Raw genomic sequence first — 72,089 nt, 5'->3', positions numbered from 1 at the left:
GAAATTAACATTAACATAACAGACAAACGGACATGCAGACAGATAGACAATTGGTTCTGCAGTTCTTGCTATCCTGTCATCAAGTGCTGTACTCATAAAGAAACAGACATGCAGAGACTGAGCGACAGAAATGTAAAAAGGGCGTGTTAGCCGATGGCTGATGTATTGGATCTGTGGGTCCTTCACTCCTTGGTCAACCCTCGTCACGGCGCCTGGTGGGTTAAGAGTGGAGATCCGATTTTCCAGGTTACCCTAGTCAACATAAATATATGCAGACCTATAGTGTGTGAATCCTCATAACGTGCGTACATGTGCAGAATATCAAATAGGTATACATAAGTTAAACATCTCACAAGCTGACCGGTGGTCAGTAATGGTAGACTGAGTCAGGCAGATATAACGCTTCTGTATTTGTATGTGATATAAAATCGTAAAGACACCACACACACACACACACACACACACACACACACACACACACACACACACACACACACACACACACACACACACACACACACACACACACACACAAACACACACACACTGTGTCTGTATGTGTGTGGTAGCTGAATCATTTCCATTTACAGGTATGACACATACCGAAAATCTTTCACATGTGACAAACCTTCTTTTTAACAACAATTTGGAAGCTCTCCTTGAACATCTTGTAGTTTCGCACTACCAGAAAACCTGCAGTGGTCCCTTTTTTGTTGCAAAATTTTGTTGTTGTTGTAGGAAGAAAAAGACAGAAAAAATAAAACATCCATCCAGTGATTTTGCCCATAAGAAAAATCTTGCGGATTTTTTCTTGCAAAAAAATCCCACTCCCATTAAGAAATTAACACTCACCTCAAGCAGAAAAAAAAAACTTCCGGGGAGGAAAACTGTGCTTTCTGCATGATGTATAGACTGCAGAACACAGACCAAAGACCAAGATATTGCTTATGCATAGACAGGAAGCAACGTGATGATGAAAAGCGCCACAGAGATATAAGCAAATTTGTGCCGTTGGCGTTGTTGAACATTTTCACAGGCCCATAGAAAGAATGGCAAGATTAAGGTGCTTTTAGCAAGATCCTTTTCTTTTTTATTGAACATGCTGTCGTTCAAAATGAGACCTACACCTTTAAAACAGTTGACAGCAAGATGCTAAAGTGAACAGCACATGAGGTGAATACCAAGCAGTAGAGACGCACTATACAGCTCCTCGGTAGTATAGTGGTCAGTATCCCCGCCTGTCACGCGGGAGACTGGGGTTCAATTCCATCAATCCAGCGAAAGCCCAAACGTTACTGTGCACCCTCAACAACAGAACCGCGAGCAAATCACCACCTTCTGTGTCATTCGATGGGATTCAGATCGAGAAAACTGAATGCCTACGCTACCTAGGAATACACCTCGACAGGATGCTGACCTTCAGAAAACATACGGAAAATACTATTCTCGAATGCAAAAAGGGCCTTTCAGTCTTAAAGGCAATGGCAACCAAAGGTATTGAACAACGCCACCTCTTCCTGCTATACCAATCACTCGTCCTCAGTGTGATCGACTACGGACTTGGGCTAACAACACCGTCTCAAAGCAACCTCTTAAAATTAGAAAGAGTTCAAAATGAAGCTATGAGACTGATCCTTGGAACAACAAAAGACACGCCCACAGAAACCATGCGATACCTGCTTGACCTTCCTTCAGTGCAGGCCAGAAACAAGTTAGAACAGGTCAAGACCTACTTCAAAGCATTAGAAAACCCTCAAAACCCACTGCATGACGCAGTCAAAGAACCAAAAGGCAGCCGTCTAGGACGAGGAAGATCATGGATGGGGCAAGCAGAAGACACAATCCAGCTAGTATGCCGACTACAAGACCTGAAAGAAACAAAAGAATGGGAGAAAAATCCCGAAAACCTCAACCATCTATTCAACACAGCCATTTCACCCACTCTAGGAAGACATTGTCGGGAATGGCCAGAGGGCAAAACTGATGCGGAAGTGAAGCTACTCATAGAAGAAAACAGTAAAGAAGAGGACATCATCATATACACAGATGGCTCAGTCAACAAAGACCAATCCGGTTGGGGATTCACTGCGAAACAAAATGGAAAAACAGTTAGGGAAGAGAATGCTGCCTACAAAGTCACAACCTCCAGCCTGACGATGGAAGTTGAAGCTGTGACACATGCCCTCCAGTGGCTATCGTCCATCCATACGCCCGGAAACCAACATGCCATGATTCTAACCGACTCAATGAACCTCATACAGAAAATTGAAAACGGAATGGGAAGCCCAGAGTGGCATAAGGCAATGCGCAACTTTCAGATTAAAAAACTCACATGGTCATACTGCCCGGGACATGCAGGAGTTAAGAGAAATGAGCGAGCTGACAGACTTGCTGGTAACGCAACACCAACGAGCGGCCTACATCTAGGAAAATCGGAAGTCCTCAGAAAAGTCAAAGAATATCAAAAAGAACAGGTACAAGGCCATCACACCATCGATCGCCTCAAAGAAATAAAAGCAGAGAGAGGGAGCGGCCGTGAGTCTAACATGAAAGGTACAGCACGATGCTTTGCAAATCAAACAAATATCGGCATCATTTCCAAACCAACATTGCGCAAATTTCTTCAAAACGGAACAGAGTCTCTGTCGGCTTTTCCAAATACAATAGACTGAGCAACACACTAGACGCCACGGTCTTGGCATCAGAGATCTTTTCCCATCCCTCTTGTGGCCAATCAGTGGCAGCCTGTGTGTGTGTGTATGTGTGTGTTTGTGTGTATGTGTGGGTCTGTGTTTTTGAGTGTGTTTGTGCATGCGTGAGAGTGTAAGTGTACAAAAGTGTCAGGAGAGTTCTGTGCATGTGTGTGTGTGAGTGTGTGAGGGGGAGGTGGGGGTGCAGGGAGGAGATGGGGTAGAGGATGAGGTATGTAAGTGTTTGCATGCCTACACTGTGGGAGCAACAGGATATTGAAACGTATATATTATATATATCTTTGTATATATGTGTGTGGGGTTGGGGGTGGGAGATATGGGCGTGTGTGTGTGTGTGCGTGTACAAGTAAGCGTTCATCTGTGTGTGTGTGTGTGTTTGCCGTGGAAGCTGCGATACACAGACTAAAAATGAGTGTGTTGAGGAGGGGGGTAGAGGAGGTGCAGGGTAATGTGTGGTGTGTGTGTTGGAGCTCATGTACATTTATATGTATTTGACTGTGCTTTTATAACTGTGAAACTGCATGTTTGGTGCATATCTGTTATGCATGTGTGGGTGTATGTGTGAATGTGTGTCTTCATGTTTTACATTTATTTGCTTATTTATCATCATTGTTGTCTTATTTATTTAATTATTTATTATTATTATTATATTATTGTCATTACTACTACCTTTTTTTACATCATAATTATTATTTATTTATTTATTTATTTATGTAAGCTTATCTTTTTCTTCTTTTTTTTCTCAAGGCCTGACTAAGTGCGTTGGGTTACGCTGCTGGTCAGGCATCTGCTTGGCAGATGTGGTGTAGCGTATATGGATTTGTCCGAATGCAGTGACGCCTCCTTGAGCTACTGATACTGATACACAGCTCACACATAGTCAGCATCCACGGCAATGAGACGGGAAAGGGCACAGCCAGTATCTGACTTATATGACGTATAAGACTTAATGGATCCCCTTCTATAAGACCAAAACGATATCTATAACTGCATACATGCATCATGCACGCGTGCACGCACGCATACACACAGGGGTCTAACAACAATCTGTGGCATTTTTTTTCTTTTTCCTGAGGAGCATTTCTATTACCAAGCAGTGGTGTTAATTCCCTGGGGTGAGGATGTGTGTTTGTACAAGGGAAAAAAAAGAATATAAAAAACCCCACTCCCATGAAGAGGTTTTTGACTCATTTGTGTAAACAAAGTATGTTTTAACACGGTGTTCGGTTGTGTGTGTGTGTGTGTGTGTGTCCGTGGTAAACTTTAACATTGACATTTTCTCTGCAAATACTTTGTCAGTTGACACCAAATTAGGCATAAAAATAGGAACAAAGCATGGAAGTTTTATGTATTTTGCAAACGTTTTGGTGCAGATAGTAAAAAAGGGAAATTACTCTGTAATTAATGCTAGGGGACTTAATTTACTTTAAACTGATCTTTCTCATCTTAAACATTACATTTTGAAATTATACTCAATACATGAAAAGCTTGTGTGTTTTACTCTCAGTGTACAGGGCTTTCACTATGTTCATTCACCCAAGTGGTCTTTTTAGGAAAATACTAAAATCAACACGACGAGTGGACATTACAGATCTGTTGGCTGAGCCCTGAAAGTCATGGGCAAAAATCAGTTGCATACACATATTTATACACATTCAAAGCGCGTGCTCATATTCTTCGCGAACAACGCCATTTTGTTTCAAGTTGTTGACCTGCCTGTTCAATCCTATATTCAATGGACAATACACGATAACATGTGATGGAAAGTTGGAGAAGGAGACCGGTAAATATTTATTCTGAGAAAGATTTGTGAACGCCTCATCACCTACTGGATTATGCCCCAAACTGCCATAAAAATATCCACAGATTCAGTTGGAATTCACAGTTAAAAATTGTAAACCATGCGAGTTAATACCCTCAACTTATCACGATGAAACGAAAAAATTTCCAGTCTTGACTTTTCTCAAAATGAAGTCCTTTTCACTTCTTACAACGTTTAGAAGTACTTGTACTTGGCTCTACATGTTATTAGTTTAACAAAATACTAAATTTTCATATCAACTTTAAAACTATAATGAACATAAAAGAGAAATTGAATCGACCGACGTACCACATTCCCGGCGGGTGTAACTAAACTTGTACATCTAGTTAAAACGGCTAAATGTTGCAGTGTGATTGCGGCGATAGCCATTAAAAAGAATTTTTTATTGCCCTTAAAGATTTTTTGAATGCCCAAGTACAACAGAATAATATGATTTAAACAGCGTTCTCACTGCGAATACCGCAATTAATTTATCGCCCCTTTAAAAAGTATGTTCAAATGTTAAATTTTAGAACGTCAATGAAGGAGCCACGATAGTGTAATAGATAAGGCAGTTTAGGGATCGAATCTGGTTAGAATTTCTTTTTTCTTTGTTTTAAACACGAACTTTATAATAACAAATACACAACACAGTTTAACGATTAGTTTTTTTTTTAAGTGTACCACAAGTGAGTCTTGAACGCCTTGCCTCTCTTGTTTTTGGTTGTTGTTTGTTTCTTTCTTCGTTTTTTTTGTTTGTTTGTTTTTTGTTTTTTTTAGTTTCATGCTTCATGTGTGGACACAATCATTTCTTCTTTACGTCTTAATATATTTTTGAAGAGGCATCATCGGTAAAAATTGGCTGCATCATCTCTGCCAGTTCCTTGTGCAAATTCTAATACATAACTCATCTGAGTTGACATTCACTTTGCTATCTATAATAAAACAACAGAACAATTTCTGGCCTGTTGTTTGTTACAGTTGACGTTCACTAAAATGAAAGTGCATCTCTTTCGTATTAATGATAGAGGTTGCATATTATTGCCTCAGAGTATGAATATAACTGAAAAATATTTCCCAAATACACTTCATCTTATAGATAAGACACTGAACTTCAACTTTGTATTTTGCTTTTTAAGTCACATACAGATTTTCATTTATGAATAATATATCACGTCCTTTCAATTTATTTTCCAATTTCATATATACAGAAAGATAACAAGCTGAAAATCACCTTGACAAATATTCTGCTTACAAAAACTATCAAAGGGAAGTAATTTTCGAAAATGACACGTAATTTCGCAGCTGTGGTGACCAATAACAGACGAAGAATTCAGACCACAAAGTGACTTCATTCGTTAAAGAGGGGTGAAACAGTGGTTTGGGCAAGGTAAAGGGGAGGAGGTAATAGGTGAAGGAAACTGTTTCGGTTTCAGTTTCAAGGTGTCAGAGCGTGCAAACAGATCCATATACACGAAACGACATCTGCTGGGGTGGTGGGCAAGGGGGGTTGGGGGGTTGGTGGGGGGGCGGAAACCCCAGCATAGTCGTGGCTTTCGCATAACCCAACGCACTGATCAGGCCTTATTAAAGCAAACAAGTTAAAAAAAAATACCAACAAATGTAAAAACTTTACAAATAAATTTTAACATAACAGACAAGCAGACAGAAACAGTTCGCTCTGCAGTCGTGCATTGTCCTATCATCCAATGCTGTGCTTTTAATGGAACCGACACGCAGAGACTAGCGGCAGAAATGCTAAAAGGGTGTGTTAGCCGAGTGGTTGGAGTGCTGGACTTTCAATGCGAGGGTCCTTCACTCCTTGGTTCTGTCCTCGTCACAGTGGTCAGTAACGGTAGAGTCTGGTAGGCATGAACTTTTGTATTTGTATGTGATATACATCCATAAAGACAACAAGCAAACAGACACACACACACACACACACACACACACACACATACACACACATACATACATATGTGCGTGCATTTGAATGCTCTCCATAAACTTCTAGTTTCGCACTTCCAGAAAACCTTTGGTCCATTTTTATTTGCAAAGTTTTGTTGCTGTTGTAGGGGGGGACGGGGGAGGGGCGCACACGTCTAAAAAAAAACAAAAAAACATCCAGTGTTTTTATCTATCGAAAAAGTACCTCCCCGTGGATTTTTTCCTGAAAAAAAAAACTCCCATTACAAAATTGATACAAACAACATGCCGGGAAAAAAAAGACTTCCAGGGAAAAAAACTGCTTTCTGCATTATGTATACGCAGGTCCATGTGATCTAAGTAAAGCGTTCTTTTCAACTGCAGAACAGAGGCCAAAGACCAAGACATCATTAGTGCATGAGACAGGCCGAAACTTGATAATGAAAAGCGCTACAGAGATTATATATCTATCTATATATATATATATGTTTGTGTGTGTGCTGTTGGTGAACAGGTCCTCTCGTGGACTACCTCCAACAGGCTGACCGGTGGTCAGTAATGGTAGAGTCAGGAAGATATAACACTTTTGTATTTGTATGCAATATAAAACCGTAAAGACACCACACACACATTGTCTGACGGATATGTTGCAGTTTTTTTTTCTTCTGTTTTCTACCAAAAGAACAACATTCCTGCAAAGTTGAAGTGGGGTTCAGTTTATGTGTGTGACACCAGTACACTGCACCAATACAGAAATTTTTGATTTTATGATAATTTTTCATGGACTACTTATTTTAACATGCTAGTAAATAAGACTTCCCCCTTTTTTGTTCTTTCTTCCTTCTTCATTAGTGGGCTGCAACTCTCACGTTCACGTGAATATACCAGTGGGCTTTTTGTGCATATGGTTCTTCTTGCACCTGCCATGTGAGCTGTCACATGTAGTCCAAGGTTGGGTTGTCATTCACACCAGCTGATATTATCACAGCAAGACAATCTCAGACGTGCTGCATATTACAGTTTCACATTCAACAGTAAAAGAACCCTACATCGCTCACTGTAAAATAAATCGTTTTGAGGCTGCCTTGTGCAGAATGAAATCCCCTATAGAAATTGAGAACTGTTTCCCAAATAAACTTCGTTTTGTAGATAAGATATTTAACTTCAGCTTTGTTTTCTTCTTTAACTTTATTGCAGAGTTTTATTCAAAAACAGTGTATCATGTCCTTTGCACTTTATTATTTTAATTTCAAATACAGAAAGAGAACGAGCTGAAAAACAGCTGCAAAAATATTCTACGTACAAAAATATATCCAAGGGAAGTCATTTTCGAAAATGTCATGCAATTTCTCACTGGAGTGACCAACAACAGACGAAGAAATCAAAGATATTCCATCGTTGTAAAGTGATGAAACAATGGGTAGAGCAAGGGAAGGGGTGTCTGACTGGAGTAAAGGAAACAGTTTTAGCATCCTGATTTATTACACCTTTTGGTTACATTTCCATGGTGTGTGGGAAGAGAAACGGAAAAAGCCAGGTGGTGGCACGTTAGTTTAGTGACTGAATCCGCATCAAAATTGAGTAAAATAACGTACAAAATAATAGTCAAAATCTACTGAAAATGGGTTACAACATCGACTCATGGTAATATTGTTTCACACATGCATAAAAATTGCCGGTAAAGTACGTGCAATTATTTGGGATGCTAAATTAGGACTTTGCCGAATTCAAAGTACTAGCCTGTGCAGAAACGTTGGAAAATAATATTAACAGACAATTATTTCTGCAGTCGGTAGGGGGTGGGGGTGTGTGGGAGTGGGGGTATTGCAAAGAAAACAAGTGAAAGTGCCAACCTGTACAGAAACTCAGGAAATAAGTAGTACTGAACAGACAGGCAGACAGACAGACAGACCGATATGCAAGCAGACATACAGATAATTAGTTCTGCAGTCGTGTATGGCGTCTTTATCCAGTATTGTGTTTAAAGACAGAGCTTGAGCGACAGTGATTTTGACAGGCGCGTTAACCGAGTGTTCGGAGTAAACGAGTTGGACTTTCAATCTCTGGGTCCTTCACTCCTTGGTTCAGCCCTCGTCACGGAGCCTGGTGGGTTACGAGCAGAGATCGGATTTTCACTTTTCCCAGATCAACACATATATACCTGTATGTGCAGTCTTGTTGTGTCTGAATGCCCTACATTGGGATTGTCCCTCCATGCACAATGCCACCATCATGGTGGTCAGTAATAATGGATGGCGTACAGTACTGTATCGTACTTTCATATTCAAATCAAATCAAAAATGATCATGTGTTTTTGATTTGATTTGATTTGATTTGAATATCAAAGTATTTACCTGACTGATCGAACTGGTGGCAATACAGTACTATGCGCCATCCGATATTCAGTACTTTCATATTTGTGTGTGATATACAAGCCTCAAGACACCAGGCTCGCACGCGCGCACGCACACACACACACACACACACACACAAACACACACACACACGAACTTCGCACGCTCGCTCGCGCGAGTAAGTGAGTCACTTTCACCAAAAAATATGAGACGTTATGAAAATTTGTTAGATGTGAACATTATTTCTATTATAAGAACAATTCGGAAGCTCCCCTCAAACGTCTTGTGGTTTCCCAGTGCCAGAAAACATGTTGAATGCGGTCCCTTTCTCTGCCACAAGAACTGCGTTGCTCACTTGCTACCTTTTTTGTTGTTGTTGTTGTTGTTTTTTGTTTTTGTTTTTGAGGGGGTGGGGGACAGGCGCCATAGCCGAATGGTTAAAGCGTTGGACTTTCGATCTGAGGGTCCCGGGGTTCGAATCACGGTGACGGCACCTGGTGGGTAAAGGGTGGAGATTTTTACGATCTCCCAGGTCAACATATGTGCAGACCTGCCAGTGCCTGAACCCCCTTCGGTGTATACGCAAGCATAAGATCAAATACGCACGTTAAAGATCCTGTAATCCATGTCAGCGTTCGGTGGGTTATGGAAACAAGAACATACCCAGCATGCACACCCCCGAAAGCGGAGTATGGCTGCCTATATGGCGGAGTAAAAACGGTCATACAAGCCCACTCGCGTATATACGAGTGAACGTGGGAGTTGAAGCCCACGAACGCAGAAGGAGAAGAAGAAGAAGGGGTGGGGGATGGGGCAGGGCTGGGGGAGAGGTAAGCATTTCATGCCAGCACTGCGTGCACAACACGAAACATTTTGATTTGATTTAGTGATACAAATCCAAAAACCGAGTGGCTCTCCCAAGTTCACATGTGTACACGAGTGGGCTTTTACGTGTATGACCGTTTTTACCCCCCGCCATGTACTCGAAGAGAGTGGGGGGCATGCCGGGTATGTTCATCACGTGATAAAGGTGCCATCATTAAACTTAAACCCCCAGTTGATCAACTAGTAAAGGCTTGTTTCTTCTTCTTCGTTCGTGGGCTGCAACTCCCACGTTCACTCGTATGTACACGAGTGTACTTTTACGTGTATGACCGTTTTTACCCCGCCATGTAGGCAGCCGTACTCCGTTTTCGGGGGTGTGCATGCTGGGTATGTTCTTGTTTCCATAACCACCGAACGCTGACATGGATTACAGGATCTTTAACGTGCGTATTTGATCTTCTGCCTCCACCCGTTACCCACCAGGCGCCGTTACCGAAATTCGAACCCGGGACCATCATATTGAAAGTCCAACACTTAACCACTCGGCTATTGGACCTGTCTTGTTTCGATTTGGATAGACACAAAAGAATACACCAATCATTCAGTGTTGAATTTCTTCTCTAAATCCTTGTTCGAATGAGTGAACAAACATATCACATTAAAAATGTTTTCACAGAGGACGAGGAACTTTGTTTAATGTCCTGTCACACATACTGGTGAACGCGGACATTTTGTTAGAGTACTGATTTTTACATTTAAATATCATCGTTTGGGAGAGGAGGGGGGAAGGGTAAATGGTGAGTTGGGGGAAACTGGGAAGATGGAGGATGGAATTTGAAATAAATATCAGAGACATTTTCATCCACTCTGATACAATAACGAAAATACTTTGAGCCAAAACGACATGAATTTAGCACGTGCTATATTATGCCAGAAAGGCATGATGTAGCCTTGCACCTCCAACCCAAACGGCTAGAATCACAACCACTGGCTTCCCGCGACGTTTGAGAATGAAGGCGTTATTTGTCACCTTTTTGCTCCGAGAGTTCTGTGGTCAGGTGACGCGGGGTAAAGCGGGAGGGATCGTGGATGAAGAATACGCTGATACAGTATCAGTATCAGTAGCTCAAGGAGGCGTCACTGCGTTCGGACAAATCCATATACGCTTCACCACATCTGCCAAGCAGATGCCTGACCAGCAGCGTAACCCAACGTGCTTAGTCAGGCCTTACGCTGATACAACAGTGGTAACACCAGTGAAACAGCACGATCTCCAGCTTATTGTCTGATGCTCAAAACCGTGCTGGTGGCCGCCTGCTTCAATGCCATGACGATGTGACATTTTTATTAAAGACATTACAAGTGGCTTTTTAAACCATTCATTGACAACATGACAACAAACGCGCGCATGCACACACACACACACACACATACACACACTGTAGCGTAGGAAGATATTCAATATTGGGTGATTGCTACGGCGAACACTACAACCAGCTCTTCATTGTTCATCAAAAATTTGCTAAAAGTGTCAGTCATTTTTAAATTTATCTAAAAAAAAAACAAAAAAAAACAATGAATGGTGTAAAATATGCACCATGATAGAAAATGAGCAGAATTGTTGAGCAGGGTTTCCTAACCGTAAGAATATAATTCAGAAATGAAAAAAGCTCCAAAGACGCACACACACACACACACACACACACACACAAAAAAAAACCAAAAAAACGAGAGAATAAGTAAATACTCTCCTTCATTCACTGTTTCAGTAAATGACTGTAGTCACTTTCTGAAAGGTAGGGAGAGAAGTATCAAAGCTCATGAACTGATACATTTATGCCACTCACAACATTTCCTAAAATAAAATAAAACAAACCAATAATGATAATAATAATACTGAGAGAGGAGTGTGTGGAAGGGGGCAGTGAGTGGTGTGATCGTGGGTTGGTGGGGGATGTGATGCTGACCTGTGCAGAATAGGTCTTGAAAGCTCTCTCTCTCTCTCTCACACACACACACACACACACACACATAACAATGCTGTCATGACATCATTTCTTCTTTTTAATCAATGCCTTTGTTCGGCAATCCATTTCATCAAGTATTGGGGGCGTCATTGACAATGTTACAATATTGTGACCATGCATTACTGTGAGAAAATGAGTAACAAGTTTCAAACATTTCAATTTAGAGCAACTGACTAGATTAGATTTTAACACAAAAGATTTTCAAGGATCACCTTTCAGTACAATTCATTCCATCCTATATGCATTTAATCTATGCAAGTCTTATAAGAATACATAAAAAAGATATATCTTAAAAAATAAACAAAAAGTAGAAAACAAATATTTTTAAAGCAAATAAACAATATACAAATACAGACAAGAAATACAATTTAATGCCAAAGGCTAAACGGAGACAATATCCCCTCTCCATCTGAGCAATGGAAGAACTGATGTATGAAGTCTTGGCTATGATCCCATACAATACTACATGCTGATTGTCTCACACAGCTGCCCAGTCACCCACCATCTACACAACACACACACATATTCAAAGATTCCTTCCCCACCATCCATTCACAAACAGTATGAAATATATTTTAAATTCTTTGCGAGATAAATGTAATCTGAACCATTTCAAAATTCATGTTTGCTGAGATTGATTAGCACTCTACATTGAGAGGATGATGCCAACACTAACAATAACAAAAAGTAAGCGCGCCTGTCCATCACTTTGTGGAAGACTGTCCTTTCCTCCACTGAACTAAAATCAAAATTAATGCTGTACAGGCTAACTCTGAAGTTTTCTTTTTCATCAACATAAAATGAGGAAAAGATCAAACTTGATTTGATTGAAGTGCTGAGATGAACCAAATAATGAAGAATATTTCATATCAGTATTGTTAATAGCCTTGACACCCGCTACACTGTTTTTCATTTAGCTTTTTTTTTCTTCTTCTTCTTCTTCTTTATTGTGGAAGCATGGAGGGTTTTCTGAATGTCTTGGTTCTCTCTGAACTTTTTTTTGTATACATTTTTTATTTCCACAAATAACTCTTGTCAAATTGATGTACAGGAAAACTCTCTCTCCTTTTCTCTGTCTGTCTAGAGACAATTCATGCACATGATGATATGGTCAAGAAAACAGAGAACATGCCAATTAAAACCATTTTAATCATAATGGCACTAACACAGCTTTCACCGATCTGAGTTCGAGTGATTTTCATGGCACAGGGACTCCAATTACAACGAAATAATTAACTAAACAAATGAGTTAATTAAAAGATAAAATGATGTGAATAAATTATTTTTGTATATAACCAAGCCAGCCCCATAAACCCACCCATAAACACATCACAAAAAAAAAGAGAAGGAAAGCATAGCATGACAGACAAACCATAAAATCATACGAAACCTTCACACACATGCAAGCTTGCATGCATGCACACACACACACACACACACACACACACACACACACACACACACACACACAAAACCTGCAGGACTATTCAAGGCACAATGGCAATTTCTTTCCAACACCATGATACACAAATGGCACTGACCATTACATCAATACACAATTTTTTTTTTCTTAATCAAAGCTATGCATAGTAGTACACTGAAAAGAAAACACAACATAAAAAGAAATGCATGCAGCCTGATGGAGAAACTCGCATTCTTTAAAGAATAAAGAAATACAGTCCAATAAAAGTGCTCAATAACTGGGTCTAAATGTAAATAAACCAAATATGGAAAAAACTACCAGGATTTTGTCAACAACAGAAATGGCTGTGGTCTTGATGGAGCAGGGAGGGTTGGGAGAGTTGAGTGGGAGGGGTGTGGGTGTGGGGGGGCTTACTCAGTTACTGGCATTGTTCTCTGTATCTGAAATTCAATTAGTTCTGCTGATAGCCTCCAAAACAACGCTTAGCAGCTAGCTTCACCAGACCACACCTAGCATTATCTTGGGACCTTGTCCTACTCATCTCGGGTTTAAAATCATCATCCTCCTCTCCTCTTCTGCTGTTGTAGCTGCTCTGCTCGCTTCTCAGTTTATATTCAATTCTATGTTGCTGTCCAAACTTCCTTCCCCGACTGAGTGTGTTCATTGCATGGACTCAATGAACTGCATGTTCTTAACACACACACACAGACACACACACACACACACACCCCACCCCAAAAGAAAAAGAAAAGAGAAAGGAAAACTTTCTGGTAAATGCACATGAAGGAAGCGGTATCACAGAAAATAAGAAAGGAGATTTCTTCCTCTTCTTTGTTCGTGGGCTGCAACTCCCACGTTCACTCGTATATACACGAGTGGGCTTGTACGTGTATGACCATTTTTACCCCGCCATGTAGATAGCCATACTTCATTTTCAGGGGTGAAAGGAGACAACAACAGAGGCAAAGAAGAAGAAAAAAATCAATTAAAAAAAAGTTATAGCAGAGAATTTCAAATGGGTTGTGATACAATTGATAACTGAAAAAATCCTCATCATCATGATGAAGAAAAGCAAACAAGCAGGCAAATATATATGCAAATTATTAAATGAATTATTAAAAAGCATTATTTCATTAAATGTTGATTTTACAGTCATAGGGACATCAAAATTATAGCATAAAAGTTGATCAAATATCTACCACACTATACTAAACCATGTTTGTTGATAATAAAAAAAAAAAAATTAAAAAAGATTAAATTAAAAACTGAACAAGAAAAATTCTAATCGAAAAAAACAACAACATAAAAACATAACATTACTCTGAAATAAAAAAAGAAGAAACAATGTGCAATTGTTCAACAACTGCAATAACTTAAAAAGTGATAAAGCTATATGAAAACACACTGTTCTGAACAAATGATCACACACAAAAATTTAAAAAAATAAAAATAAAAAATAAAAAACACAGTTATAATAATGCCTTTGAGAATATTGAAAGTGAATCCATAAAAAAATACAGTTATAATAATGCCTTTGAGAATATTGAAAGTGAATCCATAAAAGTTCCTTCATTTAATTTTTTTTCTTTTCTTTTTTTTAATGATTGGTTATAGCCCAGCTGGACACACAGGGCCACATCAGAGCTGTAAAACTGTAAATACTGATCCCATACAACTGAAACACGCCTGCACGCACACACACACATGCACGCACGCGTGCACACACATGCACGCATGCACGCGCACGCACGCACAGACACACACACACACATTCCTAGAAAAGAAAATTAGGCACAAGAACAAACACATCCAGCGCATAAACCTATTTTAAAAAGTGTTCGCCAACAGGCATTCTAAACGAAAAAATGCCATCGGGCAACTTACAAGTCCTCAGTGCAATAAAAGAATACAACAAAGTGAGAATGCCCAGTTATCAAAATATATAGTTGAACAGACAAGCTAAGCAGAAAACTGGACATGAAGAGGCCACAGAAAGAACAGGAGAAATCCAGAAATAAACAGAGTGACAGAAAAGAGGTCCTGGCACAGAATTTCCAGAAGGTGGAGATGCTAATTAATACAGCGATTACCTGACATCCCCTTGGGGTGGAGTGAAGGCTGGTGGGGGTGGGGGTGGGGGCATGTGAAACAGAACTTAACAAAATCAACAACAAAAATGTGCAAAACATAAGTTATTCTAGACATATCCAGATGGATAATCTTCAAGTACCCTCATTAATTTAATCTACATTCGATGATCAGGTCACAAAATGACATATACAGTGAACAGCCTATGGAAGACAACAACATCAAGCTAGTATCTCATATTCAGCTGATCTAAATCCTTTCTGTATTTATAACAAATATAGACTGACCTGTAAGTTTTTAAAAAAATATGTAAGCTTTTATTTGCATGCACATACACCAACACATACATGTTCCCATCCGTTATATCAACATTGTTAATGCACAAAATTTCATGCTAATTAGAGTTAATTTTCCGAACAGATGTTGCCATAACATTCTATTACATTCTGTTTTCTCACATATCTCTTTTTCTCAGATATCGTTTAGTCAAACATGAAAAAGGGAAGGGGGGCCTGGGGGGTTGGGGGGAGGGTGGGGGGAAAAGAGAATATTCACAAATGGATTTAGAATACAGACCTAATATGCAGAAACATAACTGAGATTAAACAGAAAAGAAGATAAAACCTGTTAATAATAAATATATGTGGTGGAAGGGGGGAAAAAAGCGTCTATCATCCAGCACACATTAAGAAAAGAAGTTACAATTTGTTTACCTGTTCCAGAAATGCCCAAATCTAACAAGTCACTGTCTGTGTCAAGAGCCCTGTATCATGAAATTCACCCTGTGTAGGTAAGCAGAGGAGGAGAACCTGTGCAGTTAAAAACCATCCTGTTATGTCAGTATTCCACAGGTTGTGGAAACATGAACATATCCACATGCACACCCCTGATAACATAATAATTATGGCTGGCTGAATGGTGGGATAAAAAAAAAAAAAAAAAAGCAAAAAAACATGTAAAAGCCTTTATGAGTGAATGTAGGAGTTGAAGCAATGCAACAAGAATGAAATATAGAACTTACATTGCTGCCTGGTATGACTAGGAGTTGAAGCATTGCAACAGGAATGAAATAAGGAACTTACATTGCTGCCTGGTATGACTCGAACTATGTTTCTATGTGTCAGATATCTGGCAATGTCAATGGTCTTCTAGAGCTACAAGGCAGGGATGATTATTATCAGAAGTTTAAAAAATGAAAATTAAAAAAAAGATGCAGAGACATACGGCAAAACAAACATGTGCAACAGCTAAAAACAAATAACTGTGCACCCTGTGCTTCACAAATACAAATGTTTTACTGATCAGGCCTTTGGCCCATATCAATAGAGGCTGAGTTGTTTCAATTGCTATCAACTGGTTCCAGACGAGTAAAACTGTTTTGGCAACGAAAACAACATACCAATCAAACACTCAGGTAAGGCAATTAAGCAAAACTATTGAAAGCATACTGACAAGTTGATGACTGTCTCAGTTGTAATGTTTTATAAATGAACATAGCCAGGTTGCTGATGACTGTACTTGTTTCGTTTGCAGCAACAATGGATAAAAGCTTGATGGATTATTACAGAATTTTAATGGTATGTATTTGTCTCTAAATTCTTTATATTTTGGAAAAACCAGTATAAAACAGACTTCTGTTTCTTGAACGAAACAACAAAACATGCAATTCAAACTATCCAACAAAAACATTCTGACAGTGACGAAAGCAGTGAAGTTTCAAAGGGAGACACCAAGTCTAAACTGTGTTAATACATTACGCACCATGAATGAACATAAAAAGAAAGCCTGTCTCCAGTAGTTATCTCAAAATCCCAGACTTGCTGATAACATTCCTTCAATCTATTTCTAAAACTTAATGGAAAACGACTATTGTCGCCAACACCCTGGCTCTGCCATACATGACCAAAACCATAATAAAAGATAACATACAGAGGATGCCCACATATTCTTATCTTGATCATGCAAAGTTAGTAACATGTTGTGACTCACAGTGAGCTTTCAAGTGAGTCTGTTCAAAGGCATTCTCAAAATACTGAAACAGTACTTAATACATTTAACATAAATGTTTATTAAAAGAGGATATCAGCCAGTTTCTCCATAAACTAACGTGTTTAGAGAATGGATTCTAACATTAAGAAACCTTTGTACATAAAAAAGATGAACAGACTCAGTAGGTTTAAGGATTCCATCAGACCCTATATTTCAGCACCACTGGTTAACATAGGTTGAATCTGTCCATAAAACAGTTGTTTTTTTTAAAAAACACAATAGGAGACCTATTTCCAATAGACCACAAAATTCTGAAGATGGCAATTACACTTTTTTTGGCACAACGAGCAATATCTGGTCATACCCTGTGCTTTGGGATACTGAAAGTGAAAGATACATGGGAGGTCGATAACAAGAAATGACACAAGCACTGTCTTGACACAAGCACTTTCATGATACTTACACTGGCATACAAAATGAAAGATATTATTACTGTATGGTTTCATTTACAGTCTGTCCACTGATAAAGACTTTTCAAACAAATGGGAACAACTGATAATAATCAGTATGACTTCTGGAGAAGGGTAATAAGTAAAAACAAATGAAACGGATCAAAGTAAACAATCAGATAAAACTAAAAGGAATTGAAAAATAAAATAAAATATTTCAAACTACTGCATGGAAAAAGAAACCAAAGAAGTAGCGGGGCACAAACAAAACTGTCTGTCCAACCTGGAACAGGCTTCAAAAACCATGGTACAATGTTTGTATTGTAGTTAATGCATATGTACAAATCAAAAACTAACAAAACTCTGCGCCATGCTCTTTCTTTGTTCTTAAGAGTGCTTCTTAAGTACAGGCAAAAAAACTAAATAATTAAATCATCTTATGGGCACAAAACAAAATAATTCAAATATCAATACAAACAGAAAGGGTAATGTTTCGTACTTTCACTACATACATTTGCTTAACGATACATTTATACTGACATCAAGGCACGTTGTAAGTAATACTCACTGAACATTCATGGAAAGTCATCCATTGAAATATCTCATAATTATGCTTATTAATATCTGTTACGTATTTGCTTTATTATAACACCCTAAACAAACAAAAAATTCTAATGGAAATGATTATCATGACAGTAATTGGGGGTCTATAACTTAACATCTGCTTTTGATGACTTACTATCTTGGACCCAGTATTTTCTGTCACAAGAAAACATCATCAAAATCTTTTTTTTAATTTGTGGGGTGGGGGTTTGGGGTGGAGCAGGGGTTGGAGGGAGGGGGGGGGGGCACTGATGTTGCCATGAATAACATCTTTTATACATGTATGTAACAGAGAAAGAAAAAAATTCACAAAAGTGTTTTTCAAAAACTAATTATCTATTTAAAAGAATAAAAGCTATAGATAATAAATCATACATTACATATGTCAAAAATAAGATGAACAGAAATTAAGATTAACTAGTACGGAAGAAAGATGACTACTGTTACAAAACACATGAAATTCAGATGACCTGCCAACTTTTTCATACATACACAGTGTGACTGACTAGTCTTGAGGGCTTAAAAAAAAAAAAATCACATAAAAGCACAATGCAAACATGTACCTACCACACACAGTGTGACTATGGACTGAAGGACTTAAAAATAATCCTTCATATAAAAGTACAATGCAAAACTTGTGTCTATGTCAAAACATAAATTATCATTATAATATTCTAAAACAAAACAAAACAAACAAACATAAAGCATTTAGTGCAAAAATAAAATGTGTGCTTCTGCTGACCACAGAAGTAAATGTAAACAACAAATGGCCACAATTTCATTTCATTCTGTGTAACCTACTTGGAAAAAAAATAACGGAGCATTTTCAATATATATTTCACAAAATATTCTTCATTGCAATCACTTTGAAAATGGCTTAGCTGGCCAAACACACAAACACACATCATACTTCCTTAAAAGCACCTTTTTTTCCAAATTCTTTTGGAAAATGAAAACAAAACAAAACCAAAAACAAAATAATGCTTTCGTTTCTTCCTTCTTTCTTTCTTTCCTTCTTTTTGTTGACCTATCACTTCTTTAACAGCTGCGTGAAAGTACTACCACCTTTGTTCCAATTCTTTTGAAAAACAAAAACAAGACCAAAAGACAAAATAATACTGTCCTTTCTCCCTTTTCCTTTCTTTTAACCTTCAGACTGCCACGTAAGCCATTCTCAAATGGCACATGACTCACTCCCCTGCCACTGCCACGAAACCTGTACCCAAACAGCGGCGAAATATCTCTGTCCTGTGAAAGCTTTTATGCTGTTTTGGAATTATCATACTGGTAGCTTTAGCTTTGCCAAGGCTGCCCTTACTCTTATAATAACAAGGAAACACTCTACATCAACAAGGAATGCGTTTTTTCATGTGATGTCATTGCGGACTGGAGCATGTCAACAACTCATTATCTATGCCGGCAAGCAGAATGGCGTTTTGCAATAATAAGCCCTTAAAAGAAACGTTTTAATTCTGGTGACACTTATGACATCAGAAATTTCTAAACAACAATGTATCGTCACACCTGTTACCATGACAAGTTTTCCAGTGGTTTCAAATGTAATGCCATGAGACAATACCATGCAGAAAGTCAACCACTTTTCCCACTGATATATTTCAAATATCATTTTTGTGGGAATGCGTATATGAGAATGTCTCAGAACATTTCTATTTTGATAACACTTTAACTTCAAGCAGCATAAAAATAGTATGACTGATAAATATTTGACATACTTTTTTATTTAACAGATAATATCTTAGGTTGGTGATAGCAATCTGTTAAAAAAAAAAACACATCTAACACAAGCTATTCAAATTTATTCTTGTAAATGTCCTTCCTAATTATTTAAGCATTGTTTTGAAACAGCGCATTCAATGTTTCTAAGTTCCTGGCCAATGAAACTGAAATGCAATGATTCTCAGAAAGAAAAAAAAAAGTACCATTTCCCAACAACAGACAAGACCTCAACTAACACCTCAGAGTTGTCAAAGAGTTCGATACAAGCTTAACAGCATACAGCTTTAATCTAGTCACACCTAAACTACAGACATCATGGAACAAAAATATAATACTGAACATGGTGTTACTGGCTTCTGATTTTGGAGCTGCTACTTTTTTTCACATGTAACACCATACTGTGTCACACATAACAATTTTACAATTCAGGGTTAAAACTACACAGGCTATAAAAAAAAAAATAAAAAAATGTTGGGTCATCGTTGTAAGCTCCAAATAATCAAAAATATACAGAAAAGATTTTTTATGTTTATAAGCATATGTCTTTGAGGAGTTTTACTGTCTCAAAAAGTTTTAATGTTGGAGTCTCATGTGTTACATTGTGACAATATTCAAATGCCAACAATGTGGTTAGAGGATGAAAAGTTCTTCTTGGATTTTTTTGTACACCAAAATCACTCTTGACAAGCTGTTATTTCCACAAGCCTCCATTTACTTTATGCAACTTAATGTCACTTTGTAACAGGTGAGACACAATCTGCCCCCTCCCCCACTCTACAGGAATCTACCCTATCTTAAAGAAAATCAGACCACTACACTGATTTTTCAACTTCTGTTTCAAATTTTAGTGACATTTTGCTCTTTAAAAGTTCAGTTAATAGTGTAAAAGTAATTTGTTTCATTTTTCAAAAAATTCAGCACAGCAGCCACTAATTTCGGAGAACGACTCAATTTGGCAGGCCAAGGGTTAACCCATCACTTCCTGAACAGCTACATGGTGGCACTATCACGCCCTCCCCCTGACACAGGAGTGGAGGCCGTAAGCTGGGAACTGGCACCCTGGTCAGGTGCTGTCTGATCCTCTCTCTTCGAACCTGCAAACTTCCACAGACCGCCCCTCAAGGCCGACTGGACCTTGCCCCGCCCTCTTCCCACCCCACACAGGCTGGGTGGCAGGGAGGGGGAACATGCACCCGAACTTGAGAATTTGGATTCCGGTGTCCGTGTTCCAACATCTGGCAACGTATGGGAAGTAGAGCTCCATGACTGTTCAGTCAGATGTGGTGAGTCTGGACAAAGCGTGGTGGTACTGTGTACAGAACAAGGAGATTCCAGCTCTGCTCGCTGTGGTGCTGAAACCGCGTGGGTGTTTTCAACTTTAGAGCGTGGACTTTGAGCAACATGCGAGGAGTTTTCCCACTGGGTGCTGCATCTTGAGATTCCTTGACTGCCCACTTTGACAGGCCCATCCTCCTCCACGCTCCCTTTACCAAGGAAGTGGTGGTTGGCTTTTCCAAACTCTTCCCAAAGAGTGTCACTGTTTTCCAAGGCAGCAGCATCCTGGAAATAAAAAAGAAAGCAAAAGTTCCTGGTTTGAGTGCGTTAAAAGGAAGCAGTTGAAACTGGGAGTTTGGCATGAAACTAAGTATTTTTAAAAACCTCCAAAAGGATATCTTCATTCATTATTTTTTAAAATAATAACATCCTCAACATATTCAATTACTTTGAAAATAGGTTGTTTTCTGCTTCAAGCAACTGAAACAGATAATTTTCGTTTGGACCATTCAAATGCTTCTCAATAAATATCTAAGTGAAATGAAAAACAAAAGAGTAACTGGCACATCTTTCCCTGATCACCATGCACGCATCAATTATCATGTAAAAGAAATCATTCAGTTGAGAAAATATTACATTTGAAGGTACAAAACATAATAAATGTAAAACCTGCACACCCTTCATTAATATGTATATATAATCATCATATAAAAGGAAAATGTTCAGTAGAAAAATGTAACATTTTAAGACACAGATGAAATAAAAATGAACCAATGACCTGTACATATAAAAAGGAAGAGGAAGGAAAGAAAAGTGACTCCACAACATAAAGAAATATCGCCAGCTTATGGCAGCAAATGAAATCAAAGGCATTTATAACAATTGCATTGTATTTCAAATGCATACATTTCCAAAATTTTTGCATTATTATCTATCCATGACATATACTACTTCTCACATAATACAATGGACTATTTGGATGGGTGCAAAATGCACGCACAACATGCACATGCGCGTGCACGCACACACACACACATACACTCACACACACAGGCAGCACACACACACACATACACACACACACACAGACTATGGGTGGGAGTGACTGATTTTTGTAATACTGACAAGTTTGCGTCCAGGATCCAGGAGGTGCTTAACCAAAGTGTGTGTCTTAAAACCAAACCAAGGTAAAACAAAGGGACAAAAACTATTCTTTTAATCACTGTCAAAATGCCAATATTGAATTCTGCATGATATGGAAATACTCCCACCCATGACAAACAGTGTCTTTTATATACCTGACCACACAAATATGTGTACAAACACTAGCACAGCAAACCACGCAGAGCTCAACCCAACACAGACGCACCTCATTCTCAAAGGCAGCCTTGCAGCGCTCAGGCACAGAGTAACTTGGTTTCCAGTCCTCCTGTTGACAACCTTTAAACTGACCACAGCTGCTGCTACCACCACCATTCTGACACCCTGCGGAATTCCCATCTTCCCTTTCTCTGGAACTGAAACTGGATCCATTGGTCACTGAGTGTCCGGAACTGAAACTGGTTCCACTGATCCCATCCTTCTGCCCCAACAGATTTAACAACAATTTCGTTTTACATCCTCTTCCTGCCGTGACGTGCTTAGGACTGTTTTGTAAAGGTGAGAATGGTTGCTTTGCAGATGGAGAACAGAGAGATTGGCAATGTGAAGAAGTTTTGTGAGGAATGTTGTTACTTATGATGTCCTTGACACCGGGAGGATCTTCAGCACCGCATGAGGTGGTGGTGGTGGTGGTGGGTTTCTGACAATCAGTACTGCTGGCTGGTAACAGTTGGGTGACATGGCTACCACCACCAGCCTGTGCTGCAGATGGTTTGGTACGTCTCTGTGATGGACGATAACAGTCCAGACTCTCTGGGTTTCCTGCAGACAGGTTCTCACAGCCTGGTGAGGGCTCACAGAACAGTGTGTGCCGCAAGACAGAGCTCTTCGTGGAGGTTCGACTGAAGCCATAGCGCTGCATTGACTGCTGGGGGCTACACATCCTGACACTGCACGGTGCACTGGGAGGACCGCCCGGCACAGGCTGCTCTGTCTCCAGCCTTGGCTTTCTGAGGACGTGGGGCGGTTGTGATGAAGGTTCTCTGGAGCATGGGCCTCCAGGCCCCGACAGGCTTATTTTCAAAGAGTAACGGTCATGAGTGGAGGAGTGATGATGTACATCTGATTCAGCAACTGGTTCCTTCCCTGTCCTTGCCTGTTCTGATAACTGCAATAACTGTGCAAAACGAGTTGATGCTGAGTTCTGCAGCTGCTGCTTCTTTTCTAGATCAGTTTTTTGGGGTTTCTTAGCTGCAAACATTCTGGAGCCGTCTTTGTTCTTGACAGGTGTTTTGTTCACGTCACTCGTACTATCAGAGCAGTCTCCTTGTTCAGTCTGCTCTTTTCTAGGGTGTTGCTTGATGGGGCTCTCCATGCCCATGTCTTCCATCACACTGATCATGTTTTGGGGGTAATACACCTTTCTGCTCAACTCTCCCTCTCTTCCGTCAGGGCGTTCTATTCTTTCATTGGGAAAGAGTTTAAAAAATTCGAAGTCCTCCTCTGAGACGGACTCTTCCAACCTGGACTGTATACCTGACAGCAAGTCTTTCACTCTAGCTGTCACTTCCTGCTTCCTTTTCTGTCCTGTCTCTGGTTCATCCACCGAGAAAGGTCTGCAACAACACACAAGTGTGAAAGTAAGCTTCAGCTACAGGTATTCTGTAACATAGACTACTTTACCATACACCTGTGCTTTATTCTAAGTCAGCTAATTTTGTATTTCCTTTCTATCGTGCACCTGTGCTTTTACATTAGGTCTGCTAAATATGTAGATCTTTTTTTTTTCATCATATACCTGTACTTTAAATTGGGTCAACTACAAATGTTGTTTCTTTTTACCAAACACCTGTGCTTTATATCAGGTCAGCTAAAAATGTAGTTTCTTTTACCATACACCTGTGTTTTAAAATAAGTCAGCTAAAAATGTTTTTCCTTTTTACCATATACCTATGCTTTACATCAGGTCAGCTAAAATGTAGTTTCTTTTGCCATACACCTGTGCTTTATATCAGATCAGCTAAAAATGTAGTTTCTTTAGCCATACACCTGTGCTTTATATCAGGTCAGCTAAAAATGTAGTCCCTTTTTATCCCTCAGCAGTTCAGCAACCAGGGTTTGTATGAATGCCTCAGTTACAAACAAGAGAAACAAGTGTCAGAGCAGTACAAAATGAGGGTGTGTTCTAACTGCCAGTCATAACAAATGCATCGATCTCCTGCCGAGCCTGTTCCCGTCACTGACAACAGTTATTTTGTGTGTCAGAGCGGACAGTATCCTCCCTCTTTCATTTGTCTAAACTTTATGAGATTATTATCTCCCTTACACTGTGTTCTCTGATGGTTACACCCCACCATATTATTTATATAGTGCTGACTAAGGGAATGTTGGGTTATTCTGCTTGTCAGGCATCTGCTTAGCAGATGTGGTGTAGCGTATATGGATTTGTCTGAATGCAGTGACGCCTCCTAGAGTAACGAACTGAACTTTACATATCTTTAAATACATATATACAGGTCATTAGATCTGCTACTGGTAACCTGTAATCCAGTACAACCTGTTCAGGGTCGGGGTGCCGGCGACTAAACTGGCACTCCCACCATTCCCTTGCGGGACTGGTGAGGCGGGTGGCTAGACACCCTTATGGAATTAAAAACAAGATCCATAAAAGGGTGTCGGTTCAGGAGAGCCACCAACGGCCATCTAGCTCCACCGTGCTGTGTGCATGCCACACGCAGTTGGCCCCCGGGGTGTGTCTACCCATGCATGTGAAGTCTGGATCCGGCAGAATCTGCGGAAGAAACCTATCGGTTCAACGGAGAGGAAGGCGGTTACAGCAATGCACTGTGGAGTGCAGAGAGCAAGATGAGACACCGAAAGGATATCTTGGTCATCCACTGCATCCGTGCTCATCTTCCTGTCGTCTCGACTTAGTCTTGCCACTGGAAATTGGTGAACCCAGACAAGAGAGTGAGGTCGACGTTGCGCAACTCCTCTTCACTTTAAACAAACTCATCGCGCAAGTCATCAGTCATCCTTAATGACCTTTCACCTTTCATCCTTTCATCACCCCCAAGTCCTGTGGCGACAGGCGAGCAACGAAACGACAGGTGTGGGTACACTGGCAGTCACAGCCGCAGACCTGCACGCTGGCAGCTCAGACCATAGGGTCGTTCTTCATCGACAGGAGCAGCGATGGAGCTCGGCAGCCGTCTGAGCGTCGTGAGCAGCCCTCTTGGAATGCACTGCTCACCTCCCTGGCATGAGGAAGGGGTTAGAAAAGGTGCCCTAAAAATTGCCTGCTCCATATTACCCTGGCCAGCATACCGCGGCTGGCGGGGACCCTACATCAGCGGTCGAAACAAAGAGAAAGAAAAGAAAAAAACAAGGATCGTTCCTCTCACCATTGGTGCTTGGAACATAAGGACTCTCTTGGACAGAGATAACGCTGACAGACCCCAAAGGAGAATGGCACTTGTTGCATCCGAACTCACCAGATACAACATTGACATCGCAGCCTTGAGTGAGACTCAGCTTGCAGGCGAAGGCGAGCTCAATGAATGGGGATCTGGTTACACCTTCTTCTGGAGTGGACGAGGAAGTGAAGAGCGACGTGAGGCTGGCGTTGGTTTTGCAGTAAAAACAGCACTTGTCAGCAAGCTAGCTGGAATCCCAAAGGGAGTCAACGATAGGCTTATGACCATGAAACTCCCACTGGCATCTGGCCAGAAGCACCTCGCCATTGTCAGTGCCTACGCCCCAACCATGACCAACCTGGATGAAGTGAAGGTGAAGTTCTACGAGGACCTTCACTCTGTCATTGCTGCTATCCCGAAAGCAGACAAGCTCATCATTCTTGGGGACTTCAATGCTAGAGTTGGCTCTGACTACATCTCCTGGGATGGAGTGATTGGAAAGCACGGCGTGGGCCACTGCAACCCAAATTGATTGCTTTTGCTTCAGACCTGTGCAGAGCACAAACTGCTGATAACCAACACAGTTTTCTGCCTCCCTACCCGTAACAGGACGTCATGGATGCACCCTTGCTCAAAGCATTGGCATCTCATCGATTACATCATTGTCAGGAAAAGGGATAGGCAAGATGTACGTGTGACAAAGACCATGTGCGGCGCCGAGTGTTGGACAGACCATCGCCTTGTAGTCTCAAAGCTGAATATTCGAATCCAACCCAAGAGACGCCCCCAAGGCCAGAAGGCTCCAAAACGGCTCAACATCACAAAGCTGAAAAACATCACCATCAAACAGACCTTTGTGGAGCTGCTGGAAGATCGTCTGGAATCCGCCTCTCTGGACAACCAGAATGTGGAGTCTGACTGGAGGACCCTGCGCGAGCTGATCTATAGTACAGCTTCAGAGACCCTGGGACCCATGACCAGAAAGCACAAAGACTGGTTTGATGAAAACTGTGATGAAATCAAGCAGTTTCTGGATGAGAAACGCCGTCTGCATCAAGCCTACCTGAGCAACCCAAAGTCCACATCAAAAAAGGATGCATACAATGCCATCCGCAGGACTGTTCAGCTAAAGTTACGTCAGATGCAGGATAAGTGGCTGAGTGACAAAGCTGATGAGATCCAGGGATATGCTAACAGGCACGATATGAAGAGGTTCTCTGATGCCCCCTCCTCAGTGCAGATGGGAATACCTTGATCACCGAGGAGGAGAAAATTCTCGAACGCTGGGCTGAGCACTTCAACAGTGTCCTAAATCGCCCTTCCTCCATAAATGATGAAGCCATAGACCGTCTCCCACAAGTCCCCATCAACGAAGCACTGGACGATCCGCCAACACTTCTTGAGACCCAGAAAGCAATCCGTCTGCTATCCAGTGGCAAAGCACCTGGCTCAGACTCCATACCAGCAGAGGTCTACAAGGATGGAGGCACTGTGCTGACTGAGAAGCTCCATCAGCTGTACTCACTCATGTGGAAAGAAGAGACGATCCCCCAGGATTTCAAAGATGCTGTATCTACCGTTCACTTGTACAAGCGAAAGGGGAACCGGCAAGCCTGTGATAACCATCGGGGCATTTCCTTGCTCTCCATCGCAGGCAAGATACTTGCCAGGATCCTACTAAACCGCCTCACAGCACACCTTGATCAAGGTCATTTGCCTGAGAGCCAATGTGGATTCCGGAAAGAGTGCAGAACCACCAACATGGTGTTTGCTGCAAGGCAGCTGCAAGAGAAATGTCAGGAGCAAAATGCTGATCTGTTCTCCACCTATGTTGACCTCACTGAGGCCTTCGACACCGTGAGTAGAGAGGGACTGTGGAAAATCATGGCCCAGTACGGATGCCCTCGAAATTTATTAGATTGGTCAGCCAATTCCATGAAGGCATGCAGGCTCGAGTCCAGGACAATGGGGAAACATGTGCTCCTTTTCCTGTCATAAATGGTGTCAAGCAAGGCTGTGTCCTGGCGCCTAATGTTCTCTGCAATGCTTACTGATGCCTTCAGAGATGGCGATGTTGGAATCGGCCTAAAGTACCGAACAGATGGCAAGCTGTTTAACCTCAGAAGGCTTCAAGCAAAAATGAAGGTCATGACAGACATCATCAGAGACTTTTTGTTTGCTGATGATTGTGCCCTCAATGCTGGATCTGAAGCTGACATGCAACTCAGCGTTGACAAGATTGCCACTGCCAGCAGGAACTTCAGCCTTACCATCAGCATGAGGAAAACTGAAGTTCTCCATCAGCCAGCCCCAGGGAAACCCCACGTTGAGCCCAACATCAGTCAACGGTGGAGCGGTTCACATACCTTGGCAGCACACTGTCACGGAATGCGACCATCGACGATGAAGTGAACATCAGGATTGCAAGAGCAAGCGCAACCTTTGGCAGACTCTATGCAAATGTCTGGAACAGAAGAGGCATGGGTCTTGAGACCAAGCTAAAGGTCTACAGAGCAGTAGTTCTCCACATACTACTGTACGCTTGCGAAACTTGGACAGTGTACCAACAACACGCCAAGAAGCTGAACCACTTCCACACAACATGCCTCAGGAAGCTAGTGAACATCAAGTGGCAAGACAGGACCCCAGACACGGAGGTGCTTGCAAAAGCCACCCTTCCCAGCATCTTCACCATCCTGATACAGTCCCAGCTTCGCTGGGCTGGACACGTGGTGCGCATGCCAGACCATCGGCTGCCCAAAAGGCTCTTCTATGGCGAGCTGCAACAAGGGAAGAGATCACACGGAGGTCAGAAGAAGCGCTTCAGAGATACTCTGAAAGTCTCTCTGAAAGTGTTTGATATCAACCCTGACTCCTGGGAGGAATCTGCAGTGGACCGTGACAAATGGCGCGCTGCTGTGCACAAAGGTGCCAAGTTGTGCGAGGCCAACAGACTGCTGCAGCTGTTCAGAAGAGGCAGGCCAGAAAGTCACGGGCAAACAAGCTCCCTGACAATGATATGCCTGTCTTTGTCTGCCCCAACTGTCAGCGAACATTTTGTGTGCAGATTGGACTATTCAGCCCTCTGCGCATTCACAGATAGATTCATGAGCATCCTCCCACCCCACCACCACCCTCCCCCCATCCCCCAGCTGGACAACGATGGTCATCATTGATCTCGATGGACACACACCATATACATGTTTGTGTGTGTAAGGTCTGTACTGATGTATGAGAAAACAATACAGAATTGTGTACACATTACATATCAGCAGACAAAGGAATGCTTGGTTAAAATACCATACTGAGTATGTTTGTGTCAGCAGCATTTACGCAGAGCAGTTCTACACCATTCATACACTGAAATTTGGATTTCCCATCCAAACCCAAATCTCTCTCTTTTCATTTGTGAACTGACGGGTGCAATAGCCGAGTGGTTAAAGCGTTGACTGTCAATCTGAGGGTCCTGGGTTCGAATCACAGTGACGGCGCCTGGTGGGTAAAGGGTGGAGATTTTTACGATCTCCCAGGTCAACATAATTATGTGCAGATTTGCTAGAACCTGAACCCCCTTCGTGTGTATATGCAAGCAGAAGATCAAATACGCACGTTAAAGATCCTGTAATCCATGTCAGCGTTTGGTGGGTTATGGAAACAAGAACATACCCACCATGCACACCCCCGAAAACGGAGTATGGCTGCCTACATGGCGGGGTAAAAACGGTCATACATGTAAAAGCCCACTCGTGTGCATACGAGTGAACGCAGAAGAAGAATTTGTGAACTGATTATGTTGGTCACATATAACCCCTTCTTTTTCCCCCTCTTTTTTTTTCTTTTTTTAACCAAACTGTCATCAGCCAAACTTTCTTTAAATGACTCTAGGATGCTTCAGTATTTCTGATATCATTTCCATCTTGAAAGATGTTCTCTCTTCAATCATAAACTGATCACCTTAGTCCCATCATTCTACCTGTCCAAGATGCACACAATCAGTCCTTACCCCTGTTCTAAATAAAGCCACAGGTCTTTTCGTGTCATGAGGGCCAGAGGGTCGGGAGAGCCTGACAGCTTGGGGGTGTACCTGGCAGGGCAGTTCTCCATCTGACCCAACACCCATCGGGCATCCAAGAGCACTTCACCTGGGAACATTGAACAGATGCCATCAAAACTGACATGAAAATTATGATCTATCTTGTTTTCAATAAGCGATGAGTGTGCTCAGGAGGATATGAAAGCATACTGGTTTGCCTCAAGGCATTATTCTGCCTGTTTTGTTCATTCTCTGTGCCAGTGACTTTTCTGGAACCAAACCTAGTCCTGACTTTCAAAATTTATACCAAACTGTTCTTGAAGATCTTTTCAATTCATTCAGCTATAATTTTGTACATGCACATATACATTCTTGCATACACACACACTGTCATTTAGAATACACTGTGGCCCCATATACCTGGCTTGAATGGCCAAATTAATCTATTTTTATATCAATCCTCTGCAAATGTCATGCTCTTAGTTACTCTTATTCTTAAATGTAAAAATATATGATTCATAGCATGCGTCCCAAAAAAATAAACAAAGAGAGAGATGCACAGAAAGCAACCCACACCAGAGCAACAAGAAACCAAGACATCCATAACACTGGACAATACAGAAAAAACAATTGCCCATAAATAAGACAACACCCACAGAATTGCATATGAGTGGGGAAAGAAAAAAAAAATTATTTTTTCACATCACTATGACAATGACATGATCCAGCTTCAGCAACATGTGAAGAAATCCTGAAAATGTTCCTTCTTTTGTCACTTCTGAGTACTGCTATAATTCTGAGGTGTCCATTCTTGAGACTCCCACTTCAAACCAAAAGTAGCTGTTTTTTAAGTTTCAAAATTTCCATCAAAGAATTTTTTAATGTGAACATTCCTGTAAAACTTTGGTGTAAGTGCAAAAGAAAGAAAACAATGGCAGACAGAGCTGACTCTTAACGCTGGAATCCATTCGATTCACATCAGACATGACACAAATTTCTTTCTCAGTATATCTATTAAAAAATTTTTTTTTAAAAAGAGTGAACATACTGCCTTCAGTTCACGGCAGTATTAAGCTGATCTCAGTGAAGTTCAATAGTCCAGTGGTTATGTTCTGTGCTCTATGTCCCCACCACATCATACTGAAAAACAGCAGTGCCAGCATTACAGACCATTGATGATGTCCAGATCCTTGTTGATCAGTCTGCATGTTTCCTTCACTGTGGAGCGTATACTGTTATCTCGCTCAACCGCCTTAGACGTGGGATGCTTGGCTGTAACAAACACATTGTACAAACAGTGAAACTTCAGTTTCAAAGATGTGTCAAACAAGTGAACTGATCCATAAATACATAAATATATATATATATATATATATATATATATAGAGAGAGAGAGAGAGAGAGAGAGAGAGAGAGAGAGAGATAATTGGTGGATTGAGCTTTTGACTAGAGAGTGAGAGAAAGAATATGTGTGAGTATATTTATCTACCTACCTATATACATGTGTGTGTGTGTGTGTGTGTGTGTGTGTGTGTGTGTGTGTGTGTGTGTGTGTGTGTGTGTGTGTGTGTGTGTGTGTCCTCTGTGTGTTGATGTTTACAATCAGATACAATAAGTGCATATACACCACAAGAAAATGTAATAATTCTTTTAAGAAGAATTTTACATTGGAACCAAATCTGGTTGTTACATCTTTCATTTACATTAGTCTTGATGTGTGAGAATCCTGTACATGCAATTGTGGCAGTTCTTTTCTTCAACAGAGAAATCTGTTGTGACAAAAAGCAATACAATTCGATATAATATCGGGATATGATACAATACGATAAAAAATGATATGATATAATACAATATGATACAATATAATATAATACAATGGTTTACAGTGACAAGTGTTACTCACAAGTTATGACTTGGCGTAAGGCCGCTCTGGTCTCCATGCAGACGTTGACAGTGACCTGTTCCCCGTGTAAAGTCCACTCTCCTTCTTTGAGCGCATCGATGACTGACTGGGGGGATTCAAAGCGAACAAACCTGTCACAGGTAAACACCTGTTATTAATATCACCAATAATTAATAATTCAACAACAACAAAAAAAAACAACCAATCACTTATTTACTCACACACACACACGCACACACACACAAACACATACACACACACATAAAGAACGGTCTTTTGCCTCTCTCTGTCCTACTGTATGTCTGTCATAGTCTCTCTGTCCTTCAATATGTCTGTCACTCTCTCTATACCCCTTCCTTTGTTGACATCAGCCTTTATCTGACTACCTATTTCACCTGTGCATCTCTCTCTTTCTCCCTAGTCCTGAATGATTATGTAACTTTATCTTCTTCTTCTTCAACATTCGTGAGCTATGACTCCTATTTCACTCATACAAGTGGGCTTTGCCTGCTGGACCATTTTTACCCCAACCATGTAAGCAGTTATACTCAGTTTCTGGGAGGGGTGCATGCCAGGTATGTTCTTGTTTCCATAACCCACCAAACGCTGACATGGATAACAGGATCTTTAACATGCATATTCAGCTTCTGCATCAGTGCATGCATATACACAAGGGGGCTCTGGCACTAAAAGGTTTGCACATCTGCTGACTTGGGATATTGGAAAAATCCAAAACCTTTACCAACAAGGATTCATACCCAGGAATTTCAGATTGCAAGTCCAACGCTTCAACCTAAAGTAACACATGTAAATTTATTTGATATGTATGTTTTATTTTGTTCATGGTTTTTGTTTGTTTGTTTTTGTTTTTTGGTGTTTTTTTTGGTTTTGTTTTGTTGTTTGGTTGTTGTTCTTTTTTGGGGGGATTGTTCTCTTCATTTTCTTTTGTGTACTGCTTGTTATAATTCGTTTTCATGTTATCCCTCCTCGCCCCCTTCCTTCATTATTATCATGTTCTTCTTTCTGAAGGAAGGATGAAAAGGTGCTATGTAAGCTTACTTTTTTAGTTTACCATCAATAAAGATCTTTGACTCGTGCTTACTTTTTAAGTTTACCATCAATAAAGATCTTTGACTCGACAGTGAAACCAAACAAACAAACAAAAAAACCAACAACAAAAAAAGAAAAAAAAGATGTGATACAGAAAGGGGGGGGGTAATTGTACAAAATGTGTTCTTCAAAGCTGCATTCTAAATATTCAAATATTTGCCACAATACTGAGGCATTATAAAAATTAACATGTGCATTCAACCCAAAGAGATTTCTGGTATCATATGTTGTTTAAAATAAGCAATTTTTGTAATCATGTCAAAAAAGCAGTGCCCTTCATGCAAATTAGAAACACACACACACACACACACACACGCACACACACACACACACACACACACACACACGCAACACAGATTATCAAGTGTTCAGAAGTATGTCGCAGTTTCTTTCACAACATACTGAAGTCACTACCAGTGTTATACTAAGTAAATGCACTGTGTATTTTGATACAACTCCAGAATTGTCTTACTTACCCATATGAATAGCTATAGGACTGAGACTTCTTTAATATAACGGCTTCTTTTGCCCCATGCGCAGCAAACAGGTCAATTAGGTCTTCCTGAAAAAGTCAATGATCATAACCACAAACAATATACTTGTAATTACCAATCTATTATGGTTTTGTTTATTTGTGTTATAAACACAGTGAATTAATTTAAAATGCAGTCTAAAATTGAAGGGTTTTCAATACATCTTATCTATGATATGAAGGTATGGTATATCATTATACTCTGTCATTGCACCACCAAGTACAGTCCTCGCTGATTTTAGTGATTTTTCATCAAAAACTGTTATTCAGTGGTACTTTTATTGAATGAATGCAGAAAATATATTGTCTACTCTCCATTTTATATTCAAATAAGTATCAATTGCCAGCAATACGATTTTCAAAATCTTTGTTGATGAAAGTCAGTAGCTAAATGAAATATATCTAATCTTAGATGAAAATTGAAATCTTGTAGTCAACACACAGAGTACACTTGAAAAAGCAATAAAATATAATCCCCAGAGCCTGTGCCCCAGCTTGAATAACAAAATGATGATAAAAACAATGAACATTATACTTACACAATGGTACATTAATACAAATGAATCATTAATAAAACAATCAATTTACCAACACTGAATGGCGAAACACATGTAATGATTCATACAGGAGTTGTGGCCTGGCAGTAACACATCCATCAGGGTGCAAGTTTGAATCCCAAACTCGCCAGTATTTTCTCCCCCTGAACTAGACCATGAGTGGTGGCCTGGATGCTAGTTACTTGGAGTTGGATGAGACGATAAACCAAAGTCCCATTTGTATCAAATGCACATAAAGAACCCACAGCAACAAAAGAGTTGTTCCTGGCAAAAATGTGTATTGTAATGTAGAAAAAACAACTTTGTTTGGAAAACAAATACACTGTAACCAAAGGCAGAAACAAGAAAACTAAAAAGGAAATATGTGGGTGACAATGCACTCAGTGACATGCTGCTCTCCGAACTTCAAACATAGGTAAATATGTAATAACAAAGAGTAATACATGTACAATACAACAGAATACAATAAAACAGAATGCATTACAATGCAAATTACAATACACGTTTTAGAAGTGAATAACACTCACCCTGGTTGTGTTCCTGGGCAGATGGCCCACATAAAGTGAATAATACATCCTGGCAAAGTCCTCACACAGTCAGCACCTGTTGAAAGACAGAGCCCACATCCCACATTGACGACATGTTGTCTTTTGCCTTGTAAGGCATGCACCATGAAATAAAGCACACATACACACACAGAGAGACCATACGCGCGTGAACACGTATGCACACGTTCATACACATGTAGAGGATCCCACAAACAGGGCGTTACACAACTCGACCATTTCACACACACACGCAAACACACCAGTTCCCATGACATACATACAGACAGGTACGTACATTCACACTTACCAACGCCGCTGTGGTCCAAGGTTCCCATGCACGATACAAGCGACTTACAGTTACACTGCACAAACCCACGTAGTACACAATATGCAAAACTAGCGTAATGCACATCGAAGAGGGGGTCCGCTTATATCACAGCCTAATAATATATGTCTATGTATATATAATAATAATAATAATAAACAGTGGGGGAGTATAATGGTGCGATAAATAGTTCTGTTAAACCACACGTCACACGAATACCCGTTCTTGCTTGTAAACCGGAAAGCAGGATGTAAATTCCAAAATCCCGGTGAAAATACCGTTTCAAACTACGCATGCGCAACAAAACATTTTAACTCGCCGGCGAGACCAAACATTTATAAATATGTAAATTATTTATCTCAGTGGGCGAGACGTGTTTGCAAATGCTTCAGTCGCAGCTGATCAACACAGAACTGTTTTGATTAAAACAAAACATGGGCACTGCTGCTACTAAAATGTGGAATGTAGGGGGGCAAAAACAACCTATCAAAATAGTCTTTGTCAGTGACATAAAAAGAAAAATGTATCGTACACATCAGTATATCGCCTGATCAAAACTTCTGAAAATAGATTGGAGGGAATACTATATTGTCCAGTTGGTTTTATGCATTATTTGTGCATGTTTTTAGTTCATGTGAAAGTTCATTCCATATAATTATCTAGTTCTGTTTCTGAAACAATATTCTCGTGTATTATTATTAAACTTTCATTTTATTTTACCTTCAATTTCTTTAACGCAGTCATTTCTTGTTGACTGTATTGAAGTCGAAGATGTGACGTTTCTGTTTAGAGAACTGATCCCTATATATGAGATCAATAAGGTCACTTCTTAAGTTTGAATATGAATATCAATCATCGCATGTGTGTCTGCATTCTCAGTTCGCAAGTTTTGTAGCTCGTCGTTCACTGCTACGCCGGACCCGATTCAACTGCAACGTAGGATACTACCATTGACTACAGTATGCCTATTTCGATCCATACTCCAACTGTGGTTGTACCAGGGCTTTCTATAAGTTTGGACTGGTTATATTTAAATTGTTACTTAAATTTTTAATATATCATAATAGAATAAGCAAAGTGACGAACAAATAAGTAAATCAGTCCATCATACCATGTAATAAAGTGAATGAAAGATCAGTACACAGACGGCAAATCAGTGACGGATGGAAATAAAACTTGACAGTCTACGTCAGTGGGAAAAGAATCAATCTGTAACCGGGAATTCCACACTGAGCCGGCCAGGCGAAGAGCGAGCGCCTGTAAGTCCATACACCGTACACTGAATAGTGTGTGTGTGTGTGTGTGTGTGTGTGTGTGTGTGTGTGTGTGTGTGTGTGTGTGAGTACTGTATACATACATTCATACATACATACACAATATACAGATATAGATACATGTATAGAGATATACATAGATATGTGTGTGAGTGTGTGTGTGTGTGTGTGTCAGTGTGTGCCTCCGAGTCTGCAGTGTGTCAGTGTGTGTGTGTGTGTGTGTGTTGTGAGCACTGACGCGGCGCCGCGCATACTATAGTACACGTAGGTATCACTATAGCCAGTATACCGTGGCACTGGCATCCACACTGATGCGACGAAGCCGGTGCCGGAGTGGGAGAGAGGTAAACAGTCAATTCTGCCAAAGCACTATGATCCACTTCATCCCATTACAGTAAATAAATAAACAAATAAATTAATAATAATAATGCCCTTCAACCCCGACCATGCCACCCGGCCCATTCCCTCATCCCCCGCCCCCAAATGCCCCAAAGAAAAGAAAAGAAAAATCAATCGATCCACCGCCAGTGCACCGTTCACCTATGCCTGGGGCGGCCGCGCCGGTATCGATAACAAGTTCCAGCTTGTTCACCTGGACACTGCAGGAACATGGCGACTGGCTCGGGGAATAACTCGACTCCCTCTGCTCAAACTACCCCGTTTTTCCTTCCACTTCGGTAAGTTATTAAGTCCGTTTGGATAGAAATTACAACAAACAGAAATTATCGCCATCAGCCAAACATGAGCTGTCGGGGCCTGTGCAGTATCGATGCGTAACGATTCGCATGACGGTGTATTCGATCGTGGGCTGAGTGTTTTTTGTCCCGTTTCCAACATGTGAGTGCTCTGCTTTGACATTTGGCACCTGGCCCACGTCTTGTGTCTGAAAGCCTCTTGCGGGTGACTGGGGTGGCTGTCTGGTCGATCTTTTGTGTGCACGACGGGTGGTTCCAAAATGCGTCACCGAAAGTGACGTGATCGCACCTTGGAAATTATATCAACAACGAGACCCGTTAGGAGAGAGGTGTGTTTCTACGCTTTTGCCAGCCTATTTTTAGATTTGATATATCCAGGCTTGATCCTTTTCTTCTTCGAATTAATCCATACAAAATCAGGCAATTCTGTTGACAGTTGTTACCACTTTCCCCAGGGTTATTGTTAAAATACAATGATTGTATTACCAGTGAATGTTTTTTTGTTTCTGTGCCGTATCGGAGACAAAGAATTTGCGCAACGTGTTCGGAAACAAGATATTGATCCCTTCGAGGGAATTGATTTCAGATCGAACTCCTCTGTATTGGATCGAATATAAAAGAGGAAAGGAGTGACCGTGATGTCATTTGTGTAAATGGAGTCACTCAGGTAAACACCACCACGTGTTTCCTACTTGGAACACTGACTCAACTAAAATTTCTCAAACGTCCTATTGATTTTTGTGGTGACTGCAGTGACTGGTTTAACGAATCGATCTTTTTTTTTCCTCTCTCTCTCTCGATCGATTGTAAGTATTCTTACCTGGGCCTTCCGTGGTTTGAGAGAATTCACCAAAAAGGTAGGTACCATGTCTTCGGGTTGTTTTGATCATAATTATATTTGCTTTGGTATGTAAGAATCTTTCTAATTTCTTGTTCTTTCGCTGCTGTTTCTTCGCTTTAATTGTCTTCTTTTATGCTTCTCAAACGATCTATGATAGGCCTTCATACAGACTTCACAAAATGTTTAAGCCCACAACTTTTCCTCACACATGACAAACTGAGACGTCCATTAAAAAAAAAAAATCACTTCATTTACTTAGCAAAGAACGGAAGGTTAGAGTATTCACACCCATAAGGTATACCCTAATTTTGATAATAATAATCTCAGTCATTTACAGAGCAATGATGTCAGTTCTTATTCCAAATTTTGAGAAGAATCAATCGAGTGATCAGCGAGCACTCGGTAACGGCCGTGTCCACTGTTGTCTGCTTTCGTTACTCAGACGCGCGTGTGGAAAAGTGATTCGTGACATTCTTTTGAAGCCTGGTTTTGAATGACAAAGAAATCCAGGGTGTCGGGAGGGTGGGTGGGTGGGTGGGAGGATGGTGGGGTATGTCCGTCTGTGAGTCAGCAGGTATTATGTTGATCTGGCTGTATGAATGTTTGTGTATTCGTAGGTTCTTTTCTTTAACGTCGCGCGCGCGCGCGCGCGCGTGTGTGTGTGTGTGTGTGTGTGTGTGTGTGTGTGTGTGTGTGTATGTGTGTGTGTTGTCAAGATTCCATGGGATCAATATACAGTTTTCACCCCTGATATGGCCCTCTGTGGTCGGCTTGGGTTTTAGCAACAACGACAAATACATAGATGCACATATATCTGAATAAGAATTATGTCCATGGATGTGTGTACCCCATATTTATAGCTGTCTCTATCTTAAAAAAAAAAAAAAAAAAAACTCCCATAAAATAATCGTGTTGTCATGGGCAGTCAGCAGTCATTCACTGTCGATTTCGTAACAGACTTAGCTTGGCAGGACTTCCCCTTTGGCCACGTATTGATTAAGGCATTGCTAGGTACTCAGTGATCAGGTAGCGTTATAATCTGACTGGAAATGACATGGACGCACACACAGTCCGAGAGACATCCACCAGACCATGACAAAGTTTACTGATTTTGTATGAATGCGGTAGCTTCAATACTCGTGGTTGCCTATTTGTGTGGGTGCTTCTGTCTGTATACACAAAGTTATCTTGTGTCGAACTATGATACTGTCAATTAGGAAAATTCTCAAGAAAAAGCGCGCGCGCGCGCGCGTGTGTGTGTGTTGTGTTGTGTTGTGTGTTGGCGTGTGTGCGTGTTTGGGAATGGGTGGGTAGGTTGTCAGGTGTGTGTATTTCTCTGTGTGTGAATGTATGTGTAGGTGTTAGGTGTGTGTGTGTGTGTGTGTGTGTGTGTGTGCGTGTGTGTGGGTGTTGTGTTGCGTTTTAGAGAAAGGGGGGGGGGGTTGTCACCACTCTGAAACATAAAACTCTTCTGCCCACACACTCTGAAACCTTGCCATTCCCCCCGTTCCTATCAGCTGTCAGTGGAGTAAGTTATCCCCCAGCAATAATGTATCTTGCTCAACGACTTTTTTTCCCTTCCGTCGCTCACATCACGTGCCTTCACAATCTCAGAAGAAAAGGTGTGTGCGTCAACCGGTGTGATTCCGTGGTGTGTGTGTGTGTGTGTGTGTGTGTGTGTGTGTGTGTGTGTGTTTGAGTTGTATGTTTGTGTCTGAGAATATTGTGTGGGCATGACTTTGTGCATGTAAGCACAAGCAACAGTCCACCATTTTTTAACGAACACGGATCTTGGAAATTTGCCATGTTTCTGATCACGTCTATTCTCATACGAAAAATTACTGTGCTCAGTTTAACCCCTTTTTCTTTATGTAGGTCGCTTACATCAGTTACCTTTCTTTGTCTGGGTGAGGAGAAGGGGGTCAGTGGTAGTGTTCTTTGTTCGATCTGGTTTTTGTTTGAACGTCCCTTCCCTGTCCCTTGTGTTGTGTTGTGTGGTGGGGGTGATGTGTGTGTGTGTGTGTGTGTGTGTGTGTGTGTGTGTGTTAGGGCGGGGGTGTGGAGCTGGGGAGGGTTGTTGAGGAACGAACTGAAGATCTATGCTAACATGACCAACGGAAGGAATTCTCTCTCTCTCTCTCTCATAAAGATTTATCCGAACATGACCAACGGAATTCTCTCTCTCTCTCTCTCTCTCACACACACACACACACACACACACACACACACACACACACACACACACACACACACCACCACCACCACCAGCAAACTGACGATTCATCCACTCACTACCACTACCATCATCACCAACAGCAAATCGACTAACACATCCACTAACACACGGTCACGATAACCGCCCCTTCAGTTACAGGATGTCCACGGACAACAGTGCCACCACCTCCTCCACCTCGGCACCGGAAGCCGCAACAGGAGGAGCAGGAGCAGTAGCAGCAGCTGGTGGAGGAGAGACCAACCGGTCCATCGTGGTGGACGCCGCCTTCTTCGAGGAGCAGTTCCTGCGGTGTCAGGTGTGCCAGGAGCGGTTCCACGAGACGGAGCGTCCTCCCAAGTCCCTGCCGTGCAACCACACCTTCTGTGTGCCCTGCCTGACCCAGATCTTCAGCCACGCGCAACCGCAGAGCCGCCGGAACTTGCTGCGGGCAGACGACAGCATGGACGGGCCCTTGAAGTGCCCGACGTGCCGGGTGGAGATCTTCGTCAGCAAGAGCAAGATCAAGGACCTGCCCAACGACCACCGCGTGGTGCAGATGATGGATTTCTTGTCCCAGGTAGGCGGCGGTCGCTAGCGATTGGAGATTTCTGAATGGCTGGATTGATAAGAGTATTTATATCGATTCAACAATTATATGCGAAATCAAATGCACAGAATCCTGAATGATTGGATTGAAGGATTGAAGCCAGATCTATTGGAGGCCATGAGTATTTTTTATACACATATTTCAACGGTTAAAAGCAAAATCAAACGCAGCAAATTTCGTTCCAGAACTGACAAGACAAAGGCGTACATCTTCAAAGCACTGCTGCTTAATTAGCACTTCCCACCAGTTTGATTTCATGTAAACATATTCGTAAAGGATACAGGTGTTCATGTTAATAGCATCATTATGACTTGAAATTGGTGAACTTGTCTTTGAAGGATCGAAAGTTGTCACACTCGAGAATTACTGAAAATGTTTGCTTATGTTATGGCATGTCATGACTGAATGGAATGCCTGGCTCAAAGATTAAATGAATTCTGTTTTATTAAACAGTAAATGAGATCATTGGCCATTAAAAAATAAGCCACTGTTTTAAATTCAATCGTGGATCACGCATCTCTAGGGGGAAAAGATCTGGTCTTGTGGGTCCATAGATAATGCAAGTTATCATCAGAAAGGCTGTACTTGTATTTTAATAAACTGATGTACGAAGGCCTAATCATTATTGAAATCTGGTTTAGCCCGTCAGCTATCATCTGATAATACTACTACTATCATGAGCTACCCCATCTCTCTCTCTCTGTTCCAATCTCTGCCAATAAAAAATAACAACAAATTGACAAGCAAACACACACACACACACACACACACACACACACACACACACACACACACACACACACACACACACACACCAGTCAACAAGGTTTTGAATTGGAGTTCATCAGCACATAAAATATGAGGAAAACACACCGATACAGTTGATCGGGGAGGAGCAGGTAAGCAGTACAGAATTCACCAACTTCTGCAGACATTTCACAATATGCCATCGTCTTCCAGGCGGTGTCCAAAACCCAGAACGTGTGCACGAAGCACGAGCGGCAGCCGCTGAACTTCTTCTGCAAGAAATGCCTGCACCCGGTATGCCGCGACTGCACGGTGCTGGACCACAAAGAGCAGCAGGGGCATGTCATCGTGGACGTCAAGCAGGCCCTCAACGACCGGTCCGGCGAGTTCAACCAGGTCCTGTCACTGACTGACCCACCCACACTCTGTTATCACGGGGGATACCTCTTTCAGTTTACCCGTATTTGATGCGGTGTTGATTATGACGTTTGACCGCACTTTATTATCATGGACCATATATGATGTTCATCCAAACCTACTTATTATTTTCATGGACCATACGTTTTTGAGTTTGCCTGTATTTGATATGGTGTTGGTTATGGTGCTAAATGACAGCTGTAATAGTTATGACGATGAAGATGATAAGTAACAATGTTACTGATGGTGATAGTGTTGGTCAGTGGTTCATTACGGTGATCGTGATCAGACAGGTGCTACATATCGTCACGCATGTGAAGTGCAATAGGTTGGTACGGTGATTATGATGCTCATGAATTTTCAATGGTGAGGAATGATAACCAAATAATAGTATTGACAGTCATCAAGGTGCATGGCGACGATTCATTATTGTGATGATGCTGATAATGATGATGATGACATAAAATGATGGTAATTAAAAATGAGGATGACGAAGAGTACGATAATTATGGTGATAAGGACAATCAGTGGTGATGAAGGTGACGTCGACGACGATGATGATACGTAAGAATGATGACGAGTAGTGGTGATGATAGGCCTTTTTCGTTAGATGATGATGATAATGATGATGATGATATGGTGATTGTTTAAAGGCTGATATTTGATATGCTCCATAGGAAAATTACTGACAGTACGGCATCCGTATTATATGCTGCACGTTGCTAGGCTGTCACGCTACATCAGTGAAATACTATGGCGCTGCCTTTGCAGCTTAATCTCAGCTAGAAATAGGTAAACAAAGACTATTCGACACTGCCATCTCACAAGTGGCTACCGATTCAGCACGGCCGTCAGTTCACGGTTGCGTGTTATTGCTCCCTCTCCCCACCCCTCCTTATTCACAAGTCTTTCGCAACCAGAACCTACAGCTGACCTGAACCATGGACATTCAATCTTGAATTCTTGATAAAAGACTTGGATAGCTAAGCTTTTACGAGATTCAACCGTTTATATAGAGACCTATTTCGGCTTTATCAGTAAAACTGGATTCAGGCCTACGCTTTTCTGTGAAGACATTTGACCATAGACGTTCGTCTGATTTAGGTAACAGATACCCACAAAGCCCATATTCGCTGACGATATGAAAATTAACTTTTTTTGTTGATATGAATCTTTTTAATAAAACACACAGTACAGTCTTAGATCCTAACAGTTTGTCGTAATTCTTGTTGTCCAACCTGTGACAAACCTCCCAAGTATATATAAGAGACGAAGGCCAGTTGTTTATCAACGGAAATGTGTTCTTCATCAGGTGGAAGAACAATGTCGACGGACACTGGAACGCATGAAAAATCGTTCAGACGCCCTTGCCAACGCCTCCAAACGCCTGGACATTCAGGAACGACAACTTCGCAACGAAATCAAGGAGACATTCATCGAGTATCGCCTTCTTCTCGAAAAACGCCAAGAAGCTCTCACAATGGCCCTTCAGCAGAGAGTTCGTGACCAGAAAGCACTGATTAACACGCGTTTCGTCCACGTCTGCGAACACGGCACCCAGCTACAGAAACTGTACGACGCATTCACGAAAGCTAAAGGTTCCAGCGACATTGAGCAACTCTTCAACCTGCACAAGGAAATGAAGGTAAAAATCCGACGAAGGAGGCGGGAAGGAGATGGGAGAGGGGCTTGGTGGAGGAACTGATAGTATGAATCTGACGTTGAAGAAGAAAAGGAGGAATGGGGGAGATGTGGGCGGATAGGGGGGGGGGTATGCATAGATTTGAATCTAAGAGATCATTTAAATCTAAAAGAAAGAAGGCTTCGGTGAGCTCGTCGTTGCATCAAAGAAACGAGAGAAAGAGTGCACCAGAACCAAAAACATATGGTTTGAAAATGAAATAGCCTGAATCAAATCATTAGTGCATGAAAATTTGTCAACTTGTGAATCAGTCCTAACCAGGAACTGTAGCATGTAGCTGCGGCTATACAGCACAACAGGCCAATACACTGAAGATCAACTGTATACTATGGGCATGTATTTACTAAGCATGTATAGTCACACGCATTGTCACATCTTTCTTACAAGAGCTACATAGACGAGGGCACGTAGAATGGTATGCACACACACACACACACGCCCGCGCGCGCGTGCACGCACGCATGCACACACACATACACATACACACTGACAAACACATGCGCGCGCACGTCGTACGCACGAACGCACATAACGATACTCATATGTAATTCCTCATTGTGATGTAATAGATTCACATCACACACACACACACACACAAGCGCACACACGCGCGCGCACACACACACACACACACTCTCTCTCTCTCTCTCTCTCTCTCATATGCACGCACGCGCATAACAATAATCACATGTAATTCCTCACTGTGATGTGGTACACACACACACGCACACACGCATGCTCACACGCACACACATGCATGCACGGGCGCGTACACACACAAACACACATACGTATATACACACACGCACACGCACACATGATGATACATGTAATTCCTTTATGAAGTAATAGATGCACATCACACACAGACACACACACACACACACGCACATACACACCTTTCACCCACATCACAAGGACATACACATAGTGACTGTCCATGCCTTCCTTCCCATATGACCACCACGTCCAGTTACCACACATAAACTATAAAGGATATACGTCTCCCCCTTCCACAGGACCGCGAAGAGCAGTTCAACTCTGTGGCCTCCGCTGAAGACACTGAGCTGTTCAAGTCGAGCACATTCGAATCCACCTCGGAAGGGGAGTTCCTGTCGGGTATCAGCTCTCTGGGCGAGGTGGCTGAGAGAGATGATCTTACCCTGAAGGACCCAGTATCCGCACATCAGGTGGGGGATGTGCTAGTATGGAGAGAGAGAGACGGACAGACAGAGAGAGAGAAAGAGTGCGTATGTGTGTGTGTGTGTGTGTGTGTGTGTGTGTGTGTGTACGAGTTGTCTGAGAGAGGTGATCTCACTCTGAAGGACACAGTTTCCGTGCATCAGGTGGGAGGTGTGGTAGTGGTGTGTAGTAGTGGTGTGTGTGTGTGTGTATGCACGCATGTGTGTGTGACACTGCATGGTGTCACTCCAATGTGTGTGTGTGTGTGTGTGTGTGATTTTACATGGTGTCACTCCAATGTGTGTGTGTGACTATGCATGGTGTCACTCCAGTGTGTGTGTGTGACTTTGCATGGTGTCACTCCAGTGTGTGTGTGACTTTGCATGGTGTCACTCCATCACTCAGATGAATGAATCAAATAGATTTTGATGACACTTTCATTTAATAAAATCAAATCAATGTCATCTCTCAAGTGCAACTTTTCACCAAAAGAGGAAATATTACAGTAACACTGTGTTGCATATCTATTGTATAACACACACTAATTTTTCTCCAATCTTTTAAGATCATTAACACTATGGGGAAAATGTACAACATTTGTTGCTATAATTTCTAGACCATCTCAACAACCTGTATCACTTCATGTGAAACTATTGATATAATTTGTGAATACCACCACAACAAACTTACTCGATCACTCAGTGGATAATTGCACAGTTTAGACAAGAGCGGACAGGGCTGACATTTGCTGAGACACAATCACTCACACATGATCGTACAGAATGGAGAAGACAAGTGCACAAGTCAACATCACGGTGTCCCAACGGGTCCACACAGAGCTAAGGGACCAAGCAGACAAGCAAGCAAGCACACAATGCTGAGATTTCAAAATACCATCACAACAACTTATTCTATCCCTTAAAAGTAAAGTTGTGCCGTATACACGTTGCTGTAATTTTTACATACCACCTCAGTTACCTCCTCTGTCCTGTGCACAGTTGCTGTACCTGGACAACGAAGATAGACGAGAACGTGAGCGCTTGATGCAGTATGAGATGACAAGCGGGGAGCAAGATCTGGAGGAACCTGAGATTGACGTCATGGAGGTCATGGAAGATATGTCCAACGCTCGGCACAGAGAGGACAGGGAGAGGATGGAAGACCTTGATGTGCAGAGGATGTTGGATGTGTAAGTTTTGTTGTTTTCTGTTAAATAAACTAAAAGGGTGAAAGGAAATATCTTGAATTTTGTGTTTCAGATCAAATGCGGATTTGAAAAATAAGTGCATATAAAAAGAATTTTTAAAAAAGACTAAAAGTGGAAAAGGAGGATAGTTGAGAGATGAGATGTTGCCACTGCTTATGTATGTGATGTATATGTATGATGTGTTACCACTGTGTGTGTGTGTGTGTGTGGGCGCATGTATGTGTGGTCTCAAGCATTTTTTATATTTGTGTTTTTGTTAAATGCGTGTGTGTGTGTGTGTGTGTGTGTGTGTGCGCGCGCACACATGTATGTGTGGTCTCAAGCATTTTTTATATTTGTGTTTTTGTTAAATGCGTGAATTTTTACTAACATGTTGTTTTGTTGTTGTTTTTATATGAAGTCCAAAATGGTTTAAAGAAAATAGCATATTTTTGGAATTATTTTGTCTGGCTTCGTACAAGTGTTTTTGGCTGTATATTTATGCCATTTAATTCCTTCTTTCTTTCTGTCATTCATATTAACTAATTTATTGATATATTTTATTTTTTGATTAATTTCAATTGCGTGAATATATCAAATAAGTTGCTTTTTGTTTTGTTTTTTCTGATTATCAATTTCCCATTTCTTATCTCTAAAGAATTAGTCTGTTTAAGCACCCAGATTATTTTCTCTTAACAAATGTGCAATGAACTGCCTACTTGTCTGCTCTAAAAAAAAACAAACCAACCATCATATCTTATGACCACATCATAATAGTGTTGTGTGGAGAATATTTCTCTTAAGATTGCCAGGTCACCAATCCTGCCATTACACATAAAAGATGACATATTGCAGAGAAAACAGCTCACTCAGGTGCTGGCCTGTTGCTTCTGATCAAACTGTGAATCTAGTTGAACTGATTCAGTGCCAAGCGTCTGGTCTGTACTCAGCATTTTGAGTCACCTGTAACAGTGGTCCATTTGTTTCAGCTTGCGACAGCGACCGATGGTGGAAATTGGGGGTCACCGTGTTTCCAGAGAGGAGATGGAAGAAGATGTCAGCCCACCCCCATCTCGCCCAAGGCGTCGTCCGCGCAGCAACCAATATCCATCCTCTTCTCTCATGGCTCAGCTGGGCATATTGTCTCCCATGCCCCCCTTCATGCCAGAGTCAAACGAGGACAGTAGCAGTCATAGCAGAAGTGGGTCAAGGTCACGCAGATCCACATCATCAAGGGAAGGAGGGAGCGGAGGTGGAGGTTCAGGTCTCCGTGGTTACAGGGTGGAACGCCATGCGCACTATCCATACCCTGATGATTCCAACTGATGGCTGCAGCTTGTGGTTCTGTGACTTTGGGACAGATGCTGAGATTGCAGTCATGATTGTTGTGATCTAATGCTTGTTCATTTCGTCAACTTGTGTAAGATGTGGAGAATGCCAATTGGACAATACTAGTGACAAAGCAACTTTCACAATGTTGATGTCCTTTGAGATTTTATGCAAAGATTGTGAGAGAGGATCAGACAGTATGGAGGACCAGGTGATGCCACTAAACGTTTTCATTTATTTCAAAAATACAGTGGGAATGAGTTGTGACACTTCTGATGCCATTTATTCTGATGGGATTTTTTCTCTTCTCCCAAGGAGAGGATCAGATGTTACTGAAGCCCACACAGTTATGTTGTACATCCACTGGTGGTCATTTACATTTTGGTTGTACAGATTTTTTAAAGCTGCAGAGGTGTGTCGTTATATGTGGTGAATTATGGGGGATAAATAACTGAGGGGGTTTGCAGAAAGAAGTAATCACTGGGGATACGCAACATAATTTCACAGTATAATAAATTATACATACTTTTCTGAGATGTCTTTGGTTTTGTTCATTTTTTACTTACTGCCGAAGCATTTACTGCATCTGACCACACATTTCAGAGTTCTTTGTGGCAGTTAAGAGATCTTGTTGGCATTGGTGATAGACATATGCTATGTTTAAAAAAAATTTTTTTCCCCTCATCTTAAACATTCTTATGATTTGAGAGAGAGTGTGTGTGTGAGAGAGAGAGAGAGGGTGCACAATGCATATTAAGGTTGTGATGCGGTTGCAAAATGCCTGTTGATCATTTACAGTTATGACGTTCACCTTCAAACAGTTGCAGGCTGAACAAAGTCAATCATGTTGTTAAAATTCAGATTTGGTGTTCCGGTCTTGATTCAAAAGAATGTTATAAATAACTTTTTTTGTGTGTGTGCGTTTTTTTCCTTTTGTTTTTGATGATTTATTTTAATTATATTACTGACTATATGACTGATATTACAGCCATTTAATGTCCAATGTGCTGTTGAAATTTAAAAGCAAAGTAGATTCTAAATTGGATAAAGCCATGTCAGTTTTTGCCGTAATTTTGCCCATGCATTATATTCTCTTTATATAAGGATGGTGGGTTTTTTGTTTGTGTGTGTGTGTGTGTGTGTGTGTGTGTGGAGAAAGATTATCATAATTTTTTGATAATGGATTGTAATTATGGATTGTAAGTTGGCACAATGTCAAGCATTCAACCTTGACCAATATGGTATGCCTCATAGATAAAAACACTTTGTTCACGGGCACCATGCATAATACAGCCAAGCAAAGGATGATTTCTGAGTACACATTATTATATATTATATATTCAGCAAAACACAAAAGAAAGTAGGTCAAACAGTACTAATAGTGTTTTAAAAACTTGATAATCTGTGTGCAAAAAGGCACTCAGCAGTTTACTGCTATTTCAATCTGATGTCTTGGTAGCTGTTTCAGCCTAAGATTTAGTAGTAGATAGGTAAAAACCTAGCTGTGGCAAAGAACCCAAGGCAATCAGTGTCTGCTCTCAAAGAAAATTCCATTACACATGATGAAAATGCTAATTTGTCCACAATCACACGCACAAAAGCACATACACACCATTTCTGCATGCATGTATTTATTGAACTTTTTTCATGACAAACATGAATCACAGAAAATGGATACTTAATATTAGTTTTCCCATATTTCTCCTTTCCTATATGGTCGACAAAAACCTAACCTTGATACTGGCATGCAATGTGTAAACCACTGACAGGAGCTTTCATATGTGCGGGATCAATCAAATTTAAAGACATCACATGTATTTCTCTTCTATATTAAGCTGACTCAGATACATAACTCCCCCCTCCCCTCCTTTTTACAGTCTTCAATTTCTCTTGCTTTCTATTACGCACATTTTCAGTTTTGTCTTTCATCCCTTGGGGTTATGCACAAAACGGCTGGTATTTTAAGGCTGCACTGGATTCAGCACGTGCAATGCAAGCTTGTACCTTTATCGTTATCAAGGATAACAGTGTCCACAGGTTCTTACTGCTGCCACAAGCTGCATTGTCACAGATCAACGATTGCTTTCTGAGCCTTGCTTGCCATTGTTTTATACTACACTACCAATCTAAACTTTCGCACAGTGTGCATTTGGAATTCTAAGACACACACAAAAAAATTTGGAGTTTCAAATTTGTTTATCCAAACTGGCTAATTGATGCAATTGAGGAATTGCATCCCTGATGTCCAAATATAATTATTCTGGCACTTTTATAATCTATCATTCTTGTGAAGATTTCAGTACAGTTCAGGCAAAAAATTATCATTTTGTCGAAAAACATTCTTGAAAAGTATTTCAGTGCTTTCCATGTCAATTGCTGAATGAAGGAAGGGAAGAAACTCTGTCCCTGAGCCTCCCTCTGAAAAGAAAAGAGTATAGCGAGAGGTTTTTATAACTGATCTAAGTGTTAAGTAATTCTAATTCTGGGAGGCAATAAATCTCCGAATGACTGTAAAATATCCAGTTAATTCCAAAATGAATTAAATGTCTTTTCCACTTAAACAAAATTACTGTTTGTTACAAAAACTGTTTTCACCAGTTCAAGAGAGTAGGTAACCAGAATGACACGCATCTCTTTATCTAAACTTCACATTTCAGGAAAATCAAAGAACACAAACACAAAATCTGTCAAACATCTCGAAACATCTTAATCATAACAAACAGCCCACACCGCAATCTGACACCTCAAATATTCCAAAAATTCATTTGTACTGCTGATACGAACACACCCACAACACCAAAACCTAAGTAGTTGCAATAAGAAATGAAATAATGACTGGCGGTAAATAAATTTTGTTTCACAGGTCAAAAAAGTAGTGGAAAGAACAACTAGCAACAGATGACGCAAAAGATGAAGCGTTCTTCTCTTATAACTTGCTGTACGTGTCCATTTTTTTGGTGCACTGATACTGAAGAGCGCTCCTACTTTTCGTAGGTCTTGTATTCCACTCCATCAGGTGGTTTGACTTGCACTTTTTCTTTCCCCACCTCAGACCAGTTGGTGCTCAGCACAGTTCCACTGGACTCCGACTGTCAAACACACACACAAAGCACATTGTCAATTACTCCTGGTGCATCCTTCAGTGATGTAAATGTATGAACTTCTAATGTGAATTACACCTGGTGTATCCTTCAGTGATGTAAATGTATGAACTTCTAATGTGAATTACACCTGGTGTATCCTTCAGTGATGTAAATGTATGAACTTCTAATGTGAATTACTCCTGGTGCATCCTTCAGTGATGTAAATGTATGAACTTCTAATGTGAATTACTCCTGGTGTATCCTTCAGTGATGTAAATGTATGAACTTCTAATGTGAATTACTCCTGGTGTATCCTTCAGTGATGTAAATGTATGAACTTCTAATGTGAATTACACCTGGTGCATCCTTCAGTGATGTAAATGTATGAACTTCTAATGTGAATTACACCTGGTGCATCCTTCAGTGATGTAAATGTATGAACTTCTAATGTGAATTACACCTGGTGTATCCTTCTTCAGTCACGTAAATGTATGAACTATTTCTGACAGCTTCATCTGCTGCCCTTTTTGTGAACACAGTCAAGATATATTCGAAAGATTTTACTGCATTTACACTGAAAATTAAAGCCGTCCTTCAAAGCCGAAGAGTGTCCACTTTATATTCTAAGATTAGATATATCCTTCAAATTTATGAAAAACAAAGGACATATTCCTTTTACCATGTGTATGCACGCGCACACACACACACACACAGAATTCAGGGGACAACTTACAAAGGATTTCATCATGGCCTTCTTGACCTCATCGGAACCATCAGCATAGATCTGCTGGAAGAGTTTGTTAAGGGCAGCATCCCCCTCCAGCTTTTCGTTCTTCTCCTCCTCCTTCACCTCCTGCTCCAGCTTGTCCCAGTTGCGCGTGTAATGGCTGGAACTCGGGTACTTGGCCACCGTTGCACTGTCACCTGCACAATGCAAACGTTTCAAGCACATCATAAAGCTGGTCCAGATGTTTTAAATGCATGACACATACAGTCTCAAGGCATCATAAGTCAGCTTGTCCAGCTGATTACATTTCACAAACAGTGCTAGGACATCAAAAGCGAGCATGATATAGATATGGTTACATGACAGTCCTATGCAAATTCAAACAAACTCACTTGTTTGCATCACAAAGCAGTCTAGAACATCATAAACACGTCTTAGGTTTCTGGCTATCATGAACAAGCTCATGTAAATGTTTAAATCAAACAAGCAGTCCTTGGACATTGTAAACATGTCCAGAAGTCTTAGGCTGTCATACAAAAGCTTGGTCAGATGTTTGAATCACACAAGCAGTCCTTGGATGTCATAAATAAACATGCCTAGACAGTCCTAGGCTATCATAAACAAGCTTGTTCAGATGTTTGAATCACACAGGCAGTCCTTGGACTTCATAATCAAATGTGTCCAGATGTTCACATAACAGTCCCAGGCTATCATAAGCAAGCTCGTCTAGATGTTTACACAACACAAGCAGTCCTGGACACCACGAACAAAAAAATGTGTCTTGAGGTATACATCAATACATGGCACAAGCAGTCCTCGCACATTATAAAACAATAACAACAACAACAAATGTTTGTTGACATGTACAGCCAAATCAATAACAATGGAGATTAAAGGTTTTGCATCTGTACACAGTTCACTCTCAGTGAAAAATGACAAATTCAAACTAAATCCAGTTCATCATATTGTACAGTCTACTGGATTCAGTTTGAATGTTTCATTTTCCTTTGAAAAGGACATGTTAAGTTTGTCCATATATATGTACATCTCAATCGCTGAAGATTAAAGATGTTGCATCTGAAGACAGCTCAACTTAATAGAAAATCAAAAAATATTCAAAACAACTCCAGCAGAAAGTAACACATTTGGAAATACAATTAACAGGAATATGTTGACACAATCTCCATATATATTTGGCAAAACTGATTTTCATGCAATAAGTGACAGAGACATTTCACAAAATTATATGTGACCATTACACCTAGCTTATGGGCTTCCTTCCCCAAGAGTGTATCCGAGGTAAACATATGAACAGCCAGGCAACAAGAATGAAAAAAAAACAAAAACAAACAAAAACAAAAAAAAAGGGCATGAGCTTCTCTCAGTGAGACAGCAGCCTTACTGGGTGCAGCAGATGGCAGCTTGAGGCTGAACTTCTGTCCATCCCCTTCCAGCTTGGTCCACTGGATCCCCTCCGCCTTCTTCAGCTTTATCTCTACCTGTCCACAACAACACACGGCGCAATCAGCTATCACACTCCTTGCCCATGAAAACTGCTGCTTTACTGCTTCTTTTACATCACTTGCAGTGATTTACTCACCCCCTCCCCTTTTCAAAAAAGCCAGCTAACCAACAGAAAGGACCAAGCCTCATGCTTTAAAATTGTTCTGACTGATAAAAAACCCCCAAATAAATCCAATCTGAAATATCAAGAATAAACTTGTAAAGTTATTAACAGCACTGCATACCTATAAATATCATAGTACAAAGTCTGACTAAAGATTGCAAAAGTTCCATGAAAAATGGCAAAATTATAATGTTCAGCTATCAATACTTTAAATAACTTGTTCTCAGGAAACACTTATCAGTTTTTGTGCTTGATGGAATACAAGCACTGAAAATATCCTAAACCAAAGCTCCACATTTCCTAGATTATTATTTGCCAGTTACACCCTACCTTGTACTTTTTTTTTCTATAATGTGTTGTAGAAAAAAAAGGCATATCTTCATACACAGCTTACCCTGCAACTGGTTCAGAAATCATAGTACTGATCATCAAAATAAACACACACAAACACACAGATATTCACGGAAGCACTCCCTCTAAGGGAGGCAAGGAAAAGAACGCAACTAAACCTCACAATCCAAAGCCAGTACAACTACCAACCTTGGAAGTCATGACTTTGGCAGTAGTCTGATTAGGCATGACCGGATGAAGAAGTTGGATTTCAAGGTTCACATCCTCACCATTCGGCTGCTTGGTATGCACTTTCAGCTATGGATCCACAATTAGAAAACATTATGTGAGTGTGATCCAACAGAAAATAAAGAAATGAACATATGAAGTCTGTGGGGATGGGTGGTGTGTCAAAATGTATATCACCTTTAAAAAAGTATGGAAAAAAAAGAGGAAATTTTTCATAAAACTACCTTTAGGTGTAGAGTATGTGCATGTGTGCATGTAAAGGGAAGAGGGGGCAACAAAAATATTAAAAAATGAGAATAAGACTAGAAAGGAAGGAAGAGGGGAGAGAGAGTGGTATGACTGAGTATTCTTCCGAAGTTAAAATACATTTTTGTGAAACTTGTGAAATGGAGAAATGAAATAATATTTAGCCTGAATCCCTCTGTCAGGCACCTGACAGGCACATGCAAACAGAAATAAAACAAACTATACCTTTAAAATACACTGTTGTGGATCAGCTGTCAAAATGTAAATATACTGAAAAGATGTTTGGGCCAGTGCATTCACCACCATGTACAGTCCAGTCTCTGACACACAGAAACTGAAGTATGAAATATTTTATGCAGGATCTTTCCTCCAACAGTTAAATCTTAAACAGTCACAACTCATGCAAACATTCTAGAGGGGAAAAAATGAAGCAAAATACCACCATCATCAATGAATAACAAATCCAACACTTCTCTGATTAAGTCTTAATTCCTTGCAATTGGATTCTTTTAATTCTTTTTTTTTTTAAACCAACAAAAACTGCATGTTTCAACAAATATAAAATGGAAATGATCCTAAGTGGCTGTCCACAGCAAAATCCAGTAGCCTGTAGAAATAGCAAAGTTGATAGAAAAACATTTTTATTTTCAAATCAGTAAAAAATAAAGGATGGTGCTGCACTGTGGCTACATGTTCTGCCATGGGGAAGAACATCCTGAATTTGACACAGAGAAAACAGATGGGCGCAATAGCCGAGTGGTTAAAGTGTTGGACTTTCAATCTGAGGGGCCCGGGTTCGAATCACGGTGACGGCGCCTGGTGGGTAAAGGGTGGAGATTTTTACGATCTCCCAGGTCAACATATGTGCAGACCTGCTAGTGCCTGAACCCCCTTCGTGTGTATATGCAAGCAGAAGATCAACTACGCACGTTAAAGATCCTGTAATCCATGTCAGCGTTTGGTGGGTTATGGAAACAAGAACATACCCAGCATGCACACCCCCGAAAATGGAGTATGGCTGCCTACATGGCGGGGTAAAAACAGTCATACACGTAAAAGCCCACTCGTGTGCATACGAGTGAATGCAGAAGAAGAAGAAGACAGAGAAATCTGTTGTGACAAAAACATGGCACAATGCAGTACAACATACTCACCATGGTATCCGTAGTGTCGAAGACCAGGTCCTCCTTCTTGGTGTTTTTCTGAAGCAGTGTCACCACGACATGGGTGCTGGTCTGGTACCAGTCATACCTGGTACACAACCGTTTTAGTCTTTATAGTTTCAGTTTTCAAGGAGGTGTCAATGAAGTCAGATATATCCATATACGCCACACTACATCTGCTGAGCAGATGGATTTCCTTCCAACAGAGCAGAAGATTGGACTGGATTGCAGAAAGAATATAATGTAAAATTGCTTTTGATGTTTTTTTAAAGGCAAGAGAAAAAAAGACAAGAACAGAAATCATATCTTTCAAACAAGAAACTTCAGGGGTGATGTAACAGTTGTATGTTTCCCTCCTTTCCTGTCATTAAAAAAAGGGCCCTTGTCTGTTGCCTTTGAATTGAACCTCTTCTCATCTCCAAAGTGATTTGGCTTAGTCAAGTCTTCATGACATACATCTACTTTTGAACCTCATTTCTTTTTCTTTTCTTTATTAAAAAAACTTTTTAATGACATATATGAGCCAATGCCTCAACTTTCAATGGTTTTCAAAGAAATTTACTCTTTAATTTGTTGTTCCTAAGATTTTAAAGGCCTTAACAATGGTACCCAGAATTGAAGTAGCAAGAACAAATAGTCATTCAATTATCATTTCTGAGATTTCAGATTTCAAGGGCCTTGAAAATGGAACTCACAATTCTAGGAGATACCCTGTCTGCAGACAACAAGAAGAAACAAAACTTAATGGAGTGTGGTAGAGGGTAGAAGTGGTTCAACAGCCACAGGTAACAAGCTGCTTTGTGAGGATCACTAACCACAAGCAACTGAACAGCCCCAAGCCCCAGAAGAGAAAGTATCTTATTTCCAAAGACACTATGGAAATAATCAACCAGTTATCACCCCTGCAAGCAACAGTGAATAAAAAGTGGAGACACAATCCTGGCAAACTTCATTAGAAGAAGCCAACAACTTACCTGGGAGAACAGAATGCCATCATAACTTACTTGGGCTTGGCTGGGGCCGGTGCTGGGGCTGGGGCCGGAGCTGAAGCTGTTGACTTGGTTTTGTCAGCACTGCTCTCTTCACTGTTCTGAAAAAAAAATGCTGGACTACTTAGCTGGTTCATTCCTTTCAAAATTCTCATTCTGAAAGAACAATACCGGGAATGCAAATGCTGTTCACTTGTCTGAAATCACAGAAAGACTAGCAAAATCTTGTGGGCTAGTGGTTTGGACTGGACAGGAATCCAGACCGCTGCAGAGTCTGCACCAGTGGGTCATGGTAAAGTATGTGTAATTAAATCTGTTCTTTACCACTGTTTTCATGTGACATCTTAAGTGGTGGGTACAGATGACTTTTGTTTTCCTTGCTGCCTGGTCATCTCCAGTGTTTCACTGGCGCTGCTACCATGTTGCGATCTCAGAATCACACACAAACAGCCACACACAGGTTCCACTGCTATAGTCTCATACTAGATGGCAGTCCCTAAGGCACTATAATTGTTAGGTCACAAGGAGGCCATGCACCTGAGGTGACCCTGCACTGTTACTTAGTCTCTTCGGTTGTGTTCTGCTGTGCCTGTTCTGCTTCAACACACCCAGGACACTGCCTGCTAAGCTCACTACTGATGCAGAAGCAGACTGAGTGAGTGTCCCAGAGTGTATACTGCCACCATGTCCCTCTTACAACAGCCTCAACATGAATCTGCCAACACCGAAGACACTGACAGGAACTCACCCCAGGCATGGAAGCAGAGGGGGATGTCAAATCTGAGGTCACCATGACAGCAGGGCATAAAAAGCTGCAGAATTTATACAGTTGGTGATAAAGGGGATACGAATGATGCTGCTGCTATGGAAGTAAATGCTTTGTCACAAATAAAACTGCTAACAAAGTTTTGATTATTTTTTACCAGCCGCCGTGGCCAAGTGGTTAGCATCGTGGGCTGACGGCTGGAAGGATGCAGGTTCAAATCCCAGTGGAGGTGGGTTTTTCGGCCCGCGGCCAGCTCCTACCCAAAGTTGAGCGTGGGGAGACTAGGACCACACAGTCAAGTATCATCCACTCCACGGATGCGTCTTTGGGAGTGTTGCTCTAATTACCTGACCAACACTGCAAGTGTCTGTATCTCTAGGGCCTGGTTGACGCCGGGATATCATTATGAAAGGAAGCATAGAGTACAGCCTTGTCACAGTGTCCCAAACCAAAATGGACCTCTATAGCATCATCATCATCATCATCTTTTTTCTCCTCCTTCATTACCAATATAAACAACAACAAAAAGTCCCAAAGTCTGTGGCCTTTCAAGCCCCACTGTCATGGTGACCTCAGTTTTGATACCCCTCTACTTCTGTGCTTGGGGTGAGTCTTGTCAGGGTCTTCAGTGTCGGCAGACTCATGGGGGACTGCCGTTGGACGGATGTGGTGGCAGTCTCCACGCTAGGAGACACGCTCACTCAGTCTGGCTCCACGACTAAGCCATTATTGTCATCAGTAGGGGTCTTAGCAGGTGTTTACAAAGTAAGTTAAATCAGAACAGGCACCACTGAACACCACTGAAGTGACTCAGCAGCAGTGCAGAGTCTCCTCTGGTGTGTGGCCTCCTGGCAACCTAACATCAATGGTTCTGCTGTGGACTGCCAACTCTGGGAATGTGATGGACGAACCCGGGTGTGGCCGTGTATGGGTGACTCGAAATGAGTGGCATGGTAGTAATGTCACTGAAATGGAACAGATGACGGAGCAAAAAAAAAAAAAAAAAAAAAAAAAAAAAAAAAAGATATCATTTTAAAACCAAAACACAAGCACACAGATATATATACACACATGTTTGTAAATTTGTATGTATGTATGAACAGATGTATGATGGATGGATGGATGCATGCACACATGCATGCATGCGTGTGTGTGTGCGTTGTGCGTGTGTATGTGTATGAATATATGCATACTATGAAAGTGTAGAAAGTGGCAGATGAAAAATGTCAGTGTGTCATGCAGGAAAAGGGAATGCATCTAACCTTTAGCATGTCACTCTTATTAAATGCCATCATAGTTTGTTTGTTTTTCTCTAAAATCAACCATCACAAACACATGACCCTAAATGTAAATTCTGGAATGTCTCACAAACTGCTTTTCTGGTGCGATGTAGACAAAATACAAATCACTCTACCTCAGCTACAAGTTTGACACTTGTGTGATGTAAACATTCTGCGAAATCTGTAATGTTTCCTGTCAAGAGAAGATGGCAACTGTACTAAACGTTATTGTTCCTATAGTAATGGACAGAAGGGGAAGGGGAAAGAGAGATCAATCAAATACATTGTTTTAAACAACTTACTTGTTTCCCTTCATTCAGCTTGATTTCACATTTCTCAATCCACACTTCAAAAGTCGAGATGTCATCTGTAAAATGGAAATAAGAGCCTGATCACGGTTTTGATTCATTATGAACAAGGGACAAACCTGTGAGTCATGTAAAAAATAAATCCCCTACAAACTGTTATCTCCAATGTTCAATGCTCTTCATTTATCAGATGTTTTTGCTATTTTTGTTCAATTAACAATTTCCCTTTTTATGTTCATTAAGTAATTTCTTTTTCAGTATATCGAGTAATTTCTTTCAATGTATTATTATTCACTTCAAATATTCATCATTGATTCTATTCAACAACTACTCTGTTTCCTCCAACTCACCAATCCCCCTTCTCTCCTACCTTACTCATCTATTATTTTTAAATGTTAACATTCAAATGTGAAAATCAAACAAAATGTCTACACTCACCAGTATGTGTGACAGAATGTTAACAAAATACCTCCTCCTCTTCCTCATTTTGACAATGGCGTCAAATAAACACATCAACAGAATAATTTTACTTCACACCTATTACCACCACAGTAATGCAAAGAAAGTCCTTGAATCAGATGATTTTGTATTCATATGACACCATCAAACAAACCATTCACAAGTCATTCAGTATGCAGCTACAATGCTCAACCTTCACAAGTCTTTCAGCATATAGTCACAATGCTCAATCTTTACCTGTAAGCTGCACTCCTTCCTTGAATGCATCAAGAGCTTTCTGGTAATCTTGCTGGTAGAACAGAGCAGTGCTGCAAACACAAAAAAGCCACAGAGTCACTGTCAAAGCAAAAGACTTAAATGTGATTTTTTCTAAAGCTTTACATAATTAGAAGCACTTTTTTCTTTTTAATAATAATGATTATATTCAAATCATATGCCTTCTTCGTGTCTTTCATTTTGTTATACTAACTTTTTTTTAAATAAATATTTTATATTTTATTTCAATCACTTACATTATATAGGTCTTTCATTTTTATCATTTCTTAATGTACTTAATTATTTGTTCATTTTCTTTCTTTAGTTAATAGAATGATTGATACATATGGCAAGCTCTCGAAGCCTGAACAGAACAGTCAGCATTCAACCAATACTAAATCATTATTTTCATGAAACAGTCATGGCATCTTTCCAAATCAAATACTGAATTATATTCTCTTCATTTCTGTTCCATTCACACACTTGCTGGCACAGAACTTAAAGTTTAACATACCAGTGCGTTGGACAAAATGGAAATGAGTTAACAGAAATTAAGGGGTGGAGGAATATGAAAACCAGCATGGAAGAAGTTGCGCATTATTTTTTCACGACCCATAAATTTTGAAAATGAACCAATGATACTGTACTGACCCAAACCTAAACCCCGGAAAAAACTATTTTTACCATTTTAAACAAGCTGTATTTTCAGCAAACCATTTGGTATTACTTTACAGCCTTTAGGGGACAGTTCTTCAAAAGAGCAATTGTGCATCACTAGCATAAGGTACACACAAAAATACAAATACATACCCTTTTCGAAGATAGGCTTTTACATTTTTGGAATTCATCACGAGTACTTTATCACAGTCCTGAATTGCATCTGCAACAATGAAAGAAAAAACATTATAAGACTATGAACTTTAGCACAATCTTTAGAAACAGTATACATTTATACTATCAGGGAAAAACTAAGAGTCAGTGAATAAACAAAGCGTTGTGTTTTTTGTTTGCATGTATATTTCTGTGCGCACAAACATGCATTAGTTATAATTATGCACAATGTCTATGATCTGTCTGTATATATGTACCCAGGTTCAAATGTTGTCCTCTTCATTTATTTTCGCAAGTACAGTAAAGTTCTCATAAAAACTTTTCAAATGTCTCAAAAAGGAAAGTGAGATATTATCAATTTGTGTGATTTTGCCTCAGATCTTGTATATACATATGTGTGTGTGTGTTTATGTATGCATGTTTGTGCATGTGCATATACATGTGTGTGTGTGTGTGTGTGTGTGTGTGTGCGCGCGCGCGCGTGCACATCTGTGTGCGTATCTGCTAAACAATGACTAGATAAAACACAAACATAAAGTAACATAAATAACTATTTTATTTCAGTTCACCTTTGTTTTGACAATAAATGGTAACAATCACACAGTTTGACATGACTGTACCTTCATACTGATCAAGTTTCAAATAGGCTTGTGCACGATTCACCAGAGCGTCCTCACTGTTTGGATCCTGTGACATCGCTTCAGTGTACAGCTGTGAACATATGGTGACTGTCTAAAGAGTACATGTAAAGTTTTTGCAGATGACACAAAATTATACAACTCTCCAAAATTCTATCAGGATTTACAAAAACATATTGAAACATTAGTAAAATGGTCAGACACATGGAATCTATATTTTAATGCTAAAAAATGTAAAGTACTTCATATTGGGAAATCAAACCCAGAGAAAGAATATATAATGAAAATCGGAGACAAAGAAATAAAAGTATCAAAATGTGATGAGGAAAAAGACTTAGGTGTCACATCTGACAAAAAATTATCATTTGACAAACATATAACAAATAGTAAAAAAAAAAAAAAAAAAAAAAAAAAAAAAAAAAAAAAAAAGCAACAGAATGATTGGAATAATAAAAAGAGCATTTACATTTATAGATAAGTTTACTTTCTTACACATATAAAACATTCTGTTAGACCTATCCTAGAATATGGAAACACTGTATGGTACCCTATGCAAATAAAGCAGTCAAAAGCCATAGAAAGGGCTCAAAGAAGAACAACAATGCTGGTCTATAGCATAAAAGATTATTCATATCAAGAAAGATTAAAGTACTTACAACTACCATCACTTAAAGCAAGAAGAGTAAGAGGGGACTTGATACAGACGTACAAAATATTAAATGGGTTTGACGATGTAAACAAAGCATTCTTTTTTTGTACTCCAATCAGGCAAATTGTTTGTTCCGTTTTCTAACACTAACCTGAGTTAACATTCATTTGCTATCAGAGTGGTTGGCAAATGGAATTCTCTTCCGACTAACATTAAACTTACTAACACTCTTAACAGTTTTAAGAGCCTCCTTGATGCAGATGCAAATTTTAAAGATATAGAATATGACTTTGATAACTGAGGCTCTTCTCATACCAATCTATATGAAATTCTATATGTAACTGTAACACGCTGCGCTAAACACCTTGAAAAATACTGGCAAATCAATTGACGGAGCACAAGAAAGCCGCGAGGCTATATAAGCTCCTACCTACCTACCTACCATGACTTTGAATAAAATGACTGAGCTAGTCAACGAACTGACCAACAATGTAAAGGAGTAAATCTGAAGAGGCATAAAAAGCTAAAAATGGCTAAGTTGTATAAAACAACGCCCCAAATCCTGAACCTGATCTTGAAGAACACATGGTTTTGGAACAAACCGTTTTCACAAACTACTTGTCGAAATTCAACATACCTCAACAGCACGCTTGTAATTTTCACTGATGTATTCGTCGTTGGCTTTGCTGCAAAATAGAATTCAAAATAAAAAATCAAACTCCAATAATACACCTTAAAAACATAATCAAATTAAACTAAGTGTCTTCGCGAATAACCGAATGAAGCAAGTCCGCACCTGAACGACTCTGCCGCCATGTTGAGCGAAAAATCTAGATTTCACCAACAGAGTCGTCTCCCGCAATGTGTGGAATAAACGACGTGCGAACCGAAAGTCCCCCATTCTCACGCCGTCGGGCCACTAAAACAAAATGGCCGCCAGCTCGCTCTCATTGGATAGTATTTTTAACATTCGGCAGCCATTAAAAATTTTTGGTTTGACGTCAGACCCGGGAATTCCTTTTGCCTTCGCAACCACGTTCGTGTTTGCAACTGGCCACTCTTTTATATTTTTTTCATTTATTCTGATTTTCGTCTGTTATGACTCACCCCGAATAAAGATTCGCTTCAACCCCAGTTTTAGAAAAAAACCAAAACAAAACAAACAAACAAAAAGTAAAGCATCGAAACGTGAGCCGTGTCCAAGTGATCGAAGTGTATCGTCAGTATGCAAAGTTCCCCCCTTTCATGTGTGTACCAATCATGGAGGGGGAAGAAAGAACGCCGGCCGCGCGCCAGCAGGCCGCCATCTTGCTGGAGGCTACTGCCTGCCGCGAACGCCTCTCCCTCTCTCTACGAGTGTCTAACAAGGCTGGCTGGCCGTTTTTGGCTGAAAATTACCTTGGTTTAATGTATACAAACAACTGGACAAGAGAGAGAGAGAGAGGAAGACAGATGCTAAATGTTAACTGCGACAAAAACTTACAGGAGGGAGGGGGGTAAAGAGAGAAAAAGAGATAAAGATATGGCATACACACACACACACACACACACACACACACAGAGTTTTTGGCTGTTGTTTTCTTGTTTTGTTGATGATGATGTTTTTCTGTGTGTGACCTCCAACCTCCTATTTTTTCCCACTTTTTTTTGTTTTCTTTTTTGTTTTTTGTTGTTGTTTTTTGGGTTTTTTTTGTCGCACACACACACTGAATCTGTTTTCGTGGGTTTTTTTTTTTTTGTTTTGTTGTTTTTTTGTCTTTTGTGGGGCCTTCGCCCTCCTATTTTCCCACTTTCTGTTTTTTCACTCTATTTTGTTTTCTGTTTTTCTCTTTTTTTTTCTTTCGAATTCGTTTCCTTTTCTTTCTTTCTTTTTTTCTTCTTTTTCTGACTCTTTTTTAAAAGTCTTCTTTCACTTTCTTTTCATTTACACCTATTCATGCATCTAACCTGATTTATTTGACAGATATATGAACAAAAACAGTCACAGTGCAAATTAAGATTATCCTGGCATGATCACGTAACATAAGAGGGTAGATGTTTAACATCCCCAAAGAAATGATACAGTGCCTAGTTACAGTGTCAAACAATTGAAGATGAATATCACTCCTTGGATAATCGCTAACAAATACATGCATATCAGTATAAGTATCAGTAGCTCAAGGAGGCGTCAGTGCGTTCGGTCAAATCCATATAGGCTACACCACATCTGCCAAACAGATACCTGACCAGCAGCGTAACCCAACGCGCTTAAAAAAAACCCACTAAACTAAAATAAAATGAAATAATAAAATAAAATAAAATAACAAACAACTATAATAATAATAATAATAATAATAATGATAATAAAACAATAATAAAATAGAATAAAACAAAATAAATAAATAAAAATAATAGATAAATACATTTTTAAAAAATACTGCTAACAGATACCTGACCAGCAGCGTAACCCAACGCGCTTAGTCAGGCCTCAATAACAAATCAAAAACAAAAAAAAACAACTAAAATAAAATAAAGTGAAATAATAAAATAAAATAAAATAACAAACAACTATAATAATAATAATAATAAAACAAAAATAAAATAGAATTAAAAAAATTTTAAAAAATAAAAAAAAGATAAATACATTAAAAAATACTGCTACTACTAATAATATTCATAAGGCGCAAAATCTTGATGAAGTCAACTCTAAGCGAACACACACACACACACACACACACACACATCATGATGCTAAATAAGCAAATAAATGTAAAACATGCAGACATACATTCACACAAGCATAACAGATATGCAGCAAACATGCAGTTTCACAGATATGAAAGCACAATCAAATACACATAAACGTACATGAGCACCAACACAAACACACACACTCACACACACACACATTACCCTGCACCACTCATTTCTAGGCTTCATATCGCAGCTTCCACGGCATCCCCCCACACTCCCCCCATACACACACACACACACACACTCACACGCACACACACACGCACACTTACTTGTACAAGCACACACATGCATAAAGAAAGAGCAAAATTTAAAAAAACACACACAAAAAAACCCCACTTTCCAGCTAGTAGTAAACCCAGTCAGCTTGTAGGAATGCTTGGAAATATTGTTTACAACTGCTGCCAAAAACGTCATTACACTCAGAATTATTTTAATTTCTTGTTCTATTTTGTTTTCTTTATTGTTCATTGACTGTCTCTCTCTCTCTCTCTCTCTCTCTCTCTCTCTCTCTCTCTCTCTCTCTCTCTCTGTGTGTGTGTGTGTGTGTGTGTGTGTGTGTGTGTGTGTGTGTGTGTGTGTGTGTGTGTGACTGTGCATCTGTGTTTTTAAACCTTGATATGGTTTATTCGAGATTTGAAATTTATTTTGGTTCTGAATCACTCTTAGGTAATGGCAGTCAGTGCTAGTCACAAGTGATTTTTTAGAAACAAATCCAGTGTGAAGAGACTGGACCATAGAAGATTATTATGGACAATTCACGGCCCCATCACATTTTCTTCTTCTTCTTCTTCTTCTTTTTTTTAATAGTAAACAAATGAAAAGTAGAATGATTAGATAGAAAAAAATGTTCCTCGTAAGCATTAGCGCGCGAGTGTATAGGTGTCTGTTTTATCCTTTATTTTCTTTTGTTCACCCAACTCCAAGCATGGTTAATCATTATTTTGATAACGTACATCTGAACCCAATATGTAAAAATGCATATCAAATTCACACACACACACACACACACACCACAGACTTTTTAAGTGTGTGCACGTGTTCAAAAGTTGCTGCTCAAATGTCTTGTCTGACAAAATGTGCTGCTATCTGGTTTGCCCAGTAACCATCTTTTGGAGGGGAGAAAAATTCTAATCAGTCTTTAATTGCTCTCTGTAGATTGTGGGCGGATTAACTGATAATAGATGATAACTGGTAATCGTGCTGTACGATACTTCACGAGCAACCTGCTACAGCCATACCGATGTGTGTTCTCACTCATGCCATGTGACTCTAAAAGCGATCCCTCCCGTCTAAACAGCCGGTAGATTAATAACTGTTAAAGAACTACAGGCAAATACTGTTGCATGATACTCCGAGGAAGTAGCTGTTATCGATACCCTGGGGGAGAAATGGTAATGATGCATGGCTTTGAAGCAGCCAGTGTCCACGAGGACGTCACACGTGGTATGGTCCTAAACAAGCTAAAACACATGACTCTGAAGGAGCCAATGACAACGAGGGCGTCACACGTGGTGTGGCCCTTGACAAACTATAAAAAGAGGCATCTTCCCGTCATAACCCATAATGCATGGGGTCCCTCCAAACACCAGCTGACCATCAAGCTCCACTGCTACAGGTTCTAACAATGGTGAAATTCGAAAGGTAAGTACTTTTTTTCTTTTCTCAGTTTGAAATAATTTTAAATCATGATGGATATCCCTGTAATGAGAAATTGTGAACGAATTTACATCTTTGTGTCACGGTCTTTCTTTGCCTGTCTCTTTCTCTTTCTCCGTCTGTCTGTCTCCCTTCCTCCCTTCCTTCCCCCCCTCTCTCTCTCTGTTTCTCCCAACCTCTCTCTCTCTCTTTCCTCCCTCTCTCTTCACTTGGGAAAACATTTTTCCCATATTATATATTTGAATTACCTATGTAATCAAGTTTCCTTTAGTAAAGAACATTTTCTCCTATCATTGCCACGTGTATCTCTGTTAGTATAGTGGTATATTCATATTTGCAGTCATGTGTATCTACCTTTCTTTTCATTTTGTTCTTTTTTCATGTGTATTTCACAAACGCATTGCTTGTGCCCGTGTGTGCTTGTGTGTGAGTTTCTGTGCGTTTTTTCTTATGTGTTTTATTAACACCATGCACTTTTTATATAGTGTTGTGTAGTGTAGACACTGTTCTAGATGTGGACATGATGTTAAAAAAACACCAAAAGCACACCAGTGTTTATCTATTATCCTCGAAATATGAAATTTGTCTTGTCTTGTTCTGTCTTGTCTTGTCTCTCTTTATTTCTTCTACTTCTTTGTCATCTTCATCACTGATCTATACACTACACATGGGTTGATCGTGTAGGACAATGAGTGGTCCCTTATAAGTTATTGATTCTTTGACATGTTCTTTGTTTCGCATTCTTTTTTTCTGAATAGATGAAAAAATCGAAGAAAGTAGGTTCACGGTAATACAGGCAAAAGTGAATAATGGTTTCTAAGAAAGTGAGATATACTTCAGTCAGAGAAAAATTGATATTTGATGGAAACATGATACAAATTAAAGATGAATATATTTTTTGTGGCTTGTACTCACTACTGAATTGCCAGAAAATTGCGCTCGTGGCCAGTTTGCAAGTAAAAAGTAAAACGTTTCATATATTCTTAAAAGAATTTCGGCTTTTAGCAATCTGAGTACAAGGGCATTCTTTCAGCTATTCAGTGCACAAGCGAAAGAAATGGTACTGTATGTTGCAGATATATGAATTTAGTGAAAGAATATGTCATTGAAACAGCTCATTAATTAATTTGTTTTGTATTTAACAAGATGCAAAACCATACGGGAAACCAGTTGATTCCACTGTATCATTATTTGTTCCCCACTTGTTGAAAATAACTGAGAGTGATACCACTTTCATGGACTCCGAAACAGGAGGAATCAGCGCTGAAATCATCTTTAGAAACAAATGGATTTCTTAAAGTCTCTTCAAACCAAAACCGACTGATAAGTTTCAAACAGATCGGTTTACCAAAATTTTGAAGAAGTGACAGGTTCAATACAAATCGGCTTTTAAAATAATCATATTGAACTATGCTTACAGGAACAATATAACAATTAACCGTTTCATAGATTCTTTGATAAGATTGGCTTCGTCTAATCGAGCATGGTATAAATAGGACATCATAACGCTTATGCAAATCGTTGTCCGTTTTGTCCTGGTATCTTGGAAGATGGATACCACTTATATTTGATGTGTCCTAAAAGCAGTCATGTCTGCCAGAAATACATATCAAAGATGATAAATATTAATGACAATAGCTTACTACATTTTTTACACAGGTTGTCGCCCTCCAGAGAAATCTTGCCATGTATATTTATGACAGTTGCACTGTTCACATACATGTTCTCGTGTACAGAAAGCTCTTTTCCCTCGCCGTTGCTTTTGAATGAGGTTCAGGATCCAGACTGAATTATGTATTTTATTACTCTTTTATTTCTTTCATTAAAAAAAAATCTTATCAACTACTCGTGTGCAATACATGCTGATGTGTTTGGCTGAGCGAAGTACCTGTATTCTTCTGCATGTTGAATTGTCTTATTACACACCACCTACTTTGTACATCGGCCGATGGCCTTCACAATTAAATCTGTGTCAGAGTCACTGTCTCTGTCTCTCTCTCTCTGTCTCTCTGTCTCTCTCTCTCTGTCTCTCTCTATCTCTCTCTCTCTCTGTTTAGTCAGTTTAGTGCTGACTTTTCCTCAGACGACACACACGATGTTTTTCAGTTTGACTTTGACGATGGCCACGAATAGATTCCTGAACGTTGTTCACAAGATACGGTGATCAATGACTATGGCCAAAAGTTACTCTGCTTGTGCTCTAGTTTTGATCTGTACATTTTGAATTGTGTTTGTGACAGAGACACAAATGGGGTTTTCACTTATACATCTCCCTCTGGTAGTAGTGTCATTGATTATTTTATTTCCTCACTTCATTAAGCTATTTATCCCACAGAATGCCTGTAACATGTCTTATAAAGTGTAATAGACAAAAGTATAAAGGGGGAACAGATGCATTTATTTCTAGGCTCATTTGGTCCGATGATAAACGTGACGAATTCGTTAATCGTATCAATTTACCGGAAAATATTGCTTCTTTTGAACAAGCCAAACACCTGACAGATAAGGACATCAATAAAGCATTCGACATGTTTTCAGCTACTCTAAAATCTGCCGCTTCTTGCATGATTGTAAAAAGAGGATGAACCAGAGCCATAAAAGGCAATGTTTGGTTCGACTCTGAATGCCATGAACTTCGGAAGGGCTCAAGAAAAGCTCTCCGTGAATTTAGACGTGAACAGAGTCGATCCTACTGCAGATGGGCATGTGTATTTTGAGTCCAAAAAGTCTTACAGAAAGCTATTGGCTAATAAAGAAAGAGCATACAAAGCAAAATGTAGAGCTGAACTTGAAGGGAATATTAATGATTCCAAACAGTTTTGGAAAAATATCAAACAATTTTCTAAGAAAAGTAAACAGACTGGAAACATCTCAGATCTGTTTACCTCTGATTTGCTGACATGCTTTTCACAGGACACGAAGTATGCATGGTCGGCGCGACAGTTCAGAAGAGATGAGGAGAAGGATGAAGGGTCTATCACTGCACAGCCCCTCTCCAAGTCCTCCCCAAGGGATCCCTCCGCACGTGACCATGGTCCCGCAACACCAGTTGAAGATCCGGTGTGACATAAAAGACTGGGTGGCAATTCCTCCTGACATGGACACTCTCTGTGTGGTCAACACGGACATGCAGGGGTTCCGAGGAAAGACGCGGGACTGTGCCCGGAGGACCAAGGACCTCCTGTTGAGGTGGGACGTTTACTCCGAAGTGATTCTGTACACGGACGGATCGGTAAACCACCGATCATCTTTCTCCTTCTACGCAGAGGAGAGCAGGGTTTACGTGCACCACAATATGCAGGTGGTCTGGGACAAGACCAGCTCCATGGCCATGGTACACATGGCAGTAACTGGGGCCCTCAGATGGCTGGTCACCCAGTCTTACTCCTCCGCGATGGTGGTCACAGACAGCCTGCGTATATTGGAGAAGATTGATCGGGGGCTTCATGCCCATGGAGTGGGTCAATCTGCTAACGTCAAGCTGGGTGCAGGAGCTGCGCTGGCTCTTCACGCCGGCCCACAAGGGACTGAGGGGCAATGAAAGGGCTGACGCCCTGGCCCGATCAGGGACCAGGAATGAACGTGGACCACTGCCCTGTCCTGTTTGTGACATGCTCCGTCCCAATCGGCCTACTCCACGCACCAAAAAGCGTCACCGGTCTTTTCCATACAGCAGGTCCGTCTCCCTGCCTCCCTCGCTGCCCTGCCGGTGAGAGACCCCCTGATCCAGTCCCGGCCAGGAATCCCCCACACCAGTGTGGTCTCCCCTGCTCATCCCCTACCTTTTTTTTTCCTCTGCATACAGTTTTATTTGTTTTTCCTATTGAAGTGGATTTTTCTACAGAATTTTGCCAGGAACAACCCGTTTGTTGCCGTGGGTTCTTTTGCGTGTGCTGAGGGCATGCTGCACACGGGATCTCGGTTTATCGTCTCTTCCGAATAACTAGCCTTCCAGACCACTGCTCAAGGTCTTGTGGAGCTTTTTATGTATTGAGTATAATGCATTTACTGTTATATTTATATTTTTTATTTTCTCTAAACTTGGCACTTTGATCTGATATTCGACCCAACAAAAGATCTGTCATTATTATCATTTTTTGTTGAAACAGGAACTTCTTTTGCTAAGCATGGAAGTTTTGTTTATTGCAAACGTTTTGGTGCAGACAGTAAAACAAGGGAAATTACTCTGCTGGGGGACTTAGTTTGCTTTAAACTCATCTTTCTCATCTTAAACATTACATTTTGAAATTATATTCAATACATAAAAAGCTTGGATGTTTTTTAAAAAGTGCATCATAAGTGAGTCTTGAAGGCCTTGCCTCTCTTGTTTCAAAATGTAATGTTTAAGATGAGAAAGATCAGTTTAAAGCAAATTAACTCCCCCTAGAATTACAGAGTAATTTCCCTTTTTTACTATCTGCACCAAAACGTTTGCAAAATAAATAAAACTTCCATGCTTAGCAAAAGAAGTTCCTGTTTGAACAAAAAATGATAATAATGACTGCTCTAGCTGTTGGGTCAGAATATCAGATCAAAGTGCCAAGTTTAGAGAATACAAAAAATATAAATATATCAGTAAATGCAGTTTGCATATAATTCGGCTTCATTCTTTATTTTTTTGTGCCCATCCCAGAGGCGCAATATTGTTTTAAACAAGATGACTGGAAAGAACTGAATTTTTCCTATTTTTATGTCAAATTTGGTGTCAACTGACAAAGTAGTTAAAGAGAAAATGTCAATGTTAAAGTTTACCACGGACACACAGACACACACACACACACACACACACACACACACACACACACACACACACACAGACAACCGAACACTGGGTTAAAACATACTCACTTTGTTTACACAAGTGAGTCAAAAATCACTCTGAAACAAAACAAAAAAAGAGAGAGAGAGAGAGAGAGAGAGAGAGAAGAACCAATGTGCAATTGTTCAAGAATTCAACAATATTGCCGCCATAATTTAAAAAGTGATAAAGCAAAAAAAGCGCGCTGGTTCGAATCACGGCTGCTGTGTGCACATGTCAAATGATCGGTGTAAGGACAGGCCCGGCGCTTCCTTTTTTTGAGGAAGTGTCTGTGTTTGTTCAAATGTACCTTTTATTTAGACAGACAGAGAAAAGGAGAGAGACTTTTCCTGTACATCGATTTGACAATATTTGTTTGTGGAATTAAAAAAAAAAAAAAAAATTCAGAGAGAACCAAGACATTCAGAAAATCCTCCATGCTTCCAAAAAAAGAACAAAAAAACAAACAAAAAAAACAAAAAAAACAACAACCCTAAATAAAAACAATATTCTTAATTATTTGGTTCATTTCATCAATTCAATCAAATCAAATTTGATCTTTTCCTCATTTTATGTTGTTGTTCAGAGTTAGCCTGTGCAGCATTAATTTTGATTTTAGTTCAGTGGAGGAAAGGACAGTCTTCCACAAAGTGATGGACAGGCGCGCTTACTTTTTGTTATTGTTAGTGTTGGCATCATCCTCTGAACGTAATCTCAGCAAACATGAATTTTGAAATGGTTCAGATTACATTTATCTTGCAAAGAATGTAAAATAGATTTCATACTGTGTGTGAATAGATTGTGGGAAAGGAATCTTTGAATATGTGTGCGTTGTGTAGATGGTGGGTGATTGGGCAGCTGTGTGAGACAATCAGCATGTAGTATTGTATGGGATCATAGCCAAGACTTCATACATCAGTTCTTCCATTACTCAGATGGAGAGGGGATATTGTCTCCGTTTAACCTTTGGCGTTAGATTTTATTTCTTGTCTGTATTTGTATGTTGTTTATTTGCTTTAAAAATATTTATTTGTTTTCTACTTTTTGTAATTTTTTTAAGATATATCTTTTTTTATGTATTCTTATAAGACTTGCATAATTTAAATGCATATAGGATGGAATGAATTGCACTGAAAGGTGATCCTTGAAAATCTTTTGTGTTAAAATCTAATCTAGTCAGTTGCTCTAAACTGAAATGTTTGAAATTTGTTACTCATTTTCTCACAGTAATGCATGGTCACAATATTGTAACATTGTTAATGATGCCCCCAATACTTGATGAAATGGATTGCCGAACAAAAGCATTGATTGAACAGAAGAAACGATGTCATGACAGCATTGGTGTGTGTGTGTGTGTGTGTGTGAGAGAGAGAGAGAGAGAGAGAGAGAGAGAGAGAGAGAGAAAATTCTTTATTTCGAGGATAATAGATAAGCTTTTTTACATCCGGTCCCGCCCTGAATAGGGTCTACACTACACAATACTAAATAAAATGACAGCATGAAAGCATGGTGTTAGTAGAGATACATAACAGGGGGAAATATATATATATATATATATATATATATATATATATATATATATATATATATGAATATATAAAACAAAAACAAAAAAAAAAAAAAAAAAAACCCAAACACACACACACACACACACACACACACACACACATAAACACACACACACACACACACACACACACACACACACACACACACACACGGCATACAGGTACAAGCATGGTGTTAGTAAAATGTATGGGAAAAAATGAACAAAATGAAAGAAACAACACACACAACACACACCGCACTACAAATCAGAGTGGGGGATGGAGGGTGAGGGATGTTATCAGTCAACCATACACTCTCAGAGAGAGAGAGAGAGAGCTTTCAAGACCTATCCTGCACAGGTCAGCATCACATTCCCCACCAACCCACGATCCACACACCCCTCTCTCAGTATTATTATTATTATCATTATTATTATTGTTTTGTTTTATTTTATTTTATTTTATCTTAGGAAATGTTGTGAGTGGCACAAATGTATCAGTTCATGCGCTTTGATACTTCCCTCCATACCTTTCAGAAAGTGACTACAGTCATTTACTGAAACAGCAAATGAAGGAGAGTGTTTACTTTTTCTCTCTTGTGATTTTAAAAAATATTTTATCTTATTTTATTTTATTTTTTTGGCTTTGGAACTCTTTTCAGTTATGAATTGTATCCTTGCGGTCTGGAAACCCTGCTCTACAACTCTCTTTATTTCATGGTGCATATTTTCCACCGTTCTTTGTGGGGGTTTTTTGTGTGTGTGTTTTTGTTGTTGTTGTTGTTGTTATTGTTGTTGTTGTTGTTTTTAAGATAGTTTAAAAAT

At 40.1% G+C, this 72,089-nt stretch overlaps 3 protein-coding genes across 5 annotated transcripts; 1 reads left to right on the top strand and 2 right to left on the bottom strand.

Moving 5' to 3' along the window:
- Positions 1-18,450: 18,450 nt before the first annotated feature.
- LOC143284155 (uncharacterized) lies at positions 18,451-34,928 on the bottom strand. Its single transcript, XM_076590813.1, has 8 exons — positions 34,716-34,928; positions 34,388-34,463; positions 33,248-33,333; positions 31,662-31,792; positions 30,929-31,030; positions 29,729-29,867; positions 22,578-23,925; positions 18,451-21,493 (listed from the first exon to the last, which is right to left on the bottom strand). The coding sequence occupies exons 2-8, from the start codon at positions 34,433-34,435 to the stop codon at positions 20,924-20,926; spliced, it is 2,424 nt and encodes an 807-aa protein (XP_076446928.1). The 5' UTR covers positions 34,436-34,463; positions 34,716-34,928; the 3' UTR covers positions 18,451-20,923.
- Positions 34,929-36,572: 1,644 nt separating this feature from the next.
- Positions 36,573-48,031, top strand: LOC143283720 (uncharacterized). 3 transcript variants are annotated; one of them, XM_076589988.1, is made up of 7 exons: positions 36,573-36,684; positions 39,912-40,335; positions 41,326-41,508; positions 42,842-43,174; positions 44,251-44,421; positions 45,412-45,602; positions 46,589-48,031. In XM_076589988.1, exons 1-7 carry the CDS (start codon positions 36,617-36,619, stop codon positions 46,923-46,925), a joined length of 1,707 nt encoding a protein of 568 aa, XP_076446103.1. In that variant the 5' UTR covers positions 36,573-36,616; the 3' UTR covers positions 46,926-48,031. The 3 variants fall into 3 exon arrangements, with proteins under 3 accessions (XP_076446103.1, XP_076446105.1, XP_076446104.1); XM_076589990.1 differs by lacking the exon at positions 36,573-36,684 and adding an exon at positions 37,264-37,559 and having other exon boundaries at positions 39,918-40,335; XM_076589989.1 differs by lacking the exon at positions 36,573-36,684 and adding an exon at positions 37,264-37,559.
- A 511-nt stretch (positions 48,032-48,542) lies between these two features.
- On the bottom strand, positions 48,543-61,428 carry LOC143283721 (protein SGT1 homolog). The gene is made up of 12 exons (XM_076589991.1): positions 61,325-61,428; positions 61,166-61,214; positions 59,862-59,952; positions 59,221-59,290; positions 58,393-58,463; positions 57,691-57,755; positions 55,358-55,443; positions 54,345-54,441; positions 52,906-53,013; positions 52,141-52,237; positions 50,745-50,935; positions 48,543-50,017 (listed from the first exon to the last, which is right to left on the bottom strand). The coding sequence occupies exons 1-12, from the start codon at positions 61,342-61,344 to the stop codon at positions 49,910-49,912; spliced, it is 1,053 nt and encodes a 350-aa protein (XP_076446106.1). The 5' UTR covers positions 61,345-61,428; the 3' UTR covers positions 48,543-49,909.
- Between the last annotated feature and the right edge of the window lie 10,661 nt (positions 61,429-72,089).

The sequence above is a fragment of the Babylonia areolata genome, chromosome 7 (assembly GCF_041734735.1).
Source record: "Babylonia areolata isolate BAREFJ2019XMU chromosome 7, ASM4173473v1, whole genome shotgun sequence".
Lineage (NCBI taxonomy): Eukaryota > Metazoa > Mollusca > Gastropoda > Neogastropoda > Buccinidae > Babylonia > Babylonia areolata.
This window is presented reverse-complemented; position numbering and strand designations above follow the sequence as displayed.

Excerpts from the sequence above, each read along its gene's own strand:
- LOC143284155 (XM_076590813.1), bottom strand. The coding sequence starts at position 34,435 with ATGTATTATTCACTTTATGTGGGCCATCTGCCCAGGAACACAACCAGG. Across the intron at positions 31,031-31,661 it reads CTTACGCCAAGTCATAACTT|CCAAGCATCCCACGTCTAAG; the intron begins GTGAGTAACACT and ends TGTTTGTTACAG. Across the intron at positions 23,926-29,728 it reads TGGCTTTATTTAGAACAGGG|ACCTTTCTCGGTGGATGAAC; the intron begins GTAAGGACTGAT and ends GTGTTGTTGCAG.
- LOC143283721 (XM_076589991.1), bottom strand. The coding sequence starts at position 61,344 with ATGGCGGCAGAGTCGTTCAG. Across the intron at positions 59,291-59,861 it reads GAAACTTGATCAGTATGAAG|ATGCAATTCAGGACTGTGAT; the intron begins GTACAGTCATGT and ends TCATTGTTGCAG. Across the intron at positions 52,238-52,905 it reads CCAAAGTCATGACTTCCAAG|GTAGAGATAAAGCTGAAGAA; the intron begins GTTGGTAGTTGT and ends TGTTGTGGACAG.
- LOC143283720 (XM_076589988.1), top strand. The coding sequence starts at position 36,617 with ATGGCGACTGGCTCGGGGAATAACTCGACTCCCTCTGCTCAAACTACC. Across the intron at positions 40,336-41,325 it reads TGATGGATTTCTTGTCCCAG|GCGGTGTCCAAAACCCAGAA; the intron begins GTAGGCGGCGGT and ends ATCGTCTTCCAG. Across the intron at positions 41,509-42,841 it reads GGTCCGGCGAGTTCAACCAG|GTGGAAGAACAATGTCGACG; the intron begins GTCCTGTCACTG and ends GTTCTTCATCAG.